General features: G+C 38.4%; 1 long non-coding RNA gene and 1 pseudogene across 1 annotated transcript; both read right to left on the bottom strand.

Annotated features, from left to right (window-relative positions):
• Positions 1–9,138: 9,138 nt before the first annotated feature.
• Positions 9,139–31,940, bottom strand: LOC118722089. Its single transcript, XR_004988896.1, has 3 exons — positions 31,930–31,940; positions 30,973–30,976; positions 9,139–9,269 (listed from the first exon to the last, which is right to left on the bottom strand). It is a non-coding gene; the product is annotated as an uncharacterized LOC118722089 (long non-coding RNA).
• A 37,705-nt stretch (positions 31,941–69,645) lies between these two features.
• Positions 69,646–72,089, bottom strand: part of LOC118721933 — a 4,581-nt pseudogene continuing 2,137 nt past the window's right edge.

Consider the following 72,089-nt stretch of genomic DNA (forward strand, 5'->3'; position numbering starts at 1 on the left):
ATGTTTGTCTCAATTAAGTTCAAGATGATGTTTCTTGTCGGTAGTATTAATTCTTTTGTTTTTATAAATTCTCATTTATTTTTCTAAGGAAAAATATAATATTATATTCTACAATGTCCCAAATAGACACTGTTGAACATACAGGCCAACCTCTTCAAGACCATTGTCCAGGCTTAGCATAGTAGGCATTTAACAAAAATGCCTTATAAATTGAAAAGAGACTCATCATCAGTTGCTTTAAACACAACATATACAATATTTAAATGAAGACATTTAAGGAAGGGAAGTAAAAAATAAAAGTAATTTGCCAAGATCTCAGAAGAATAACTATGCCTTTTTCAGAGGCAGATTTTTGGGCAACTTGGAATCAAGTCAAGTGGGCAATCATTAATGGCATCAAATCCTTACCACTTGTTCTAGGCTTGGGTGAGGAGGGTAAAGAAACATAGTAGAAAGTAAATTATTTTGTCTTCCAGTAATTAAGCTATATAATGAAAGACACAAATCTTGTTATATGAAACAATTAGAGACTGATAGAATTAGGTTGCATTACCAGAGAAGAAAGAAATCAGTGAGGATGTGGAGAAAAAGGAACCCTTTTGCAGTGCTGGTGGGAATGCAGACTGGTGCAGCCACTGTAGAAAATAGTACGGCAATTCCTCGAAAAATTAAAAATGGAAATTCCATTTAACCCAGTAATCCCATTTCTAGGAATATATCCCAAGAAAACAGAAACACCAATCAGGAAGGATATATGCACCCCATAGGGTCATAGCAGCACAATTTACCATAGCTAATAGTTGGAAACAGCCTAAGTGCCCATCAGCAGATTAGTGGATTAGAAAACTGTGGTACATCTACACAATGGAATACTATGCTGTTGCAAAAAAAGAAGGAATTATCATTTGCAACAGCATGGAAGGAACTGGAGAGCATTATGCTAAATGAAATAAGCCATTCAGAGAAATATAAATGTCACATGATCTCACTCATTTGTGGAATATAATGAACAACATATACTGATGAACAAAAATAGAATCAGAGTCATAGAAGCATCAGGTAGACTGTCCAACCTATGAGGGAAGGTGGGAGGGTGAAGGGGTGAGAGATCAACCAAAGGACTTGTATGCATGATATGAGCATAACCAATGAACACAGACGGGTTGGGGGTGAGGGCATGAGTAGGGGGATGGTGGCTTCCGGAGAGGTCAATGGGGGAAAAATGAGATTTATGTAATACTTTAAATGGCAAAGAATTTAATTTTTTTTAAATTAGCTTACATACAGCACAATTAATTTTATATCTCTCCAAATCACAGCAGTTTATACTGTGGTCATAAATGTCCACGTTCCTTCAGTATGCCTAGGATATGAAGCTATGGGTCCAAACCCATCACAACAAAGAAAATTAAAATGGCATTATCATTCAACAACTAAAAAGTGGAATAAACCTGGCCTTCCAATTTTCAACAAAATTCATTTCAGAGTTTTATTATGGCAGTATAAAACCAATCCAATGAGGCATCTTTGTTTTGATTCTACTTGGATTTTGTCCCAAAATCACTATGGGAAAGCCCAGCCTACTCAAAGGTAAGTGTCTAATGCAGAGCAGTAATCAGGTTTAAGATGTCTTCATGGATTTTAGTGCACTTGGATGGCTTTGAAGCTGACTGAGTCTCTATCCTCTTTCTTTCTGAAAGTAACTTGGAAGGCTGCCTTTCTTTGCCTAAATCATTATTGTGCAATGTTACTTACCCGGACTATCAGCAGATGATTTTGATTTTTGGATTTGACAATCTTGGAAGTCTGTATATGACTACAAGATTGAATGGGGACAGGGCTTCATAGAAAAAAAAAAAAGAAAAAAATATATATATATATAGAGAGAGAGAAATCTGAACTTTTCCCTGGCCTAGAGGCAAATCAAACCACACGGACCAGTCTGAATCAGGGACTAATTTGGAAGCTGCAATATATTTCTGAAGCTAGAGTTGCTCTAATACAGTAGACACTAACTAGCCACATGTGGTTATCCAGCACTTTCGAAATGTGGCCAGTTTGAATTAAGCTGTGCTGTAAGAGTAAATAAAATATATATTCGATTTCATAGAGTTAGTATGAAAAATTAATAATTTTATATTGATTTTATTTTTTAATGATAATATTTTGTATATAGTTGGTAAAATAAAATGTATTATTAAAATTAGTTTCAGCTGTTTCTTTTGACTTTTTTAAATGTGGCTACTGAAAAAATTAAAATTGCTTATGTGGCTTGCATTATTTTTCTATTAGCAATGGCTGATCTAGACTCTTGCAACGCAGAGGCATATGAAGTGATGCTCAGGTCTCGAGTTCCCTCTCTATAGCCAAATATTTCAGCCTTTATTTTCTTTTTCATTTTATTTATGGTAACAGAGACCTTCATGATTAGCTGTTGTCATCAGATTTGCTGTTCACAAGCAGCCTTAGGATCTGCTCTTGTTCCAGAGCACTGAGGCATGGGAAACAGGGAGATATATTCATTTGCTGGTTGCTAGTGGAAAACTCTATGTTGCCAAATGCTGCTCTCAGGAGGTGGAAAAAAAACCGCCACACACAACACCTTTCAATTCAGATGTCCCAATAAATCTTGTTCCACCCACCCTGCACTGCAACAAAAATATTACAATAATAAAGCATTTGTGTCAACCAAAAAGTATCCCAAAGACTTTTGTGCCTGTAAGGAGACCTGCTGCCAATAAGGCACTAAATCTGAGAGAAACATTTCTGCAATTACTGATCAAATACAATACAGCTAAATTTCACCTCCAGCATATCATTTTGATAATGGGTATGGAAATTATCCATTCAATAGCTATTCAAAAATAACTCAGGAAGATTGGTTACTAGATACTTCACAGACCTTCAGCATAATCCTTTCAATCAGGCTGAGAATTCAATAGGCAACATTTGCCTTGGACAAAATAACCTTTTGGGGGGTTGCAGGGCTGTGCACTGGCTCCTTCTATCTGCCTTCCAGGAAGTGAAATTGTCAGCAGGCAAAAACGCAGGGACTCTCTGTGGGCTGAGCTGCTGCCCAGTACCTACCAATGCTCAGTGCAGACAGCTGTGTCTGCAAGTTAAGTGAGGCGCCTTAGTACTTATCAATCAGGAATCAGCAGGGCTTCTAGAGTTGTCCTCATTAAATTTAAAGTATATTCTCTCTCCAGCAGCAAATGTCCCCATTGCCATCCATTTCTGCACAGCCAATTTTAGGCAATCAAAGAGTATTTGCTTCATCACTGTCTCAAACATATTTCCAGCTTGACACAGCTCTTCCCAGCTTCCCTGATCTTTGACAACCAGTAGTTCTCTCTTATACCTCTTGTTGCCACCAAACTCCTACCTGCCTCTAAGCCTTTTCTGATCCTCTTATCTTCTTATTGCCATTCTCAGGTTATAATGTTTCTGTTCATAAAATATTCCATTCCTACCTATTTCAGCAGAAATGCTCCTTCATTCTTACTAGAATTAATGCCTGGGTCCTTCATCTCTCAGTTCTAAGCAAATTCTGGATGCCTAATATTTGATGTCCATTGTTTACTTACTAAGAAGGTCATGTGGTAAGGTTGAAAAGAACACAGTTACTAACTGGGATTATGAAATATTGCTCTACATCTGATTAGTTATGTGACACCTAGGCAATTTACTTAACCAATCTATGCCTTAGTTTCCTTAACTATACAGTGGGGATAATTAAAACTTCTTCATCATGGGGTTGTAAATTGTGCTGCCATGAACATAGGGGTTCATATAATCTTTATAATTATTGTTTTGGGTTTCTTAGGTGATATTCCTGGAAGTGGGAGGAATACTGTTTTCTATAGTGACTGCACAAGTCTGCATTCCTACCAGCAGTGTACTATGGTTCCTTTTTTACACATCCTTGCCATCACTTGTCATTTGTTTATTTGTTGATAGTAGCTATTCTGACAGATGTGAGGTGTCACTGTAATTTGCATCTCACTGATGATTAGTGACTTTGAACATCCTATATAATAAAGGGGTAATATGCAAACTGACCATCACTCCAACACTCAAGATGGCTGCCCCCATGTGGTCAAAGATGGCTGCCCCCATGTGGACACAAGATGCCACCACAGATGGCCGACAGGGGAGGGCAGTTGTGGGCTATCAGGTCTACAGAGGAGGGCAGTTAGGGGTGACTGAGCCAGCAGGGGAGGGCAGTTAGGGGGAACCAGGCCTGCAGAAGACAGCAGTTGGGAGGGACAAGGCCTGCAGGGAAGGGCAGTTGGGGGCTTACCAGGGCTGCAGGGGAGAGCAGTTGAGGGCAACCAGGCTGGCAGGGAAGGGCAGATGAGGGGGACCAGGCTTGCAGGGGAGGGCAGTTGGGGGGACAGGCTGTCAGGGAAGGACAATTAGGGGTGACCAGGCTGGCAGGGGAGTGGTTAGGGGGTGATCAGGCTGGCAGGCAGAAGCAATTAGGGGCAATTAGGCAGGCAGGCAGGCGAATGTTTGGGAGCCAGCAGTCCTAGATTGTGAGATGGGTCCCAGATTGGAGAGGGTGCAGGCTGAGCTGAGGGACACATCCTCCTTCCCCATGCACAAATTTTTTGCACCAGGCCTCTAGTTTTTTCATATGTCTCTTGGCCATCTGTTTGTACTCTTTGAAGAAGTGTCTACTTAGGTCCTTTGCCCATTTTTAAAATTGGATCATCTCCCCATCATTAAGTTATATGAGTTCCTTATGTATTTTGGAAATTAACCACTTATCAAATGTATCATTGATGAATATGTTCTCCCATACAATGCCCTCCCTTTACATTTTGTTGATGGTTTCTTTTGCTGTGCAGAAGGTTGTGTGTGTGTGTTAATTTTGATTTATTTTCTCCTTTGTTTTCCATACCTTAGGACAGTGGTTGGCAAAGCATGGCTTGCAAGCCACATGAGGCTCTTCGGCCCCTTGAGTGTGGCTTGGTGTTAGAACCACTTCTTCAAAATAGACTTGCCCAGACTGAAAACCAACTTCTGAACATGGGCCACAAAGTTTCAATTGCACTGTATGTGCACACTCGCATGTGGTATTTTGTGGAAGAGCCATACTCAAGGGGCCAAAGAGACACATGTGGCTAGCAAGCCATGATTTGCCAACTACTGCCCTAGAAGATGTATCATCAGTAAACAAATTACTATGAGAGATGTCTAAGATTTTGCTGCATATGGTTTCTTCTAGGATTTTTATGGTTTGAGTTTATTCTTGTGTATGGTGTAAGTTGCTGGTATAGTTACATTTTTTTTTTTATGTATCTGTCCAATTTTCCCAACACCACTTATTGAAGAGACTGTCTTGACTCCACTGTATGTTCTTGCCTCCTTTGCCAAATATTAATTGAGTGCAATGGTGTGGGTCAATTTCTGGATTCTCTGTTCTGTTCCATTGATCTATATACCTGTTCTTGTGCCAGTATCAGGCTGTTTTGACTACAGTGGCTTTGTAGTATAACTTGATATCTGGTATTCTGATTTCAATATTGCTGAGGCTATTCAGGTATTTTTTGGTTCCTTATAAATTTTTGAATGATAGCCTTGCTGGATAGGGTAATCATGGATTCACTCCTTTGCTTTGCATTACTTTGTAAATTTCCTTCCATTCTTTTCTGGCCTGATATGTTTCTGTTGAGAAATCATTTGATAATCTAATGAGAGATCCCTTGTACATACCTTTCTGCATCTCCCTTGTAGCCTTTAAGATTCTCTCTTTGTCCTGAACATTTGCCATTGTAATTATGATGTGTCTTGATGAGGGTCTTTTTAGGTTCATCTTGTTTGGGACTCTCTGTGCTTGTGTGACTTTTTTCTTCCCCACATCAGGAAAGTTTTCTGACATTATTTCTTCAAATAGGTTTTCTAACTCTTGTTTTTCTTCCTGTTGTTGTGGTCCCCCTATTATTCGTATGTTACTTCATTTTATGTTATCCTATAGCTCCCTTAGGCTGTCCTTTTGTCTTTTATTTTTTTTTCTGCAATTGCAGTTTGGTTTGGGTGTGTTTTTCTTTCCTGTCTTCTAATTCACTAATTCGGTCCTCTGCTTCTCCTACTCTACTGTTGAAACTTTCCATGGTGTTTTTTATTGCAGCTATATCACTCTTCATTTCTTCTTAATGCTTACATAAGTTGTTGATTTTTTTCATCTATCCAGTTTATGAACTGTATGACCCTTATTCTGAGTTTTTTCTTACATATTTCATGCCTCTATTTTATTTAGCTGCTTTTCTGGCAATTCCTCCTTTTTTTTTTTCCTTTGGGGGTTTCTTTGTCTACTCATTTTTAGTCTCACCAACAGATCTAGATGTTGAGTCATGCAGGGACTGCTCCTTGGGTGGCAGTGGCTCCTTGGGCTGTGGTTGCTCCTCAGCTGCTGTGGCAGTGGCTGCTCCTCACTTGGCAGTGACTTCTCTGCCAAGTGCAGTTTGCAGCAGTGTTGGCTACTCTGATTGGTGGGTGGAGGCTGCTCACACAACTGATGCTCCTCAGACGGGCATGGGCTGATCATAAGGCTCCTGCTCCTCAGATGGTGGCATTCTGCTCATGTTGCTGCTGATCTTTGGATGGATAGGGGAAGGTTGCATGGATGCTGTTACTTGGGTGGGGCAAGCTGCTCATGAGGCTGCTGCTCCTTGAACAGTGGCAAGTTGATTGCAGGTCTGTTCCTCTTTGCATAGGGGCAGACTGCTTGTGCTGCTGCTTCTCCTCAGATGGGTGCAGGGTGCAAACTGTGTGTAGCTGTTGCTCTCAGATGGGGGTTGCTATGCAGAGCTGCTGCTCCTCGGTCATGGGCAGGCTGCTCATGTGGCTGCTGCTCCTCAGATAAGGGCAGGCTGCTCACATGGTTGCTGTTCTTTATACAGGGGAACAGGCTGCTCACACAGCTTCTGCTCCTTGGACAGGGGTAGGCCATGTAAGCCAGCTACTCTTCAGCCTGGGGTGTGCTACTTGTGGGACTGCTGCTCCTTGTAAATGAGTGGGCTGCTCACGTTTCTTCCACTTGCGTCGTCACAGTGCCTTGTGCTAAAGCGTTGGGCCAGTCAGAAGGAACGCGCTTCAGATCTCATAGGATCCTATGCCCAGGGTGACTGGAGACTCATTGACTGTGGGGCCACAGACAAGGTAGCAGGTCCCTGGCAGGGGTGGCTGTAAAGTCCCAGGTGTTATCTGAGGGCACCCTGGGTGGAGGTGAGGCTGGGCTCCCAGTAACAGGAGCTCTCCCTTCAAAAAGGAGAGACCTCTGAGGTAGAGCTGGCCTCCTGGTACTGTTTGCAATGGTAGTAGTGGTTGCCTAGTTAGTTGAGCCCAGTTAGACTGCCCCCGAAGGTCCTTTAGGATATAACTGTGCTTCACTCACACACACACCCACACCCCCACACACACAACCACACACTCCTCTTTTGCTCCCTCCCTCACTCACATTACTTACTGTCACCTTCTTCCTGCCTCTCTATTTGGGTCTAGGCTGTTATTGACTTGTTTGTAGGTGGAGTTTCCTCTCCAGGTGTCTGGTTATGTGGCTTGCTCTCTAGCACATTGGTCAGACAGGATAAAACTCACCTGAACAAGACATGACATAAAGGGAACAAAACACAAATGTGCTCATGACACTGATAACCCCTATATAAGTAACCACCTGAGAAAAGAGAATTAGTGGACAGAAAAGAGAGCACAAATTATATCAAAGAGCGAGAAAAAAAAATAAGAGAAAAAAGAAAAAGGAAAAAAATATATATTAGTGGTCCGCTGCATGAATTCACATATGGGTGGGTCTGGCCAGCCTGGCTGCGGTGTGGGGGCACATGGGCAGTTTGCTGGCCTGCCTGCTGGTCAAACTCCTGGTCGAGGAGACAATTTGCATATTAGCCTTTTATTATATAGGATATACACTAAGTAGTCAAATTATTATGCATTCAGAAATCATAATAATCTGGCTACTCAGTTTATATATGGAAAAAACACCACAGAACAGACAGATAAACTAAAAAATGCAAACACCAAACACCCAGCAAAGAGGGTGGGGGCAGAATCTGTAGAGGCTGAGCTTATATACAGAAAATAAGGTTAAGAATTGGATGAATATGGGGAGGATCTCAGTTCAGTATAGAGGAAGTAGAAGGGCATGCGTGGAGAAGAGAACAAGAAAAAAAATAATAAAAGTTTACAAAAATATTGATTTAAAAATGGTGTGAAAATAAAAATAAATAAAAATTGCAAATAAAATAAAATAGAATGATGGAAAAAGAAATAGAAAATAAAGCAACAAACAAAAAAAGGAAAAATAAAGAAAAAAAAAGAAGAAAAAAGAGATAAAGTAATAATAAAATAAAGTAAAAATGAAAAATTGAAGTGTTGTTCCTTTGACTGGCTTAAGATCCCAATCTTCTGTACTGTCTGCAGTTTCCTATTGCTGGGACTGAAGGCCTCTCTTTAGGCCAGTCCCTTTGGACTCTCAGGAACTATTCAGACTTTTTAAAAAGCCTTTTTACTGTCCAGGGTGTAGTCTGGGTGTGGCTGTATTGGTTGCCTGGAGACTGGAGGGAAGGGTTATCTCTTCAGGAGAAAATGGTTGCCTAGATCTCAGGCTCAGGTATTACTCAACTCCAGACTCAAATTCTCCTGGACTTCCTCCTCTTCCCAGCCTCTCCCCAGAATCCACAAGTCTGCACCTTCTCTTGCACCTCAGCTATGGTGTGTTTCCATATCCAAATGGTCCTATGAACTAGGTTCAGTGAAGAAAAGCACAGGCCACAGAGGGGAAAGACTGCGTCCCTGCAAGATACTCTCTTGCTGGCTGCACAGTCTCTTGGGTTCTTTTGACTGGGATTGTGTGCTTCTCTAACTTGAGTGACTTTTTCCTTCACTAAGTTTTCTCTCATTATTTCTTCAAGCATGTTCTTTATTCCTTTCTCAGATTCTTTTCCTTACCCTGTGGTGTGGATATTGTTACATTTCATGTTGCCTCAAAGCTCTCTTATCCTCCTGCTTTATAATTTATTTTCTAATTGATGCTCTGATGGGATGTTTTTCTCTGTCATGTCTTCTAATTCACTGATTTGGTCCTCAGTTTTTTTTTCTAATTTACTGTTCTTTCCATGGTATTCTTTATTGCTGCAATGTCATTCTTCGTTTCCAATTGATTCTTATTCATGGTTTCTACATCTTTTCTTTCATGCTTATGAATTTCCCACTTTGTTCCTTATAATTCCCATTAAGTTGCTTTACTTCTCACTAATTTGTTCGTGCATCCTTATAACCATTACTTTGAACTCTATATCTCATAAATTGCTTGCCTCCATTTAATTTAGTTCTTTTTCTCACAATTCCTCCTTTTCTTTAATTTGGGTGTTATTCCTTAGTTTCCCCATTTTAGCAGGCTAGTAATCTGGGGGTGCTGGGTAAAGGCTGCAGCGTAGGTGCAAGGCAGTGTGGCCAGTCATCTGAGGGCACCAAGTCAGGCATCCAGGTCATTATGGCAAGCTTGTGCGTTCTGGGGCCATTGGGTCATAATGGCAGGGCCTGATTTGCTAAGTCAGTGTGGTGGGACAGGCTGGAAGGCAGGCTGGGCACACTGGGTTAAGGCAGCCATGCAGGCAGCCAGGCACACTAGGTCAAGGAAATGGGTCAGGCAGGCAGATCATTGGGTTTACTTGAAAAGTCTAAACTTCTTTTCCAGAGATGATCACTTAGTTCATTTGTAATGCAGTCCCAAACTCTTATTAGACTGAAAAAGAAGGGAGATAAATATTCCCACTAGTTTTAGATAATTACAAAAATAGCTAGTATTTAAGTATACATTATGTTCCAGGATAAGAACTTTAACTTCATTTAATTATTTAATTATCATAACAGCCCTTTAAGATAGGAGGTATGTTCACTTTCATTTTATGGATGAATATATTGAGGCTCAGTGAAGTTAAGTGATTTGCCAAGGCTCCACAGGTATAGATAGATGGCAGAGGATTTGAACTTATGTGATCCTACTCCAGAGCCTGTGCTATTAACTAATGGACTATACTGCCAAATTTATACTTAAATTAGGATTGTTGGGACCTAGCTATTTGAGGGTCCACAGCTTCAGGTGAGAAGAAAAAAAACCTGTAGCCCAAATGTAAGGACCTCATCTTGAAGCTCATTTGGTATAGTCCTCATGTCAGGCTTCTCTACCCAGCATGTAATGGCAGGCTCTCTGGGATGGGAATGACACACTCTTTTATAGGTATTAGGGAATGGTCTAGCTGTCCTCTAACCTGGAGTACCCAGTGGCTGGAACTCCTGGACAAAGGTGCTTCTTCCCTTCCCAGCACTGAGTAGGGTAGAAGGTTTGACTTTAAGCATCCCCTTTTTTTAAAATCTGAAAAATGAAGATTTAAAAACAGATCTTTTCACTCAGTTGTCTTATATCTTTTTATGTTCCCTATCTTGAAAACACATATATGACAATTCTTTTTTAAATTTAAATTCTTTATTGTTTAAAGTTTTACATAAGTATTCTTTTCCCCCTCCCCCATTGATCTGTCAAATTTGGATCAAATTAAGATTCTCCCAGAATTTCTTCCAAATAAAGAGACCAATGATAGCACACTCATGATTGTCAGAGAATAGAATTCCATAGTGTACAGGAGATCCTTTGTGTCAAGATACAAATGTACCTACACAAATAAAGAGAAGATGTATACAAAGCAGCTCTTGTGTCCCCGAGCTTCTCTTAAAAATAGAGTGCTCTTAGATCCTGTATACAGCACAGTATGCACTTTTCATCATTTTCTTAATTCTGCTATAAAGGAGAGTTAATGAATGACCTCTACATTTTGATGTCTAACTATTCTTCAAACATCTCCACTAATCCTTTACTTCATTTTTTTTGTTGCTTTCCAATTGAAAAAGCATAGGATATCTATTCCTATAGAACAATAGATTATTATCCTAATTATAGTTGCCTGGTGCTCCCTACACTTTTACCATTTTATTAAAAACAATTATCTGAGAAGAACCAATCTTTTGTAATACCTACCCTATTGTTCTCATTTCCCTCAGATTCTGATGAGTTCTTTTCAGAGGGTATTTTATTCATAATTATAGACTATAGGACAATTGCTCAGAAATGGGCTCTAGGACATATTTTGTTGAGATTATTTTTTCTTTTAGTTCTTGATCCAATTATATCTTTAGATTTTTTTTTATACTAGCCACTTAATAAACCTATTTCATTATTTAAGCCAAACATACTATCTATTAGGAAAGATCAACATTGAAGCATGTTTTTAAAGAGTGAATATTCTAGGAAAGTATAAAATAGTAAATTTTTGTTTGTTTGTTTTATAAAATGAATCTATCTTTTGTACATGAATAGGTGGGAGAAAAAAAAAAGGGCCTTAAAGTATTCTACCCTGACTAAAGGGAACGTTAGATAGGTATTTTATGTAGGCTTATGTTATCAGGAAAAAAATACTATGGCATTGAGATTGTATTTTTTAAAAGTCAGGTTTAGTCAGAAGATATACAGGTAAAACTGATGATTAGTGCAAAGCAGAGAATCAGCAGTAAATACAGGTTAAGGTATTCAAGGGACAACTTGGAATGTAGTGGGCAGTAGCATTCAGACTCAAAACCTTAATTTCTTCAACTTTCAAACTTTTGTCATGTCCCAGAGTAAGTAATACTAGTACATTAAACAGCACCATTGGTACATACTCTTCCTCACAGGCACACACATACAACATACTTATTTTCTTACTACCTAAGAGGCACTGAGCTAAATAGAAGGCATGGTTTCTGTGTGCTCCTGGAGCTTTCTTATTTGACTAAGAGAGAAACTCTTGTGGGAATAACTATAACACTAGAGAGTGTAAATATATTAGAAGTTGATTAACCACCAAGGGTTATAGAATATGGGAGAAGGCAGGGATGATTCCAACTGGGAGAATTAAGGAAGACTTTGAAAAAAATATCATATGATTTCACTAATGAGTGGGATTTAATGAACAAAATGAAGTAACAAGCAAAATAGTAACAGACTCATAGATAGAGAGCAGGATAACAGCTGTCCAGAAGGCATGGTTGGGGTGGTGGTGAAGGGATTGAGCAAAAAAGAGAGGGGGAAAAAACCTCATGGACAACAGTGTGGTGATTTCTAGGGAGAGGTGGGAAGGGAGGTAGAGAAGGGTATATGGGGAATAAATGGTGATGGATGTAGACCGACTTGGGATGGTACAGATTATGTGTAGAATTGTGCACCTGAAACTGTATGATTTTGTTAACCAGTGTCACCCTATAAACTCAATAAAAATTAAAAAAATAAAGACAGGATTTGACATGTCAACTTAACTTTGAAAAAATGAATAAGTAGGCTGGGTGAAGAAAGGAGGGTGCTTAAAGAATGGATTTCCAAGCAGAAGGAATAGTATAAGCAAAGATAGGATGAGGTGTGGCATTTTCAGAGAACAGTTCATCAGCATGGCTGAAGCATAAGGGAGAAGAAGGCGGAGTGGGGCATGGATAGAAGAATCTAAGAATATAAAATAGATCTGAAACATAAGTTATGACCAACTTAAATACTATCTTTAAGATCTTGAATTTTTGATGAGAAGCAAAAACAGAGCTATTGACAGTTTTAAGTAGAGCTGGAAATATTAGCCAGAAGGGAATCCTGGAAGAGCAATGTGAAGAATTAATTACACATGGCTGTAGAAGCAGAGAGAGGCTTTGTCTTGCCTCATTGAGACAGTTAGCACGTCAAGTGGTTAGCACATGGATTCTAGCGTCAAAGAAGCTTGGATTCCAGTTGTTTATGATTCTGGCTCTGTCATTTACCAGTCTCTGAGCCTGAAGAATGAGGAAAACAATAACATCTACCTTCTGGTGATATTGTAGGGATTAAAGGAGATCAGACATATAAAATATTGGGTACTATTCCTGGCCAAGAGTAAAGTGCTCAATAACTAGTATCTATTATTATTATTAAAGGTATCACTAAGCATTATCCTTGGGGTATTGAGGCCTCTGAGAAGGATGACATTCTATGAGAAGGCTAATATGCCTAAATTTATTCTCTGCTGGGTCTATAATAATCATTTCTGCTTTGTTGCCTCTTTTCTTTGGGTTGTGCTTGCTGGAGCAGGGAGATTCCCTTTCTGCCTGCTGGATTATTGGCCTGCCTAGCTCATGATTGTCAGCTGTTCCCCAGAGAGCCTTATGACAGAAGTTTGGGCATCGAGAATATCTTTCTCTGCTCTCTTTTGTCAAAGTTCATGGTAGAAACCCAATCCCTGAGGGCCAGAAGCCCAGAAAAAGGGCAGTGGGGCAGAGTGGAGGTGTCCCAGAAGCTAAGTCCCCAAGCTCCTGCAGGTGCTCAATCAGGAAACTCCTAGGAATTCCTGTGGGTTTTCTCAGTTACCCGAGTTTTTCATTATTACTTCCTAAGGAAAATTTTCAGTCTTTTTTACTCCTGAATATCAGTAACCTCTCAGAGAGAGAGAGGCCCTGTTAGAAGTATTGAGAATTCTTCCAAACCACCTCAATGATGAGCTTCTGACAGGTACTAGTATTTACTAGGACTGAATAGCACTCTATCACTCTTAACAGATGGAAAAGACAGCTCTGTAAGGTAGAGAGTTCCACATTGTTTGAGATATTTACTAGTAAGTTAGACTACTACTGGTGTTGGTGGTGGTATGTGTGTATGTTGGGGGTAATCTAGAAGGAATTGTTTTATGGGTTGCTAGACCAGATGACTCTCTAAAGTTCCGCCTACTTCTGAGATTCTGTGATGTACTTGAGCTTGCCTATAGACTTATTTAATCTTTGCTGTTATTCAGCTGACAACAAACACTATCTTTATTTATAATTTAAAAATTTAATTGTTGACATTATTGCAGATGTCCCCTATTTACCCTCCCTTTGCCCACCTCTATCCAGCCTCCACCCCCCACCCTATGAGCTATGCCCAGGTTGTTTTTTTAGCTAATTCATTCACCTTTCTTTATCCAGTATCCCCCACTCATCCCTTTCTGATATTTGTCTGTGACTCCCTCATCCATCTGCAGCTAGGGTTCAAGGTCTGGAGAAGGGGCTGACACACACATGCGGATATACTAGACAAGAAATATAAATTTAGAAGGCATGGGGGAAGCTAGGTGGAGATCTTACTCTCTAGCAGAGAGGTTCCCTAAATGCTCAGAGCCATTGGCTTTTTATTTACTAGAATATACATTTGTCCTTTAGCAATGCAAACAGACATATAAATAGTAGGATTAGTAAACAGTAAAAGATTATCAGGTTAGGGGATTGCCTTGAGCCACCATTGTCTCAACAGAATAATCAGTGTATAGCTTTTAGCCCTTGCTAAAGCCCAAGGTCCATCAGTCTTCTATGTTCCCTGCTGTACTTTCGTGATAAAGTAGACAATGGTAACTTCCAGCATTTTTCAGTTTGTTCTATGTATTCATACTTCTGGTTCTATTTTGTTTGTCAGTTTATTTTGTTCATTAGATTCCACATATTAGTGAAATCATATGGTATTTGTCTCTGTCTGGCTTATTTTGCTCCGCATAATCTCCAGGTCCATTCATGCTGTTACAAGGGTAAGAGTTTCTTCTTTTTTACTGCATGTAGTGTTCCATTGTATAAATGTACCACTATCTTATTATATCAAAGTATGAGCACCTCAGGTTTATGAAGCTGTACTACATTACTCAAAAAGCAATGATCCTTACAGAAAAAAAATTGTTGAGGCAAGTTCAAACTTGCCATCCACTCATTAACTCTGTCATGTACACATTAGAGGGACCCTGGTAGGGACAATGGCCCTCTCCATATAAAATTGTAGCCTGTCATAGAGCTACTGCAGAGGGCTCCCCTACTGATGTCCACTTATTGTCTGAGCTCTATAAACTGCTCTCAATAACAACAAGAAATACTCATGGAGGAAATGAGAAATCATACAGCCAGGGCCATAAGGCTTGAGCTCTGGGGCCAGAATTTCTGCATTTAAAGCCTGGCTCTACTCCTTACTATCTGTATGACCTTGGTGGGCAAATTATCTAACTTTTCTGAGCATAAATTTTCTCATCTAGAAAAGGGGCTAACAATTGTACCTTCCTCATAGACCTAATATGGTACAGATATTTTTTAAGTATTTACAGTTAGTATTATTGAGGTTTAATATTTATTTTTTTCTCTTGCATTTGCTTAAGATACCAATAGAAAGTTCCAAGCTTTATTAGGCTTCCAGACCTCCTCTTTCTCCTTCTCCTGCACTTCCACAGAGGAACAACAGAAGGACACTCATTGACTTGCCCAAAAGCTTATGGCTTACCTTTCCTTAAAAAAACTATAGCATAACAGAAAATAATGTTAAGTCAAAGGAAGAATTCCCAGAATCAATTAGAAGATAATAGAGAAGTTTGGAGATGCAGAAAGGCTTGTCAATCAGAAGAAAATTGCCTGGTTATATAACAGCTCAAAGTCTCCCTACTGTGATTCCTGGACACTGAGTCTCCTAAGTGTTAAGAAGAATTCTGCCTAAAGCAAAGTCTTGGAAAGTAGGGCTGCATTTACACAGAAAGGACTTGGCCAGGTGGATATTGGCACTGGGTTGGGGGAGGGGAGGATTAGAAGGGGTTGGGTCAGGCATCAAGCTCTGCTAGACATCTAAGAGGCTTCTTTAGGTTCTGTTACAGAAATTCCCTCAGAAGAAATCAAAGAGCACTTCTAAGGGAGCATGACAAGTGCTGGAGGCAGTAGCCAAATATCAAACAAAAATATCAAACTTGGCCTCTTGGTGAAGTTCACTCAATAGCATGCCTATTGCCTTGTTAACCATACTAAGAGGTGTGTGTAGTACCCGAGATTAAGTGGCCACAGAGAAAGATGGAAAAGGAAGAATTCTCAAGTTCTCTGATGGAATAAGTATAAAGTAACTTAGATATTTCCCTGAAACAGAAGCTGAACAGCCAACAAGACCTCTGTACTTCAGTTACTTGTCTTGGCCCAGTAATGCTCATCCTCATTATCACCAACCTATATGAGGGTTTTCAAAAATATTTTTAATATGTTTTTATTGATTTCAGAGAGAGGAAGGGAGAGGGAGAGAGAGATAGAAACATTGCCTATAAACATCAATTATGAGAGAGAATTGTCGATCGGCTGCCTCCAGCATGCCCCCTACTGGAGATTGAGCCTGCAACCTGGGCATGTGCCTTGACTTCTGGCTCATGGGTGGATGGTCAACTACTGAGCAACACTGGCAGGGCTGCATAAAGATTTTTATGTCATTATTATCTGATTGATAATGACACAAAAGTGGGGAAGAGTATATTTTGGATGAAAGAACCAAGATTACCAAAAGCTCTTTCAAATATTATTGTAGTTATTAATATTTGTTAATACTCATTCAAGGATATTTTTCCCATTGCAATTTATTTATTTATATTTTTTAATCTGAAGACTATACTTTTAAAATTATTTATTGTTTAAAGTATTACATGAGTTTCTTTTTTTCCCCCATTGATTTTTCCCCCCATCTCTCCCCTAAGCACAAGCCTTCACCTCCCCTCAACTGTCTGTGTCCATTGGTTTTGCTGATATGCATGCATACAAGTTCTTTGGTTGATCTCTTATCTGCTCACTCCCCACCTTCCCTCATATGTTGTATAGTCTGTTTGAAGCTTCTATGTCTCTGCTTCTATTTTTGTTAATCAGTTGTTCATTATATTCCATAAATGAGTGAGATCATGTTATGTTTATCTTTCTCTGACTGGCTTATTTTGCTTAGCATATTGCTTTCTAGTTCCATCCATGCTGTTGCAAATGGTAAAAATTCCTCCTTTTTTCTACAGCAGTGTAGAATTCCATTGTGTAGATGTACCACAGTTTCTAATCCACTCATCTGCTGATGGGCACTTAGACTGCTTCCAAATATTAGCTATTGTAAATTGTGCTGCTATGAACATATTGGTCCATATATCCTTTCTGATTGATATTTCTGGTTTCTTTCTTCTAGGGATACATTCCTAGAAGTGGGATCATGGGGTCAAAAGGAAGTTCCATTTTTAGTTTTGTGAGGAAATGTCATACTGTTCTCCACAGTGGCTGAACCAGTCTGCATTCCCACCAGCAGTGAAGAAGGGTTCATTTTTCTCCACATCCTTACTAGCAGTTGGTGTTTGTTGATAATAGCCATCCTGACAGGTGTGAGATGGTACCTCATTGTTGTTTTGATTTGCATCACTCAGATGATTAGTGACTTTGAGCATGTTTTCATATGTCTCTTGGCCTTCTGTATGTCCTCTTTCAAAAAGTGTCTATTTAGGTCCTTTGCCCACTTTTTTATTGGATTGGTTATCTTCCTTCTGTTAAGTTGTATAAGTTCCCTGTAAATTTTGGAGATTAAACCCTTATTGGATATAATATTGACAAATATATTCTCCCATGCAGTGGGTTCTCTTATTGTTTTGTTTATGGTTTCTTTTTCTGTGCAGAACTTTTTATTTTTATGTAGTTCCATTTGTGTTTTTTTTTCTCCATAGTTTCCATTGCCCTCTTCTTTTTTAAAAAATATTCTTTATCGTTTAACATATTACATATGTCTCAATTTCCCCCCACTGACCTCTCCCCAGCCATTCCCACCCCACATGCCCTGACCCCCTACTGTCTGTGTCCATGGGTTATGCTTATACGGGTGCATATAAGTCCTTTGGTTGCTCTCTTACCTCCCCTTCTCCCCTGCCTTTCCTCTGAGGTTGGATGGTGTATTTAATGCTTCTATGTCACTAGATCTAGGACCTATTTTTTTTATTAGTTTATGTTGTTCATTATATTTCACAAATGAGTGACATCATGTGACATTTCTTTCTCCAACTGACTTATTTCACTTAGCATAATGCTCTCCATGTCCATCCATGCTGTTGCAAATGGTAAAAGTTCCTTCTTTTTTTACAGCAGCATAGTATTCCATTGTGTAGATGTACCACTGCTTTTTATTTATTTATTTATTTATTTATTTATTTATTTGTTTGTTTATTTATTAAGGTATTATATATGTGTCTTTACTCCCATTGCCCCCCACCCCTGTTCATGCCCTAAGCCCCCTGGTGTCTGTGTCCACTGGTTATGCTTATATGCATGCATACAAGACCTTTGTGTATCTCTCCATCTTACCCCCACCCTCCCCTATCTTTTTTCTGAGGTTTCAGCATATGATTGATGCTTCTCTGTCTCTGGATCTGTTTTTTGTTCATCAGTTTATATTGTTCATTATATAATAATCTACAAATGAGTGAGATCATGTGATATGTCTGTATCTTTCTCTGAATGACCTATTTCACTTAGTATAATGGTCTCCAGCTCCATCTATGCTGTTCCAAATGGTAGGAATTTCTTCCATTTTACAGTACCATAGTATTCCATTGTGTAGATATACAACCGTTTTTTAATCCACTCCTTTGCTGATGGGCACTTAGGCTTTTTCCAAATCTTAGCTATTGTAAATTGTGCTGTTATAAACATAGGAGTACATATATCCTTTCTCATTGGTGTTTCTGTTTTCTTGGAATATATTCCTAGAAGTGGGATTACTGGGTCAAATAAGAGTTCAGTTTTTAAGTTTTTCAGGAAACTCCATACTGTTTTCCATAGTGGCTGCATCAGTATTCATCCTCAGCAGTGCCTGAGGGGTTCCTTTTTCTCCACATCCTTACCAGCACTTGTCATTTGTTGATGATAGCCATTCTGACAGGTGTGAGAAGGTACCTCATTGTCATTTTAATTTGTATCTCTCAGATGATTAGTAACTTTGAGCATGCTTTCAAGTGTCTCTTGACCTTCTGTATGTCCTCGTTTGATAAATATCTATTTAGGTCCTTTGTCCATTTTTTTGATTGGATTGTTTCTCTTTCTTTTGTTAAGTTGTATGAGTTCCTCATAAATTTTGGAAATTAAACCCTTGTCAGGGATAACATTGGCAAATGTTCTCCCATGCAGTGGGTTCTGTTGTTTTTCTGTTTATGGTTTAATTTGCTGTGCAGAAGCATTTTATTTTGATATAGTCCTATTTGTTGATTTTTCTCTTTAGTTTCCATTGCCCTAGGAGCTGTATTGGTGAAGATATTGCTACGACATATGTCTGATATTTTGCTGCCTATGGATTATTCTAAGATTTTTATGATTCCCCATTTTAGGTTTAAGTATTTTATCCATTTTCATTTATTTTTGTATATGGTGTAAATTGGTGGTCTAGTTTCATTTTTTGGATGTATCAGTCCAATTTTCCCAACACCATTTATTGAAGAGACTGTCTTGACTCCATTGTATGCTCTTGCCTCCTTTGTCAACTTCCATTTCTTTTTAAAGAGAGTGGAAGGGAGGGAGGAAGAGAGAGAGAGAGAGGAAAAGTGAGAGAAAGTAACATCAGTATAAGACACACACATTGAATGGTTGCCTCCAGCATGTGCTCTGACCAGGGCCCAGGATTGAACCTGCAACCAGGTAGTGCCCTTCACTGTGAATTGAACCCAAGACCCTTTGTTGCATAAGGTCAATTCTCTAGCCACTGATACACTCTGGCTAAGGCCAAATATGATCCTAATATATAAAAATCCAGGGTCCATAACATCCAAAACAACCAAAGGCTCTACTGGCTGAGGGGCTTCAGGCTTAACATTTTATTTTGGAGGTGAATGGATTACATAACTTTCCAGAACTGATATTGCTTAGCAAATATGTAGCAAACAGTTGAAGTCATGTTCTTAATTACAAACTGTCTCAGTTTGAGCGACAAAAAGGCACTTTATGAAGAATATTTTAGCTAGATTTTAAAACAAAGATTTATACTGATTTAATTACCCTTTTCAAAAAATATATCTAAGTCTCTTTCCTTTCCCCTAAGTAACATTTTCTCAGAAGTAAATGGTGATGAAGAGCTCACTTTCTGTTTCCTCTTACTCATCTTGTTGCCCATCCTCCTCTTTGTCTAAGCAGATTTGAGGGCTCCTTTGGTTGTTTTATATCTCTGAAGCACAGACCTGACCCAGAGTTTAAAGAGTAACCAATTTGTGTACAACATGAGACCCTGTATAATAGACAAACCTTACTAAAACTTTGGATAAATTTACCTTTCAAAATGTAGAAATTATTTTAACACTACCTATAGGATAAACACTATCAAGGTCTGAAATAAAAGATGACTATAGCTATCACATTCAATTGTAGCCTGATTTCAACAATTTTAAAAGCACTTTAACATACTTAATCTCATTTTATTCTCACAAAAAACCCTATGAGATAAAGTAGAACAAGAAATATAATCACCATTTTATAGCTGAGGAAACTTAAGCATCACACAATACACATACACACACACCACAAATCTGTGCATATGAAAAGGCAAAGATGATAAACATGGGAGGCAGCAGAGACAAAGAACAGAGAATAAAAACTAGTGTTTTGTTTAGAATCAGGAGTGAGATTGGTGTCTACTTCTTCATTCCTTTTTTTTTTTTTTAAAGAAAAATAACAAAGTGAACAGAATAACTTCTTGTTCAACAACTAAGAGAAAATCACACTATATGAACCTCTAACAGTGGCCATAAGAGGAAAAGTAAGATCCATCACTTGTTTTCAATAAATCTCATGCTCACAAATATAGTCAAAGCATTGAGGCTCCTTAGAGTTCTGGGTTTCTCGTGACACAGGAATTTTTTTCTGTTCCCCAGGGGACAATAGAGGAGAGAAGAGAGGGAGATGCAAAGAAAAGAAAAGCGATGTACTGTTTAATTAAACTGGTAAATCTTTCCATTTGAGAAAAATATGGCTTCTTAATATTTGATTTTGCAAATTTAATATCAGCACAAATGCCAGAGAGTCAGTATCTGTATTGGCAAGGGCACTGCTTTTAAAGCTGAGGTGGCATATTAACTACCTCACAGGGGTTGGCTGTTTTATATATATCCTGTTCATAGAAATAAGGTATAGGCAGCCAACATTTTGCTGTAGTCCCTTTGCAGCAATAAAATGGTGGCATAAATGAAAACTTTCAGATCAAACGTATTTCAGCTGTCTGCTATCAAATTTGGCTTCTTCCCAACTTGCATGCTGATATTGGATGCCTTTATAGCTAAAATAATTGCAAGGGATTTCTCCCTTTAATTTTGGTCCTGTAATATTTAAAAGGCTCCAATAGAAAGAGGCATGAAATGTTCTTTTTTTTTCTTCCCAAAACACATTACATTCTCACTTCTTAATTATAATTGCATTTGTAAAAAGTACTAAGAAAAAAAAAAAACAGCAACAATGAAGGCTAATTTTTAGTAAACCATAGAGTTGGTAAGCTATTTTTGGCTTAGTCAGTCCCCTTACTTTTGGGCATTTGGGTACTTCTAATTTTCACTTATTTATAAATAGCTGTGCTATAAATATACTTATAATTTTAGGTTTTGTTTGTCATATTATTTCTTCAAGATATTGTACCATTAATTAAGATTACCAGTTCAAAGTGTAGGCACTTGTATAAAACTTTGTATCATTCAGTAGCTTCTGCCTGAATCCACCATTCACAGGGCCACTCAACAATTCCAGTTGAGCTTATTTGTTTTCATAACTAAATATTGTCATTTATAGTTTTAGAGAATTTTTAAACTTTTTAAAAAATTTAATAAATCTTCATTTGTTCATATTATTACAATGGTTCTTTTTCCTCGCCATAGCTCCCCTACACCAAGTTCCTACCCCACCCTCTGCCTTTACCTCCCACACTGTCCTCATCCATAGTTGTACACTTTTTGTCCAGTCTCTTCCCTCAACCCACACTTCCCTTTTCCCCTGAGAATTGTCAGTCCACTCCCTTTCTATGCCCCTGATTCTATAATATTCACCAGTTAATACTGTTCATCAGATTTTTTATTCCCTTGGTTTTTAATTTCACTTGTTGATAGATAAGCATTTATTGTTCATTTTTTTTATCTTTATCTTTTTCTTCTTCTTCCTCTTCTTAAAGAATACCTTACAGCATTTCATATAACATTGATTTGGTGTTGATGAACTCCTTTAGCTTTTTCTTATCTGTGAAGCTCTTTATCTGACCTTCAATTCTGAATGATAACTTTGCTGTGTAGAGTAATCTTTGTTGTAGGTTCTTGCTATTCATCACTTTGAATATTTCTTGCCATTCCCATCTGGCCTGCATAGTTTCTGTTGAGAAATCAGATGACAATCATATGGGTGCTCCCTTGTAGGTAACTAACTTTTTCTCTTCCTGCTTTTAATATTCTCTCTTTGTCTTTTGCTCTTGGCATTTTAATTATGATATGTCTTGGTGTGGTCCTCTTTGGATTCCTCTTGTTTGGGGTTCTGTGCACTTCCTGGACTTGTAAGTCTATTTCTTTCACCAGGTGGGGGAAGTTTTCTGTCACTATTTCTTTAAATAGGTTCTCAGTATCTTGCTCTGTCTCTTCTTCTGGCACCCCCATAATTCTGATGTTGGTACACTTGAAGTTGTCTCAGAGGCTTCTTAGACTGTCTTCAACTTTTGGGACTTTTTTTTCTCTTTTTTTTCTTTTCTGGAGTAGTGTTTTTTGCTTCTTTGTATTCCATATCTTTGACTTGATTCTTGCGATACTCAGTCTACTTTTAGGCCTCTGTATAATATTTTTATTTCAATCAGTAGATGCTTAATTTGTAGTTGATCCATTTTCATATCCTCGTGGGTCTCATTAAATTTATCACCCTTTTCTAGGAAATTCTTGAGAAACCCTATAACCATGGTTTTGAACTCTATACCCAGTCTTTTGCTTTCTTTCATTTCCTTCATTTGTGGCCTGCCTCTTTGTCTCTGAATTTTAGCTGTTTCCTTGAGTTGATGGAGCGGCTTTGTGTGCTAGGTGTCTAGCAGGGTCCAGGGCTCAGCCACCCGTTACCTGAGGTGGACACTCTTGGTGCACCCCTTTGTGGGCTGTGTGTGCAGTCTTGTTGTAGTTAAGTCTTGATTGTTGTTGGTATCGCTGGGGGGAGTTGACTTCCAGGCCAATTGGCTGTGAGGATCTGCAGTGTCTCCACTGGGAGAGGTTCTGTGCTCAGCTTGGTTGGGGCGGAGTCTCGGGGTGGAGCAGACAGCCCTGGTTTCCCGTTAGCCCTGCCCTAAGAGGACCTTGTGTCTCAGTGTCCCAAGGCTATGAATGCACAAACCTTGAGAGAAGGCTCCTCTCAAGTTTCGCCCACTGCCAGACAGTCTAGTTTATCCCCAAATGATTGTGTACCCAAAGTCTCACCCGGAGCTCGATTTTAGTGCATTCGGGAGATTTTGTTATCTCCCAAATGAGAAAGTTAGCCGTGCACTTGCTGCCCGCCCTCTCTGTGTGCTGTGAGTAAGCCAACTGTGTATTTAGCTGTCCTCCCTTTCAGCACACACAGGTCTCTGCACCTCTGTCCTCCACAGCTCCTGAGTCTCAGTGTCCTTTTATGTTTCCTTCTAGTTGTAGAATTTCCACTCAGCCAGCTTTCTGGTGGTTCTGAATGATGTCCGCTCTGTCTTACAGTTGCAGTTTTGAAATTGTTATGCGAGGCAGCAGTATATGCCACCATCTTTGTTTCTCTTCAGAGAATTAAAAAAAAAACTTTCTTATAGAGTTAAGAATTTGAATTTTTGCTAGTGGGATGACCAGATCTTTCAAGAAAAGCAAACATTAAATACTTATTTAAAATTAAGAATTTTTTTTGCACCCTATGGGTAGCCTGTTTGAGTTACCCAATAGCCTATGGTCATCAGAGATGGGACAGACCTTAGTCAGAGGCCCCTGAGCTGCCATCCTCCCATGTGCTTGTCTGGGACTGGCTGATTAATTTTTTTCCTTTTTATTTGGTGAACTGAAATAATTTTTTATTGCATTAAGATGGATTTTTTTACTCATCAATTCATTCATTAAATATTTGTTGACTAATCCCCATTTCCCAAGCATTGTACAAGCAATCTATATAGTTGTCCCAGGTTACATGTGACTGGTTAAATATGACCTTTAGGTACACCTGGCCAAGTTCTGGCAAGCATAGTCTTTACATCCAACAGTGCACCATTTATTTCAAAATTTTAAATTACAGACACAATTATTTACATGCGGAGTTCCATGCCTTCACAAGGGCTCAAGCTTTCAGCATAACATATTTCATTACAACCAGCACTGAGTATGGAAAGGATTGTTTTTCAAGACTGTGAGTGCAAAATATCAATTAGTCATAGGAGAGAACAGTTAGTTGGCATGTGTTCAAGATTTTGCACCTTTGGTAGGGAGGGGAAATGTATTTCCTTGATCTTTTATAGCTGAATCACATGAAAAAGAGACAACAAAACCCCTCGATTTGGGTTTGTTGATTTTTTTAATCGGTCTCTCAATTAACTGCAGATGCACGCAGAGAACAGAGCCAGCCAGAAAGTTGGTCTTTTCAATATGACTGCAATATTCACTAGGAGCATTACTGTACTTGGGCAGGAGGTTACAGAAATCAATAGCTGATTTCTCGGTCTTCCAGCCCAGGAACTGCAGCTGCACTGGATAAACTACTACTCCTTGTGTCACTTTTGATTTCTTTCCTCAAACAAGAGAAAGGCCAGGTTCAACAAATATTGACTGAGTTCCCACCAAGTGTGGGGCTCTAGGGTGAAGACTGGAAAGGTTGTTATGTATGTAAAATTCTGTAAGAAGTTCTAACCTGATGTTCCTATTTGCTCCTGTAGAGGAATTATTAAATTGAGTGGTTTGAATTTTTGATACATCTGGGAATGTGACAATGAACTGGATACTAGATAATGACGGAATTGTCATTAATTGTATCAGCTATGTATATGGTAATCTGGTTTTCTAAAAAAAAAAAAAAAAAAAAAAAAAGTCCATATATTTTAAAAGTTATCCTGAAGTACACTGGGGCAAAAGGACACAACTTTGACATCTGCTTTAACATAGTGTAACCCAAGGTTGAAGGTGAAATAAATGAAGCAAGTATAGAAAAATCACAATTGCTATTCAAGCTGGGTGATGGATCAATGGGATTTACATTTTTTAAATTTTTGCATATTTTTAAAAAATCCTTAAAAAAGGAGTTTTTAAATAAGTGGCTTAATTTGAACACAGGTATATTTCTCTTATTGGATTGGTAGGATTTCGGAGACAAATTCTCTGTAATGGCTAGTTAAAAAAAAACTAAGAGCACCATTGTTTGATGTTATGTGACTTCACATTGCTTGTGTTTCTTTTTTTCTTTATTGATTAAGGTATTACATGTGTGTCCTTCCCCCCCCCATTGCCCTCCCACCCTCAGAATCCTCAAAGTTCAGCATTGCAGCTAGCCCTCTTAAGAAAAGCAACCTTATTAGAAATAAATGCATGAATCACAGCATGACAGTTCAGTATTGGTGGGAGTGAAGTGGATTAGGGAACATCAAATTTTACTAAATAAAAGATAACACTGAGACCGGCTAGATACACTTGAGACTGGCTAAAGGTAGAAGCAAAGATTAGCTATGGCTATATCCTTGTCTTTGCCTACAATGGCAGCATCATAGCAATTATTAAATCATGGGATAATTAATCTAAAAGATTTCTTTGTTTAACAAGTGTATTTGTAAATATAACATGATGGTTCTTCACTTTGGCAAGAAACTGGCAGAAGAGTGTACTTTAGCTGGGATGAAGTACATTACTCCTTTATAAAAAGTTATTGTTTCCCCTTTGATTTGGAATAGTTTCTATTCTCTCTGTAGATAACAGCACAGCTTCGTTTATCCAGCTGCAGCCTTCTGGAGTCTATAGATGGCTTATCAGGATGAGTTTGTTGGCACCTGAGTAACCAATTCTGTGTCCTGAGGGACCTCTTTTCTCTGAGATAATTTCCCACCCCCAATACAACTTTTACTCAACTGGGAAAGGTTACTGAACTGGGAAAGGTTTTCTCTGAATAAGAGATAGCACCCCTTATTGACAAGGATGAATCCTAACTAATGGGCACCTACAAAGAAGGCAAGCATCTCTAAGAAGAAAAAGTCACTGTTCTAGGACATGGAATTGGTTTGTACAATATTTTTTTTTTTGCCCTGGGCTACAGCACCTGTGCTGATCTGACAGGATATTCAAATGCAGTTTTCCCTTAACAAGTTCCCAAATAGTGCTGGCAGGCGAGAAAAAAGACAGGTCCCTGGGACTATCCCTAATATTAAGGGTCATTTCTAAAATCACAAATTGAGAAATCACTGAGTTTAATTCAGAACTCAGGACTCTGAAACATTGTTCTTAGTTGTATTAAAGAAAGCTTGCACCTACATTTAAATATGATCTTGCAGTTTTGAGAAAACATTGTCACTTTGCCAATTGTTAAAAATACTTGATCTGCCATTGACTTCATTGAATATGGCCTGGTAAGTGCCTTTGGAGAGCAGTGGAAACTTCTGGGATCCAATCACTTCAGTCACAGAAATGCTTGCCTGTTTTGAACTGTTATCTTCCATAAATGTTGGCTGTGTTTGGTATTGTAAATTGAACTATATTATCCTTATCAACCTCTGTGATAAAGTTATAGCTGTTTTCATGAGTATTGTATGGTCACTAAGATATAATATAAATTACATTTAGAACATGGCAAGGTTTTTTTCCTTTGTTTTTTGCACAATAAAAAAAGTTATAAGGCTCTTTAAAAAATCACATATTTTAAGACAAATTGTTCTTTTATAGTAAATGACTAGAAATGATGCTCTATTACGTATGAAGAAGGAGGTGTTCCTTGTGTGTTGCCTTAGTTGTGAAATGTATCCCATTGCTCACTGTTCCCTAGATAAATATTTTCTTTGAAAACTCAAAGCCCTTAGCTGCTCCTTCTATAAAGGTTTTATCTCATAGGAAATCCCTTAACTGTTTGTTTATTTAATCATCCTCTTCAAAGCTGCCAGTAGTTAGTATTTGCTCAATACCCCTTTAAATTCAGTATGGGTAAGACACCTATCTTTCTTCATAATTGAGACATCAGATACTGGTTGAAAGATTATTACCATATTTGTATGCATATTTCACCTAATAAGTTGTATTTAAGTGGGATCTACTAAATTAAAGATATCCATGACCACGATGACAATTAAAATTTTCTTAATATTACTTTTTTTCCTCAATCTACCTCAACTTACTAGTAGTTACCATTTTCATATAGTTATTTCTTAATAATGTAATTTAAGGCTTTAGACACTTCTTAGTGTAAAAAAGCTTAAGTTATAGGTCATGCAAAATTCTTCAGGGTTAGTTCTTCAACATGGAAGTTAAAATAGTGTGTTATATCTCTCTTTATTGTTTATACTAGTCTCCCCCAACTGCATACAATCTATATTTTCCTGAAAGTTTCCAATCTGGCTTTAATAACTTTAATTCAAACCTAGTTAAAAATAACTTTAATTAATGTTTTATTTTAAAAATATTTACAACTGTGCTACAGCAAAAAAACAAAACAAAACAAAAACAACAACAACAACAACAACAAAACAACCACTAAGCAAATAAAATGGAAATGAAGATACAACTGTAACATTTTCCCAAATGGTGTATTGTCCTGGATGTCATGTGGAAGTTAATCAACAATCCTTTGAATTTAGTTTCCCATTTTTTTCTTGGGAGTTTGAGCTCTGAAAAATTACATAAAGTGAATCAATGAAAAATAATAGTCACAATCTAAAAGATATTCTTAAAGAAAAATTCAATAATGTAAATAGAACTAATTCATAGGAAACTTCTCTGTATCCCTAAAATATTATATTTTTCCAAGTCCCAATGTTTGAAAAATGTAATATGAGTTTTTATATGTGCTATGTAATTCTAAGCATCCAGATTAAAATTGAAAAATATACTTCTTAGCTGCACAAGAACAAGCATTTGCAAATATCCATAGCATTGTCTATTGAGATTATGAAGAAAGAGGCAATGTTACATGAACCAATATGCTGACTATTCAATAATAACCCAGATTTAATTTCCTTCTTAATTAACATGATATTTATAAACTTGACAGTTGCTTTCAATGAAAACACGAATACAAAAGACTCCTGGGTGAATTTTAAATCAAAACCTGAAGCATATTAGAATCATTTGTCTAATGTTGTTAAATTCAGTTTTTCTTTTATTTCAAACATTTTACTCTACTTATAGCATGTTCTCTCCCTGTGAGTCTGCAGGTATATCTATACTAATAAAAGAGAAAAATGCTAATTGACTGTACCTCTGCTATGATCATAGCCAATCAGGAGTAATATGCAAATCAACTCAGCAAAGATGGCAGGTAAATTTGCATACACAGGCAGTGCAGGCAGAGGCCCTATTCGGCTGATGAAATCCAAGATGCAGTCAGGGACCTGGGCAGGCTACGGGATGCAGCTCCTGAAGCTGCCAGCAGATCCAAGCTGAGATGGGGACCCGAGCAGGCAGTATCAGGCAGCACCTGATGCTGCCAGCCCAGGTCCAAGCCATCCCGCTGCCTGCGAGGTCCAAGCTGCCCTGTGATCACAGGGCAAAGAGCCCAGGCTTAGACGATCTGAGATCAAGAGGCAATCAGGCCAGGTCCAGCCAGCCTGAGATCATGGGGCAAAGAGCCCTGGTCCAAGCCGCCCTGCTATCACTGGGCAAACAGGCCAGGCAGAGCCTAGCAGGGAGAAAAAGCCACTCCGCTGACCAACCTGCACTAGGGACCTGTTCAGGAGTGTGGCGTGGAGTCCAGTGCCTCTAGCCTGCAGCCATAGAAAGTCTCCCTCTTCCCAGAGTTAGGAGCACCAGACCAGGTCTACCCAGCAGCCTGGTCCTGACTGCCCGGGGAGTTCCTGCAGACTGGGGTTTTATCTCCAAGCATTAGCAGTAGGAGACCAGTGCCTTTGTTATTGCTGTGTGTCCGGGGTTTAATTGGACAAATGCCCGGCAGTCCCGGTCTCCAGCTTGGCAAAATCTTTTAGGAGGAGAATTCTGTCTGGGTTTCCTCAAATTCCCTCAGCCCCTACTCACTCCTTTGTAAAGGCACAGAAAAATTGAGGCCCTTAAATAAAAATCAGAGGTCTCCAGCAACGGTGGGCCTCTCTCATCACAGTCATTTGAACTGGATGGCATTTGAATATTTATCTAGGCACCATGACAGAGAAACACAAGCTCAAGTCATGATCTCTGCCCTTAAAAAATTTACAATCTTATTAGAGCGAGTGGATGCTAAAAGCACATTAATAACATCAGAATGTAAGGCAACAACACAGAGAGAAACAGAGGCAATTGCTAGGATAATTTTCCAATAATTAGTACAAAGAGTATGTGCTATGAATTAAATAAAAAAAATATGTGTGGAAGTAGCTGCTTCATGAGTATGGCATCTCTTCCTATTTCAAAGGAAGATGAGTTCCATGTGAACTGTGTACTATGCTATGATATCTGAGGCACAGGACAAGGGAGGCCGTAAGTGTACTCTGCTTTGATATTTGAGTCATTCTTTATTGTTCAATGTAATTTATTTCTGTATGTCTGTTTTGTAATAGTTAAATTACTAGAATAATACATCTTGCTATAAAATATTACTAGAAGATCAAATGATCAGGTGACATTAATTGTTATTTTCTATAAATGAACACAATCTCTGGTATGCTAAAGTGATAGGTATTATAGAAATATTCAGATAGAGAGACCTACAGGCTTGATTACAAGTGAGGCTTACTAACACAACCCAAATTTATTGCTTAAAAAAAGCAGGGAGCCAACTAGAAACTGAACCAGACATAATTCCTTGAAGGGCAAGTGTAAATTGGATAAGCTTTGCTATTACAACAAGAGCAAGAAGAAAAAAATTCAGATGCAAGAATGAAAACCACATTGCATCCACTCTAAATAGCTGTTAAAGAAAAAGAATGGTATACTATGAAAATACTTAATACAGATTGTAAAAACATTTGTTCAAAGAGGATTTCCTAGAGTAGGTGATATTTCAGTTAATTTTTTAAATGTGAAGAGGTTAGCTAGATAAGAAAAAGGTGTAGAGGTCCTGAATTGCAGAGGGTGCAGGCAGAGTTGAGCGGAACGCCCCCTCTCCATGCACAAATTTCATGCACCAGAACTCTAGTTGTTAATAAATGATTTAAAAAATATCACTATGCAAAGAACAAATGCATATTGATTAAACTGGATAATGTATTATTTTCTAGGATAAGTATATTAAATTAACTCTCAGTGAACAAACAGCATGAATTATGCTAGTTAATTTTTGGAGCTGCAACTAGCTTGTTCAGAATGAACACTGATTTTGCTCTTCTCTTTAATTATTATTATTATTTTTTTGCATTTTAATTTCTTTATTGATTAAGGTATTACATATGTGTCCTCATCTCCCCTTTAACTTCCCAACTGCCCCACCCCCACTCATGTCCTCACACCCCTGTTGTCTGTGTCCATTGATTAGGCTTATATACATGCATACAAGTCCTTTGGTTGATCTATCCGATTTATACACACCCTTCCCTACCTTCCCTCTGAGGTTTCACAGTCTGATCGATGCTTCCCTTCATCTGAATTTGTTTCTGTTAATCAGTTTATGTTCTTTATTATTTCCCATAGATGAGTGAGATCATATGATATTTAACTTTCTCTGTCTGACTTATTTCACTTAGCATAATGCTCTCCAGTACCATCCATGCTGTTACAGATGGTAAGAACTTTTTTTTTTTTTTTTTTTTTTACCACAGCATAGTATTCCATTGTGTAGATATACCACAGTTTTTTAATTCACTCATCTGCTGATAAGCACTTAGGCTGTTTCCAAATCTTAGCTATGGTGAATTATGTCTCTATGAACATAGGAGTGTTTCCTGCTTCTTGGGATATATTCCTAGGAGTGAGTTCACTGGGTGAATGGGAGCTCCACTTTTATTTTTCTGAGGAAATGCCATACAGTTCTCTACAGTGGCTCCCCAGTCTGCTTTCCCACCAGCAGTGCAGGAGGACTCCTTTTTCTCCACATCCTCACCAACCCTAGTAGTTTATTGATTTGTTGATGATAGCCCATCTGACAGGTGTGAGATGGTACCACATTGTCCTTTTGATTTGCATCTTTTGGATAATTAGTAACTTTGAGCATGTTTTCATATGTTTCTTGGCCTTCCTTTTGTCTTCTTTCGAAAAGTTTTTATTTAGGTAAGTTGCCCATTTTTATATTAGATTGTTTATCTTCCTTTTGTTAAGTTGTATGAGTTTCTATAACTGTTGGAGATTAAACCCTCAAGGTTTTTGGAGACTGAGGAAAAGAGTTGTCAATGAAACAGGAGAACCAAGAGAGGGTGGTGCCTAGAGGAAAAGTGATGGGTGTTTCAAGAAGGGAGTGATTGACTCTGTTAAGTCCTGCTAAAAAGGTGAATAAGATAAAGTCTGAGGAATGATTATTAGATTAACAATGTGGGGATCACTGATGACCTTGGCAGGATAATTTCAGAGGAATGAAGGAAATATAGCTTAACTACAGTGCTGCAGACGCTGACTTGAGGACTCAAAATAAACACATTATCTGTTGGAGCAATCTTCAAAAGCAGGCAAGAAAGAGGAGAGCCAGAGTTTAGATGGAGATCAGTGATAACATTGGCAAATATGTTCTCCCATGTAGTGGTCTTTTTTGCTAATGGTTTCTTTTGCTATACAAAAGCTTTTTATTTTGATGTGGTCACGTTTGTTTATTTTCTCTTTAGTTTCCATTGCCCTACGAGTGGTATTAGTGAAGATATCCCTTTGGTATGTCTGCGATTTTGCTTCCTGTTTATTTTTGTGTATGGTGTAAGTTGTGTGTGGTTTTTTTTTCCTGCATGTATCTGTGCAATTTCCCCAACACCGTTTGGTGAACTCCATTGTATGTTCATACTTCATTTGTGAAATAGTAATTGAGCATAGTTGTTTGCGTATATTTTGGGTTCTCCATTCTATTCTATTCATCCTTATGTCTGTTCTTGTGCCAGTACCAGGCTGTTTTGAGAAGAGTGGCTTTGTAATACAGCTTGATATCTGTTATTGAGATCCTACCTACTTTGTTCTTCTTTCTCAGGATTGCTGCAGCTATTCTGGGTCTTTTTTTTTTTTTAATATTTATTCCAGATGAATTTTTGGAGAGTTTGTTCTAGGTGTGTGTAATATGCCATTGGTATTTTAATGAGAATTGCATTGAATCTATAGATTGCTTCGGGTAGTATGGACATTTTGATGATGTTGATTCTACCAATGCATGAACACGGTATCTTCTTCCTTCTGTTTATGTCTTCATCTGTCTTTTTGTTCAGTTTCCTATCATTTTTCGCACATAGGTCTTTTACCTCTTTAGTTCAGTTTATTCTTATGTATCTTAATTTTTTTTGGTGCAACAGTAAATGGGATTGCTTTTTTTTAGTCTTTCTTTCTGTGAGTTCACAATTGGTGTATAAAAATGCCATAGATTTCTTGACATTAATTTTGTATCCTGCTATCAATACATTGCTGAATTCATTTATTAAGTCTAATAATTTTTTGATAGACCCTTTAGGGTTTTCTATGCACAGTATCATGTCATCTACAAATAAGTACTGTTTTACTTCTTTTCCAATTTGGATGCCTTTTATTTCTTCATCTTATCTGATACCAATGGCTAATACTTCCACTACTATGTTGAACAGGAGTGGTGAAAATGGGCATCCCTGTTGTATTCCACATTTTAGGGAAAATGATTTTAGCTTTTGTCCATTGAGTGTGATGCTGGCTGTGGGTTTGTCATATATGGCTTTTATAATGTTGAGGTATGATCCTTCTATTCCCACCTTGAAGCGAGTTTTTATCAAGAAAGAGTGTTGGATTTTGGCATATCCTTTTTCTGCATCAATTGATATGACTATGTGATTTTTATCCCTAAATTTGTTTATGTGATGTATCATGTTTATTGATTTGTGGAAATTGTACCAACCTGCATCCCCAGAATAAATCTTGCTTGGTCGTGGTATATGATATTTCTGATGTACCATTCGATTCGATTTGCTAGAAATTTTTTGAGGATTTTGGCATCTATATTCATAAGGGATATTGGCCTATAATTCTCTTTCATTGTGTTGTCTTTATCTGGTTTTGGTATTAGGGTGATGCTGCCTTCATAGAATGAGCTTAGAAGTGTTCCTTCCTCTTGAATTTTTGGAATAGTCTGAGGAGGATAGGTTTTACTTCTTCCTTGAATGTTTGGTATAAGTCCCCTTTGAAGCCATCTGGCCTCGGGCTTTTATTTACAAAAAGCTTTTTGATGACTGCTTCAATTTCTTCCATAGTTATGAGGCTATTGAGATATTTAAGATCTTCCTGATTGAGCCGAGACCGGTTTGGCTCAATGGATAGAGCGTCGGCTTGGGGACTGAAGGGTCCCAGGTTCGATTCCGGTCAAGGGCATGTATCTTGGTTGCGGGCATATCCCCAGTAAGGGGTGTGCAAGAGGCAGCTGATCAATGACTCTCTCTCATCGATGTTTCTAGCTCTCTAGCTCTCTCCCTTCTTCTCTGTACAAAATCAATAAAAATATATTTTTTAAAAAAAAGATCTTCCTGATTGAGTTTTGGAAGGTTGTATTTTTCTAAAAATATGTCCATTTCCTCCAGGTTGTCTAGGTTGTTGGAACAGAGTTCTTCACAGTATTTTTAAACAATCCTTTGTATTTCTATGGGGTCTGTTGTTATTTCGCCTCTATCTTTTCTGATGTTGTTTATTTGGGTCCTCTCACTTTTCTTCTTGGTGAGCCTGGCTAGAGGTTCATCAACCTTGTGTATCCTTTCAAAGAACCAGCTCTTGGTTTCATTGATCTTTTGTATTTTTTTTTTTGTCTCTATGTCATTTATTTCTGCTCTGATCTTTATTATCTCCTTCTTTCTGCTTACTCTAGGCTTTTCTTGTTGCTCTCTTTTATTTATTTGAGTTGTAAAGTTAGATGATTTACTACCATTTTTCTGTTTGATTATGATTATGATTATGATTATGATTATTTTAGGTAGGCCTGTAGAGCTATAAACTTCCCTCTCAGGACTGCTGTCATTGTGTCCCATAGATTTCATATTGCTGTGTTTTTATTGTCATTATTTTCCAGGAAGCTTTTAATTTCCTCTTTGAACTCATGGCTAACCCAATCAATATATAATAGCATGCTATTCAGCTTCCAAGTGTTTGAGTGTTTTGGATTTTTTTAATGTAGTTTATTTCTAATATTATGCCATTATGGTCTGAGAAGATGCTTGGTATGGTTTCAATCTTCTTAAATTTGGGAAGACTTTGCATGTGACCCAATATGTGGTCTATTTTTTAAAATGTCCCATGTGCACTTGAGAAGAATGTATATTCTGTGGCTTATGGGTAAAATGTTCTGAAGATGTTAATTAAGTCCATGTGATCTAGTGAGTCATTTAGTATTGTTCTTTTTTTTTTCTGCTGATTTTTTTTGTCTAGAGGATTTATCCAGTGATATCAGTGGTATATTAAAGTCCCCTATTGTGATTGTATTGTTGTCAATCTCTCCCTTGACATCCTCCAGGAGTTTTTGTTGTTGTTGTTTAATGTATTTGGGTGCTCATGCATTGGGTGCATATATGTTTATCAGGGTTATATCTGCTTGTTGTATCGAGCACTTTAGTATTATGAAGTGGCTTTCCTTATCTCTTGTTATGGCCTTCATCATGTGGTCTGTCTTGTCAGATATAAGTACTGCTACCCCTGCTTTTATTTCATTTCCATTTGCCTGAAAGATATTTTTCTAACTCTTTACTTTCATTCTGTATGAGTCCTTCATTCTGAGGTGGGTCTCTTATAGAGCACATATATATGGATCATGTTTTTTAATCCATTCAGTCACTTGATGTCTTTTGATTAGAGCATTAATCCATTTACATTTAAAGTTATTATGGAAAGGTACCTGTTTGTAGCCATTTCTATGTTTTGAGCCTGTGTTCTTTCTTACCTTTTTATTTTTTCTTTTTACAGCATTCCCTTTAGCATTTTTTGCATTGCTGGCTTGGTAGTGATAAACTCCCTTAGCCTTTTTTTTTTTCTGTGAAGGTCCTTAATTTCTTTTCAATTTTGATTGATAGTCTTGCTGGATAGCGTATTCATGGATTCAGTCCCTTGCTTTGCATCACTTTGTAAATTTCCTTCCATTCTTCTCTGGCCTGAAGTGTTTCTGTTGAGAAATCATTTGATCATCTAATGGGAGATGCCTTGTATATAACTTTCTGTCTCTCTCTTGCAGCCTTTAAGGCTTTCTCTTTGTCATTAACATTTGTCATTGTAATTATGATGTGTCTTGGTGCAGGTCTTTTGGGATTCATCTTTTTTGAGACTCTCTGTATTTGTGTGACTTTTTCTTCCTCACAACAAGTAAGTTTTCTGACATTATTTCTTCAAATAAATTTTCTAATCCTTGCTGCTCTTCTTGTCTTTCTGGCAGCCCTATTATATATATGTTACTTTGTTTTGTATTGTCCCAAAGCTCCCTTAGGGTTTCCTCCTGCTTTTTAATTTTTTCTCCAGTTGCTTTTAGATTGGGCTTGTTTCTGTACTTTATCTTCTATTATAATTCACTATTTTGGTCCTCTGCTTCTTCTAGTCTACTGTTGAAGCTTTCTATGGTGTTTTTGGTTGTAGCTATATCATTTTTCATTTCTTCCTTATTTTTGCATAGGTTGTTGATTTTCTCATCCACCCAGTGAATGAACTGTAAGAAGATTATTCTGAATTATTTTTCTGCCATGTTGCATGCTTCCATTTCACTTATTTTCTTTCTTGGCGATTTCTCCATTTCTTTTATCTAGGGATTATTTCATTGTCTCCCCATTCTAACTATCACCAGAGGGTTCAAATGTCAAGTTTTGGGGGCTGAGGCCATGTGCAGTGGAAGTTTTGCATCCCCCAACTGTCACTGAAGAGTTCTGACACCAAGATGTGCAGCTGCTGTGGGCAGTGGTAGCCATGTTCACCCTGGGTCAGAGTCACAGGTGCTTAGTGTGGCCTCAGTGTGCACTTATGATCATGCACATGTGTTTTAAATCTCCACTTTAATACTCTTTTGACCATGGACAGTAATTATTTACTTTTTTCCAGTTGTGTAAGGAGAATTTGGTGAAACCTTGAAGTAACTAGAACTATATTTTGATTCCTTCAGTGTGTTTGATGCCATTTTAAGATTATTAGCTGGCCAAGAGAAACAGGGCCTAAGTCAGCAGTCATAAGACTAGAAACCAAAAAAATACTAGAGGAATCCACAGGCAGTAAAAGCTCAGACATATGCTGAAAGAACTTCTTCACTGATACTGGTCCTAGGGCAATAGGAGCTATAGAGAAAAATCAAAAATGGAACTACATCAAAATAAAAAGCTTTGCAAGGCAAAGAAAACCATCAATAAAACAACAAAAAAGCCCACTACATGGGAGAACGTATTTTTCAATGATATCAATGATAAGGGTTTAATCTTCAACATTTACAGAGAACTCATACAACTTAACAAAAAGAAGATAAACAACCCAATAAAAAAATGGGCAACTGATTTTTTTTTTTTTTTAGGTCAAACTATTTATATTTTTTATTATTATATTTTTTTACATTTTTTAATGAAATTATTGTCTGTGTAGATATTTTAACATTGTGCCCCTCTCCCATACATACTCTACCTCCCCAGAGTTTTATGTCCATTGGTTGTACTTATATGCATGTATACAAGTCCTTCGGTTGTTCTATTATCTCCGCCAGATCTCCCTACCCTACCTGCTGTAATTTGACAGCCTGCTTGTTGCTTTACTGTCTCTATATCTATCTTTTGGTTCATCAGTTTATGATGTTCTTTATTATCCATACATGAGTGAGGTCATGTGGTGTTTCTATTTCATTGACTGGCTTATTTCACTCAGCATGAGGTTCTCCAATTCCATCCAGGTTGCTGCAAATGATGAGAATTCCTTCTTTTTATGGCAGCATATTATTCCATTGTGTAGATTTACCATAGTTTTCTGATCCAGTCTTCTGTTGACAGGCAACTAGGCTGTTTCCAAATTCTGGCATTTGTAGATTGTGCTGCTATGAACATAGGGGTGCATATATCCTTTCTGATTGGTGTTTCTAGTTTCTTGGGATATATTCCTAGGAGTGGGATTACTGGGTCAAATGGGAGTTAAATTTTCAGTTTTTTGAGGAAACTCCACACTGTTCTCCACAGTGGTTGCACCAGTATGCATTCCCACCAGCAGTGCACAAGGGTTCCTTTTTCTCCAAAACCTCTCCAACACTTGCCATTTGTTAATTTTGGCCATCCTGACAGGTGTGAGATGGTACCACATTGTTGTTTTGATTTGCATCTCTCAGATAATTAGTGACTTTGAGCATGTTTTCATGTGACTCTTAGCCTTTCTTCTTCCTTCTTTTGAAAATATTCTATTTGGGTCCATTGCCCATTTTTTAATTGGATCATTCATCTTCCTTTTATTTAGTTGTATAAGCTGTCTGTAGATGCTATAGATTAAACGTTTATCAGTGGTAACATTTGCAAATATGTTTTCCCACACAGTGGGCTTTCTTGTTGTTTTGTTGATGTTTTTTTTTTTTTTTTTGCTGTAAAAAAGCTTTTTTATTTTGATGTAGTCCCATTTGTTTATTTTCTCTTTAGCTTCCATTGCCCTAGGGGCAGTATCAGCAAAGAAGTTCTTTTGACATATGTCTGCGATTTTGCTGCCTGTGGATGTTTCTAGTATTTTTATGGTTTCCCATCTGATGTTTAAGTCCTGTATCCATTTTGAGTTTATTTTTGCGTATGGTGTAAGTTGGTGATCTAGTTTCATTCTTTTGCACATATCTGTCCAATTTTCCCAACACCATTTATTGAAGAGACTGTCTTGACTCCATTGTATATTCATGCCTCCTTTGTCAAATATTAATTGAGCATAGTGATTTGGGTTGATATCTGGGTTCTCGATTCAATTCGATTGATCTATATGTCTGTTCTTGTGCCAGTACCAGGCTATTTTGAGAACAGTGGCTTTGTAATACAGTTTGAAGTCTGGTATTGAGATCCCTCCTACTTTACTCTTCTTTCTCAGGATTGCTGTGGGTATTCGGGGTCTTTTATTGTTCCAAATGAACTTTTGGAGAGTTCTTTCTAGGTCAGTGAAATATGTTGTTGGTATTTTAATGGGGAGTGCATTGAACCTATAGATTGCTTTAGGAAGTATGGACATTTTGATGATGTTGATTCTACCAATCCATGAACATGGTATGTTCTTCCATCTCTTTATAAATAGGGGTGTCGAACTCAATCAGAGAAGGGGCCAAAATCTAAAATCCAGCCTAAATCGCGGGCCGAATGGTTTACTGAACAGTCATAAACTGTCATTGTGATGGAAATGCAGCGGAGTGCAGTGATGACAGCGCGGTGCGGGCCACATTGCAAGGCCTGGCGGGACGGATTTGGCCCACGGGCCTTGTGTTTGACACATGTGCTTTATATCTTCCTCTATCTCTTTTTTCAGTGTCATGTAGTTTTCCGCATATAGGTCCTTTATTTCTTTAGTTAAATTTATTCCTACGTATCTTAATTTTTTTGGTACAATGGTAAATGGAATTGCATTTTTAGTCTCTATTTCTGTAATTTCACTGTTGGTGTATAGAAATGCCATGGATTTCTTGGTGTTAATTTTGTATCCTGCTACATTGCCAAATTCATTTATTAAGTCAATTAGTTTTTTAATGGAGTCTTTTGGGTTTTTTATGTACAATATCATGTCATCTGCAAATAAGGATAACTTCACTTCTTCTTTTCAAATTTGGATGCCTTTTATTTCCTCTTCTTGTCTAATTGCAATGGCTAGTACGTCCAATACTATGTCAAATAGGAGTGGCGAGAGTGGGCGTCCCTGTCTTGTTCCTGTTCTTAGAGGGAATGGTTTTAGTTTTTGCCCATTGAGTATGATGTTGGCTGTGGGTTTATCATATATAGCTTTTATTATGTTGAGGTATGATCCTTGTACTCCCACCTTGTTGAGAGTTTTTATCAGGAAAGGGTGTTGGATTTTATCAAATGGTTTTTTCTGCATCAATTGATATGACTATATGATTTTTATCTTTCAATTTGTTTATGTGATGTATCACGTTTATTGATTTGCAGATATTGTACCATCCTTGCATTCCTGGAATAAATCCTACTTGGTCATGGTATATGATCTTTGTGATGTTCTGCTGGAGCAGATTTGCTAGAATTTTGTTTAGGTTTTTGGCATCTATGTTCATGTGGGATATTGGCCTGTAATTCTCTTTCATTGAGTTGTCTTTATCTGGTTTTGGTATTATGGTGATGCTGGCTTCATAGAAGGAGTTTGGAAGTGTTCCTTCCTCTTGAATTTTTTGGAATAGTCTGAGGAGGATAGGTTTTAGTTCTGTTTTGAATGTTTGGTAAAACTCTCCTGTGAAGCCATCTGGCCCTGGGCTTTTGTTTGCTGGAAGCTTTTTTTTTTTTTTTTTTTTTTAATATATTTTATTGATTTTTACAGAGAGGAGGAGAGAGGGATAGAGAGCTAGAAACATTGATGAGAGAGAAACATCGACCAGCTGCCTCTTGCACACTCCCTACCGGGGATGTGCCCGCAACCAATGTACATGCCCTTGATCGAAATCGAACGTGGGACCTTTCAGTCCGCAGACCGAGGCTCTACCACTGAGCCAAACCGGTTTCAGCTCCTGGAAGCTTTTTGATGACTCTTTCAATTTCTTCTAAAGTCACTGGTCTATTGAGATTTTTAGATTCTTCCTGATTGAGTTTTGGAAGTTTCTATTTTTCTAGGAATATGTCCATTTCCTCCAGGTTGTTCAGTTTGTTGGAATAGAGTTGTTCTTAGTATTTTGTAACAATCCTTTGTATTTCGGTGGGGTCTGTTGTTATTTCACCTCTGTTGTTTCTGATTTTGTCTATTTGAGTCCTCTCTGTTTCTTGCTTAGCCTGGCTACAGGTTCATAGATCTTGTGTATGCTTTCAAAGAACCAGCTCTTGGTTTTGTTGATCTTATGTATTGTTTCTTTGGTCTCTATGTCTTTTATCTTTGCTCTGATTTTTGTTGTTTCCTTCCTTCTGCTTACACTGGGCTTTTCTTGTTGCTCTTTTTCTAACTCTTTGAGTTGTAGAGTTAGATCATTTGTTACCATTTTTTTCTTGTTTTTTTGCAATAGGCTTGTAGGGATATGAACTTTCCTCTCAGAACTGCTTTTGCTGTGTCCCATAGATTTTAGATAGTTGTGTTTTCATTGTCATTTGTTGCCAGGATGTTTTTAATTTCTTCCTTGATTTCTCTGGTAACCCAGTCCTTGTTTAATAGCATGCTGTTTAGTCTCCATGTGTTTGATTTCTTTGGATTATTTTTATTGTAGTTAATTTCCAGTTTTATGCCACTCTATCTGAGAAGATGCTGGATATGATTTTATCTTCTTGAATTTGAAGAGACTTTGCCTATGTCCCAAAATGTGGTCTAACTTTGAGAATGTCCCATGTGCACTTGAGAAGAATATATATTCTGTAGTTTTGGGTGGAATGTTCTGAAGATGTCAATTAATTCTATCTGGTCTATTGAGTCATTTAGGATTGATATTTCTTTGCTGATTTTTTGTTTAGATTATTTGTTCAAGGGTGACAGTGGGGTATTAAAATCTTTTACTGTGATTGTTATGATTGTATTGCTATTAATCTCTCCCTTAATGTTCTCCAGCAGTTTCTTTTTTATGTATTTGGGTGCTCCCATATTGGGTGCTTATATATTTACCAGGGTTATTTCTTCTTGTTGGATTGCTCCCTTTAGTATTATGAAGTGGCCTTCCTTATCTCTTGTTATGTCCTTCAATCTGAGATCTAATTTGTCAGATATAAGTATTGCTACTCCAGCTTTTTTTTAATTTCCAATCGCCTGGAAATCCTTTTTCTATACCTTCACCCTCAGTCTGTGTGTGTCTTTTTTTCTGAGGTGGGTTTTTTGTAGACAACAGATGTATGGATCTTATTTTCTTATCCAGTCTGCTACCTTATGTCTTTTGATTGGAACATTTAATACATTTACATTTAAGGTTATTATTGATAGGTACTCATTTGATGCCATTTTTATTCTATACCTCTGTGTTCCTTCTTTGCTTCCTATTTCTTCAGTTTTACAGTAGATCCTTTGGCATTTCTTGCATTGCTAGTTTGGTGGAGATAAATTTCTTCAGTCTTTTTTTGTCTGTGAAGCTCCTGATTTCCCCTTCAATTTAATTGATAGCCTTGCTGGGTACAGTATTCTTGGATTCAGACCCTTCCTTTGCATGACTTTGTATATTTCATCCCATTCCCTTCTGGCTTGATAAGTTTCTGTTGAGAAACCAGTTGCTAGTCTGATGGGGGTTCCTTTGTATGTAACTTTCTGTCTCTCTCTGGCTGCTTTTAAGATTCTTACTTTGTCGTTGGTGTTTGCCAATTTAATTATAATGCCTTGGCGTCGGTCTTCTGGGATTCATTTTGCTTGGGACTGTGTGAGCATCTTGGATTTGTGTGGGTATTTTCTTCTCTATCTCAGGAAAGTTTTCTGTCATTATTTCTTGAAAAACTTTTTCCATGTCTACCTCAGTTTCTTTTCCTTTTGGAACCCCTATTATTCAAATATTGTTTTGTTTTGTATTGTCCCAAAGCTCCCGTAGGCTCTCCTCCTGCTTTTTAATTTTTTTTTTCTAGAAGCTGCTCTAATTGGGTATTTTTTTCCATCTTGTCTTTTAGCTCACTGATGCAGTCCTCTGCTTCATCTAGTCTACTCTTGATGCTTTCTATTGAGTTCTTCATGGTAGCAATGTTATTTTTCATTTCTTCTTGGTTCTTCTTCAACTCTTCTTGATTCTTCTTCAGTTCTTCATGTTTCTTCTTCATTTCTTTTTGGTTATTGTTAAATTTCTCTTCCATTCTTTTTAGCCATCCTATGACCATTACTCTGAATTCTTGCTCTGGTAGGTTGCTTGCCTCTAACTCATTTAATTCCTTTTGTGGTGATGCCTGCTTTTCTTTCATGTGCAGGCTATTTCTTTGTCTCCCCATGGTCTCTCTTTTCAGGATGTCTGGTTATGTGTTGTTCCTTCTGCTTTTATTTAAAGGCACAAAATATTGGGGATACAACACTACCCAGTACAACACAACAGGCACTTAACAGGAATGGATTTATTATATTAATTACCTCTAATAAAGCTGACCACTAGAGAAAGGCAAATTAGAGTTGTAGGAGAGAAGGAAGAAAGGTAAAAATAAAATAAAGAAAATTTTTTAAAAATAAATTAATTTAAAAAAATAGAGGGAGAAATAAAGAGATAGAAAAAGAAGAAAAAAAAGTAATGACTAAATGAAGTTGGAAAATAGGGAAAAAATAAAAAAGAGAGAGAGAGAGAAAGAGAGAGACAGACAAGAAGCAGACTAAAAGAGAAAGGGGAAACAAGCTATATATATATATGGAGAAAATTCCCATATAAGAACCACTAATCCCAGCCAATGCCAACAACAATACTTGGAGATTAATACAAACTACAATATCCACTATTATTAAGTAAGGCTATGATACACAGAAGTCAAAAACAAAGGATTTAAAAAAAAATACAAAGCAACAATAACAACACAAGAATAAGCATAACAATTTCACTATTTCACTAAAAAGCATAGAAATTCACTATAATCAACATTCACACAAACAATGACAAAAGGATAGAGAGAACAGGAGTGTTTTTTTTTTAACTAGTTAATATATTGCAGAGAGTGGTATTTATACACTTGGATCAGGGAGTTGGAAATTAGGTCTATAAGTATGGTGAGAGCTTTAGCAGGGGGTATATAGAAAGAATAGAGGAAAAACTAAAGCCTGAAAGGGATAGGATAAACAGGAGACAAAAAGGGCAAAGGTTAGTAAGAGAGTGATGGTGTAAAAGTCTACTTGAGATAGGGTTGAACGATGCTATAGTAGAGATTAAAATAGAATGGAGAAAAAAAAAGAAGAAAAAGGAAACAAAAAATGCAAAATAGCAGTAGTAATAGTGATGATTGAGATTGAAAAATGTCATAATTGAAAAGGTAAAATCAAGTAAGGAAAAAAGAAAAAAATTCATTTCTTAAGTAAATGATGTAAAAAATGAAAATTAAATAAAGAATAGTAAAATTAGCATAAAAATGTCCAGTAGTGGTCATTCACTTCCTCTGTTATTGTATTTGGCATGCCTGATTCTTGGATCAGACAGTCTTGCAGTTCCCAGTGTTCCGCTGCACCTCAGTTTTATAAGGTAGTCCTTAATTTTAAGTAGGCTATATCTTAGCTATTTGTGTCCATTTATTTTTTATTAATTAAAAGTAAAAAAAAAAAAAAAAAAAAAGGCAGTTTGTAATTCAGCCCCTAGGTGGCAGTGTTTCTGGTTTGACCTCCCAGTCTTTTTGGTTGCTCTGGCCTTCTTTCTCTATGGCTCTAGCTGCCAGGGTGCCAGCTGGCTCCCAGACTATCTCTTCTGGCTCCTATCCCCCTTTTCCAGGAAGGCAATTTCCCCCTGCAGTCCCCAGGATATGCCCAACTGGGCAGTCCTTCCCTAGTATTCAGAAGCAAGGGAGTGAAGGGAATCAGGTGCCAAGGTGTCCAGATGTTCAGCCCTTGGCAGGACAGCCACGATTCTTAACGATCTGTCCCGTGTCCCTTGGCATTTTTTAAAAAAGTTCTGCTTCTAGGGAAGATTACCCCAAACCCAGCACTGGGTCTTGCAGGGCAGGATTCTCGCTGCAGCCGCAGCCTTCTTTCGGCGTAGCTCAGCGCGGGCTGCTCAGGTGCTCTGTGGCTACAGTCACGGCGGGGCCACTCAGGCGCGCAGCAGCTGCAGTTGCTGCCGGTGCAGCAGGGACCCAGAACCCTCACGCTATCCCCGCAAACTCTGACCTTTCCATGGGTGATCAAAGAACTCCCTTGAATCCACGTGTTTGGGCCGATTGGGGCGTCACAGCTGCTTGATGGACTCCTCTGCTGTGGGTTTTCCAGGCCTCAGAGAAGATCCTCCTTTCCTGGTAAGATGGCGCAGCCTTCCCTCTGAGCCCGTAGCTCCAGGAGAGTTCTCCGCCGCCCCAGTGCTTGTTGCTTGGTTAGGAAATCCTGTCTGGGCAACTGATTTAAATAGTTTTCAAAAGAAGACAGAAGGAAGGCCAAAAGACATATGAAAACATGCTCAAAGTCACTAATCATCAGAGAGATGCAAATCAAAACAATAATGTGGTACCATGTCACACCTATCAGAATGGTTAACATCAACAATTCAACAAAAAGCAAATGCTGGTGAGGATGCAGAGAAAAAGGAACTCTTTTGCACTGCTGGTGATAATGCAGACTGGTACAGCCACTGTGGAGAACAGTATGGAGTTTCCTCAAAAAAATAAAAATGGAACTCCCATTTGACCCAATGATCCCACTCCTAGTAATATATCCCCCCAAAATAGAAACAAGAATTAAAAAGGATATATGTATCCCTAAGTTCATAGCAGCACAATTCAACACAGCTAAGATTTGGAAACAGCCCAAATGCCCATCAGCAGATGAATGGATTAAAAAACTGTGTTATATATGCACAATGGAATACTATGCTGTGGTAAAAAAGAAGGAGCTCCTACCATTTTCAAAAACATGGATGGAGATGGAGAGCATTATGCTAGTGAAATAAGCCAGGCAGAGAAAGATAAATATCACATGATCTCACTCATTTGTGGAATATAATGAATCACATAGACTGATGAACAAGAACAGAACCAGAGACAGAGAAATGTTGATCAGAACCTCAAATCTCAGGGAAGGAGGGGGTGATGGGGTATCAGGTTGACAAGTTACTATCAAATAATTTTGGGAGGAAACATAATGAAAATATTCTTGAAATTTTTCTGTGAGTTGAATTTTTTAAAATATATATTTTTGCATTTTAAATAATTGCATTGAAATGTTTGGTCTACTTAAAATTATTGCCTAAGAGGTGAAGGTATAGATATTAGGTTTATGTACTGAAGTGGGTAGGTGGCACAGGTTCTAGGAAAAGAGAAGAGGTGTAGCTCAAACATAGATACTGACATTCCTACACCTACTTACAAGAGGCTCACATATACTTCAGGTATTAGGAGAGAACTGGAACAGAAAAAAAGAGGCCAAGACATTATTATCCCCATTGTATAGCTGTGTAAAATAAGATTTATCAGGATAAAGTACACTAGAGCTAGAAGGAACTACCCTGTTTTTAATGGATAAGAAAATTAATTGAGGAATTCACAAAACTCGTCAAGCTCTCACAGACCCAGCAGAAATGAAATCCAAAGGCCAACACCACACTGTTCTCACCAAACTGTGTCTCATTAAAACTATGTGATCTGGAAAAAATTGCAAACATTTCTAAAGTATTTACTATATGCTATCTTAATCCTCACAACAACTCTTGTTATACCTATTTTACAAGTGAGAAAACTGAGTCACAGGTTAAGTAGCTTGTGTAAAATCACACATCTGGTAAATGTTGAGTGAATGATAAATATATGTATGTGTTCATTTTATTTGTGCCTGAGATTATCATGTTTAGAGATGGAAGTAGTTGGATTAAAACAGAAAAACTCAGAGCAAAACACAATATTGGGGATTTTGCCCACTTTGGTTCACTGCTATGTCTCCAGGCTAGAAGAGTACTTGGCATATTGTAGGTGCTTAATGAAGAATTTGTTGAATGAATAAACATTGTCCTAAACTTTTAGGGGGGAAAGTTAATACTCAGGGAAATGTCAATACTAAGATAGTACACAGTAAATACTTTAGAACTGTTAGCAATTTTTTTTCAGATAATATATTCTTAACGAGACACAGTTTGATGAAAGCAGTATGATGTTAGCCTTTTATTCCATTTCTGCTGGGTCTGTGAGGGCTTGGAAAGTTTTGCTTTCTCCCCAAAAAAGCCTCAAATGTTTTTGTTTAATTTTCCTTCCAGGAGACCATACTTATAACCCCAGTAAAGCTAGCCATGGGAATCACCCCATGGGAAATTACAAAAGGCTCTGCAAAGATGATAGTTGGTTCTACCCAGAGGCCTACATTACCAGTATGTTTGGTTCTCAAGCCTTCCTTCTAATATTTGCCTTAGCTCTTTAAAAGGAGCTGGCTTTCCCACACAGGTAGGATCCTATGATGTGGTTAAGTGCTTGGTAACTAGAACTGAACTGCCCATGTTTGTTTGAATCATGGCTCAACGATCTACCAGATGTGTGAACTCAAACTATTTAACTTGTGCCTCTCAGTTCCAAATTTGTAAAATAGAGATAATAAAAATACCCATAATACAGCATTGTTGTGAGGATTAAGCTAGCATTTGGTAAGCTCTCTAGAAATGTTTGCAATAATTTCCAGATCACTAGGAGCTTGTTAAAGCTCAGCCTTCAGTAAAGTTACCTTCCAAGTATTCTCCCAGACTGCTCTGAGGCATATCCATCATAAATGAGTCCTACTTGCTTAAATTTTAGGAGCTGTGTCTCAAAGGAGGGGCATTTGAACTATGCTCTGAAGGATGAGTAAAAGTTCTCAAAATAGAAAAAGAAGGCATTAAAACATTGCTCAAAGAGTGTCCAAGGAGTCAGAGTCTCACAGTAAATATCTCCCAGGCCCTTGGGGGCCAAATCTTGGGATAAAAGTTATTACCAAGAATGGGTTTTGCTATCATCATTTCTACCTAGTAAGTGTTCTGGCATACCATATAGTTAGCAGTTTGATGTGACAACACAGCATTTGAAAACCTTTAGAAGCAAAACTAATTGACAGTAGTTTGAGCATGAACTGCCTAGAGACAAATTTCAGTGCTACCATTCCTAGCTGTGTAACCTAGGGCAAGTTCCTTAACCTCTCGGTATCCCTGTTCTTTCACCTCTGAAATTGGAATGATAATAATAATAATAATAATAATAATAATAGTACCTGCCTCATGAGGTTGTTAGGAAGCGCATATGAGTTCATATTTATAAAGTGCTTAGAACAGTCCTAATACAGAATATGTTCCATAAGTGTTTGATAAATAATACATACAAAAATAATGACAATTCAAATCAGAAGATGGGAGGAACTATCTTTGTAAACAAACATGACAGTCATAAATTAGCAATAGTGTATCCCCGTGGACCGCAAACTACGGCTCGCGAGCCACATGCGGTTTTTTTGGCCCCTTGAGTGTGGCTCTTCCACAAAATATCATGGCCTGGGTGAGTCTATCTTGAAGAAGTGGTGTTAGAAGAAGTTTAAGTTTAAAAAATTTGTTCTCAAAAGAAATTTCAATTGTACTGTTGATATTTGGCTCTGTTGACTAATGAGTTTGCCGACCACTGTATCTTATAAATGAAACTTCAGATGTCTTTACTGTCTCCCAGCACCCTCTCAGTGCATAGTCTGAGGGTGGAGTATGGGGATAAAAACTCTCTCATTCTCAAGAAGATTTTAAATTATTTTAAAATAATTTATTAGTTACATATTACCGATGTAAAAAAGCAAAATCAGAGGAAGAAATATTTTTATTGCTTATAAGTGTGAAGACTCATCAGTGCAAATAGGTACTGGTGACTAACTCATTTTTACTTCTTTGTAAGCAGAACTTTAGAAACCCTAGCACTAAGTAGGGAATAACATTTTTAACCATAAAAAGATCAAAATGAATGTAATGGAAAAATAAACATTACTAAATGTATTTTTACCACCATCATTACCTTTAAGAAGAGGAAAAATATTTTCAAGTAATTAGAATTGCATGAGTAAACAAATATTTCGTTTGATTATATACTCCTAGGATGGATCAACAGAGTTGAGGTGCTATGAATTCCAACATATTCTTAGGTGTGCTGTTAGCCTCCTGAAGCCACTGGACAAGGCCCCAAGTGTTGTTTTATGCCCTCCCAAGTTGATTCAGATTGGAAGTCACTGTCTGAAGCACAGCAGGAAGGGCTGGGATGGATGATCTGTCTGGCAGATTTTGCAAAGCTTTTCTGGAACACTTGGCAGCCTGAGGAATTACATGCTGAGTAACTGACTGGGGCAATTAGGAAGACTCTGAAAGTCAAGCTTTAAAGGCACATGCCAAAGTATACCCACAAATGGGTAAGCTCTGTTGTAGTCCTTTGCAGATGTCACCCAAATGCAGAGATCTTGGGAGAGTTTTTCTTCTAAAGCTGGCAGTGTTATTGATGGTATCAAGTGTTCTGCCCATTAAAATGATAAAGTGTCAGTTAATGTCAGTCATTTGGTAAGAGCAACAGCTGGGGTCTCTGTGCTGGCAGAGGGGGGTAAGTTGTATAATCAAGCAGTGCTTAACTCTCACAAGCATGACAATATGCACCTCTCAATACTATGGTTTATAAGGATGTGGTCATGCTGCACTGGGACACCTCTTTCCCTGTCACAACTACACCCCCAACAAGGAGTCCAAGCACCTTTGCCATGTAAGGTTTATGGAACCAGACTTGCATTTGAGGTCACATCTGTCTAGCTCAGTTTCATTGTACCAGTAGTTAGTGTGATACAGAACCAAGTTCACCAAATTACAAAGATAAAAATGGCTCTTCTAGTGAATCTTGATTCAAAAATGTGAACACTGCTTTGCCTACTTCACATGGAATGAGTATTCACAGGATAATGCATGAGAAAGCTATTGTCAGATGTACATTGATGTCCAAGCATGAAAGTCAAGCTTCAAAAGCACATGCCAAAGTGTGCCCACAAATGGGCAAGCTATTATTATTTAGGTCTGAATGTTTAAGGAATGTCACTTCAAATAATCCTGAGGCTATAGTCTGTATAACCTTAATAGTGCTGAGTAATATTTTAATTTGTTATATTCATTTGAAAGGGGAGGGATTACACAAGGAAGTAACACCTGGAGGCCAGCATCATTAGGGGTCATTTTAGAAGTCTGCCTATCACATGAATATAATTTAGAATTCTTGGGGTAGTAAATATTGCATTCATCCTTCCCTTTACCATCACATGTCTTAGAAGAGTTGTATATGATTCCTGCCTTCATTTACTTAATCCCTTGTGATTTGGCTCCTGCCCTCACCACTCTACGTAAAGTGCAGTATGCAAGTTATATATAGCTGCATAGCAAATTGCTGCAAAATTTAGTGACTTAAGACAACATACATTTATTATGTCAGTTTCTATAGGTGAGGAAATAGGTATGGTATGACTGAAGCCTCTGATTTAGGATCACTCATCAGCTGGAGCCATACTTTTCTCAAAGCTTGACTGGAAAAGGATTTGTTTTCAAGTTCTGTTATGTAGTTGTTGGCAGAATTCAATTTTTCATGGGTGGCTGGACTGAGGGTCTCAGTTTCTTCTTCTTTTATGAAGATATTTTTATACATATTTAAAGAGAGGAGAAGGGAGAAGGAGAGAGAGAAACATTGATATGAGAGTGAGCTATCAATCAGCTGCCTCCTGCACACCTCCTACTGAGGATCAAGCCTAGACCTGGGCATGTGCCCTGACCTGAAATGGAACTAGCAACCTTCTGGTGCATGGGACAATACCCAACAAACTGAGCCATACCAGCCAAGGTAGGCTTCTGTTTCTTACCGGTTGTTGGTCAGAGGCCATCACCAGTTCCTTAACACATAGGTCTCTCCTCATTTTAGCTCATAACATGGCAATTGGATTTATCAGAGTGAACAAGTGAGAAGATAAGAGAGAAAGAATCTGGGTTGGATAGAATTCACAGTCTTTTAAACCTAATCTTATGAGTAATATCTCATCATATTCTTAGAAGGTATTTATTTGTTAAAAGCAAGTCATTAGGTCTAGCAGAGATTTTAAGGGGAGGGATTACACAAGGAAGTAACTCCTGGAGGCCAGCATCATTAGGGGTCATTTTAGAAGTCTGCCTATCACATGAATATCATTTAGAATTCATTGACAAATACCATGAACACATATATTTCATCCTTTCTGAGATTTCTGGAGCCTTTCATCTATGCCAGAGCTCCAGCTTGAAATGCTCCCTTCACTGGGATTGCACAGCACTTTAGTTTCCCACTTATTTATCACTCCTTTCTCGTTCCCATCTCTTTTCCTTGTCCGCCTCCTGCCCACCAAGTATGTGGCCTACCTCAGAGTAGGCACATTAACAAAAACGTGAATACTGACTAAGTACTGAAAGAGTCTCTCAAATGATCTGTCCTTGACATATCCAAATGATTGGTGCCCTAGGTCCTCAAAATCAGCATATTTTCTCCAATTTAACCACACCCTACTCCTCCACTATTCCCAATTTCTGACTTTGCCATTTACCCAATCACTCAGATCTAAAACATCAACATTATATTTGATTATTCTTTTTTCTCCATCTTTCACATTTATTTAATTACTAAACTTTGCCTATTCTAACCCTGCGTCATCTGTCCTTTTCTCTCTGTCTCCATGGATTATGATAATTGGTCTCCCTACCTCTATCCCTCCTCATCTATCCTATACATTCTTTTTAAAAAATGTATTTTTATTGATTTTAAGAGGAAGAAAAAGGGAGAGATAGAAACATCAATGATGAAAGAGAATCATTCATTGGCTGACTCCTGCACTGCCTACCTCCTCCCCACAACCACTGGGGTTCAAGCCTGCAACCCAGGTATGTGCCCATGACTAAAATCAAACCTGGGAACCTTCAGTCCACAGGCTGATGCTCTATCCACTGAGCCAAATGACCTAGGGCTTTTCAAATGAATCTTCCTGAATCACATATGATCATTCTATTCCTTGTACAAACACCGTCAATGGTTGCCCATTGATTTTTTTTTTTTTTTGTCTAAAGTTTTACATATGTCACCTTTCCCCCCAATTTACCACCTCCAGCCATTCCCAACTCAGGCAGCATCTACAGCCCCAGTGTCTGTGTCCATTGATTACGCTAATATGAATGCATACAAGTACTTTTGTTGCTCTCTACCCTTCTCTCCCCTACCATTTGCCTCTAGATCGATCTATTCTTTATTTAAAATTTTATTTTATTGTTTAAAGTATTACAAATAGTAGTACATGGATCTCTTTTTTCCCCCCCCATTGACCTTCCCCCAGCCTCCCCTACCCCATGGCACATGCCCTCATCCCACACCCCCGAGTGTCTTGTGTCCATTGGTTGTACTTATATGCATGCATACAAGTTCTTTAGTTGATCTCTTCCCCCCTAACACTTCCTAGCCTTCCCTCTGTAATTTGACAGTCTGTTTGATGCTTCACTGCCTCTGTATCTATATTTTTATTCATCAGGTTATACTGTTCTTTATTTTCCAAAAATGAGTGAGATTATGTGGTATTTTTCTTTCACTGCCTAGCTTATTTCACTTAGCATAATGCTCTTCAGTTCCATCCATGCTGCTGTAAATAGTAAGAATTTCTTTTTATAACACCATAGTATTCCATTGTGTAGAAGTACCATAGTTTTCTAATCCATTCATCTGCTGATGGGCATTTAGGCTGTTTGCAAATCTTAGCTATTGTAAATTGTGCTGCTATTAACATAGAGGTGCATATATCTTTGCTGATTGGTGTTTCTAGTTTCTTGGGATATATTCCTAGAAGTGGGATAACTGGGTCAAATGGAAGTTCTATTTTTAGTTTTTTGAGGAGACTCCATACTATCAACAGTGGCTGCACCAGTCTGCATTCTCAACAGCAGTGCATGAGGGTTCCTTTTGCTCCACATCCTTGCCAGTACTTGTCATTTGTTGATTTGTTAACAATAGCCATTCTGACAGGTGTGAGATGGTATTGCATTGTCATTTTGATTTGCATCTCTCGTATAATTAGTGACTTTGAGCATGTTTTCATATGTCTCTTGGCCTTCCGACTTCCTTCAAAAAGTATCTATTTAGGTCCATTGCCCAATTTTTTGAGGGGTTGTTTATCTTCCTTTTGTTAAGTTGTATGAGTTCCTTGTAAATGTTGAAGATTAAACCTTTATCGGTGAGAACATTGCCAAATATATTGTCCTATACAGTGGACTTTTTTATTGTTTTGTTGATGGTTTCTTTTGCTATGCAAAATCTTTTTATTTTGATGTAGTACCATTTGTTGATTGTCTCTTTAGTTTCAATTGCTCTAGGAGTGATATTGGTAAAGAAAGTGCTTCTGCATATGTCAGAGATCTCACTATCTGTGGATTCCTCTGGTGTTTTTAAGGCTTCCTGTCTTATGTTTAAGTCCCTTATCCATTTTGAGCTTATTTTTTGTGTATGATGTAAGTTGGTGGTCTATTTCTTTTTTTTCTTTTTTTTTTTTTTTGCATGAATCGGTCCAATTTTCCCAATACCATTTATTGAAGAGACTGTCTTGACTCCATTGTATATTCATGCATCTTTTGTCAAATATTTATTGGGCATAGTGATTTGGGTTGATTTCTGGGTTCTCTGTTCTATTCCATTGGTTTATATGTCTGTTTTTGTGCGAATACCAGGCTGTTTTGAAAACAGTGGCTTTGTAATACAGCTTAAAATCTTGTATTGAGATCCCACATACTTTTTTTCTTCTTTCTCAGGATTGCTGCAGCTATTCAAGTTTTTGTTTGTTTGTGTGTGTGTGTGTGTGTGTGTGTGTGTGTTTAATCCAGATGAATTTTTGGAGAGTTATTTTCTAGATCTGTGAAATATGCCATTGGTACTTTAATGGGAATTGCATTGAATCTATAGATTACTTTGGATAGTATGGACATTTTGATGATGTTGATTCTACCAATTTATGAACATGGTATGTTCTTCCATCTGTTTATGTCTTCCTCTGTTTCTTCTTTCAATGGCCTGTAGTTTTCTGCATATAGGTCTTTTGCCTCCTCAGTTAAGTTTATTCCTAGGTATCTTAATTTTTTTTGGCGTGATAGTAAATGGGATTGCTTTTTTAGTCTCTCTTTCTATAAGTTCACTATTGGTGTATAGGAGTGTCATAGACTTCTTGGAATTAATTTTGTATCCTGCTACCTTGCCAAATTCATTTATTAAGTCTACTAATTTTTTTATGGAGTCCTTAGGGTTTTTTTTAAATACAATATCATGTCATCTACAAATAAGGACAGTTTTAATTCTTCTTTTCCAATTTGGATGCCTTTTATTTCTTCTTCTTGTCTGATACCAATGGCTAATACTTCCCCTACTATGTTGATCAGGAGTGGTGAGAGTGGGCATCCATGTCTTGTTCCTGTTCTTAGGAGAAATGGTTTTAGTTTTTGCCCATTGAGTATGATGTTGGCTGTGGGTTTGTAATAAATGGCTTTTATGATATTGAGGTAAGATCCTTCTGTTTCTACCTTGCTGAGAGTTTTTACCAAGAAAGGGTGTTGGATTTTGTCAAATGCTTTTTCTGAGTCAATTGTTATGACTATGTGGTTTTTATCTCTCAATATGTGATGTATAACGTTTATTGATTTGAGGATATTGTACCATTCTTGCATCCCCAGGATAAATCCTACTTTGTCATGGTGTATGATCTTTCTGATGCTGGATCCAATTTACTAGAATTTTGTTGAGTATTTTGGCATCTATATTCATGAAGGATATTGATTTAATTCTCTTTCATTATATTGTCTTTATCTGGTTTTGGTATTAGGATGATGCTGGCTTCATAAAAGGAGCTTGGAAGTATTCCTTCCTCTTGAAGTTTTTGGAATAATCTGAGGAGGATAGGTTTTAGTTCTTCCTTGAATGTTTGGTAAAACTCCCCTGTGAAGCCATCTATTCTTGGGCTTTTGTTTTCTGGAGCTTTTTGATTACTGCTTCCAGTTCTTCCATAGTTATTGGCATATTTAGATTTTTAGATTCTTCCTGATTGAGTTTTGGAAGGTTGTATTTTTTTTAGGAATATGTCCATTTCCTCCAGGTTGTCCAGTTTGTTGGAGTACAGTTGTTCATAGTATTTTTAACAGTCCTTTGTATTTCTGTGGGGGTTTGTTGTTATTTTGCCTCTATCATTTCTGATTTTGGTTACTTTGGTCCTCTCTCTTTTTTTCTTGATGAGCTTGTCTAGAGGTACATCAATCTTGTTTATCCTTTCAGAGAATCAGCTCTTGAATTTTTTGTTCTTTGGTATTGTTTTTGTTTGTTTGTTTGTTTTGTTTTGTTTTTTGGTCTTTATGTCTTTTATCTCCTCTTTGATCTTTATTATTTCCTTCCTTCTGCTTACACTGGACTTTTCTTGTTGCTCTCTTTGTAATGCTTTGAGTTGTAGGATTAGGTAATTTATTACCATTGTTTCTTGTTTTTTTTTTAGTGGACTTCTAGAGCTATGAACTTCCCTCTCAAGACAGCTTTTGCTGTGTCCTATAGATTTTGGATTGTTGTGTTTTCATTGTTGTTTGTTGCCATGATTTTTTTTAGTTCTTCTTTGATCTCTTTGGTAACTCAGTCATTGTTTAACAGCATGCTATTTAGTCTCTAGGTGTTTGATTTTTTTGAATTGTTTTTATTGGATTTGATTTACAGTTTTATGCTATTGTGATCTGAGAAGATAGTTGATATGATTTATATCTTCTTGAATTTGAAGAGACTTTGACCTAGTATATGGTCTATCTTTGATAATTAAACATGTACACTTGAAAAGAATGTATATTCTGTGGCTTTAGGGTGAAATGTTCTGAAGATGTCAATTAAGTTCTTCTGATCTAATGAGTCATTTAAGATTTATGTTTCTTTGCTGATTTTTGTTTACAGGATTTGTCCAATGGTGATAGTGGGGATACAATACTACTATGATTGTATTCCCTTGATACCCTCCAGAAGATTTTTATGTATTTGGGTGCTCTTATATTGGGTATGTATATGTTTACCAGAGTTATTTCTTCTTATTGGATTGTTCCCTTTAATATCATGATGTGGTCTTCCTTATCTCTTTTTATGTCCTTCATTTTGAGATCTAATTTGTCAGATATAAGTATTACTACAGCAGGTGTTTTTGTTTGTTGTTGTTTTTTCATTTCCATTCGCTGAAAAATCTTTTTTTTTAGCCCTTCATCATCAGTCTCTGTGTGTCTTTTTTTCTGAGGTGGGTCTCCTATAGGTAGAAGATATATGGGTCATGTTTTCTTATCCACTCAGTTACTCTATGTCTTTTGATTAGGGTATTTAATCCTTTACATTTAAAGTTATTATTGATAGGTTTTTGTTTCTTGCCATTTTTTTTTTCTTTACCCCTATGTTCCTTATTCACTTCCCATTTCTTCTTTTTGCAGCACAGCCTTTAGCATTTCTTGCATTGCTGGTTTGATGGTAATAATCTCCCTTAGTCCTTTTTTTGTCTTTGAAGCTCCTGATTTCACCCTCAATTTTGATTGATAGCCTTGTTGGGTATAGTGTTCTTGGATTCAGATCCTTCCTTTGCATGACTTTGTATATTTCATTCCATGTCCTTCTTGCCTGATGAGTTTCTGTTGATAAACCAATTGCTAGTCTGATAGGGGAGCCTTTGTACGTAACTTTCTGTCTCTCTCTGGTGGCTTTTAAGATCCTTACACACAACTCAATGAAAAATACAGACAAGTCAATGAGAATTATGAAGGGATGAATGAGAATGTCACCAACATGTAAAGGAACCAAGAGGAAATAATTAACAACATAGCTACAATAAAGAACACAATGGGAGGCTTACACAGTAGACTAGAAGAGGCTGAGGACCACATCAGAAAATTAGAGGACAAGGTAGGAAAAAACACAAACACAGGAACAACTGGAAATGAAAGGAAAAAGCAAGAGAACAACCTAAGGGAGATTTGGGACAACACAAAATGAAACAACATTTGCCTAATAGGAGTACTAGAAGTAGAGGAAGAAAAGCAAGGAATAGACAACCTGTTTGAAGAAATAATGACAGAAAACTTTCCTGATATTGACAAGAAAAAACTATGCAAGTGCAAGAAGCCCATAGAGTCCAAAACAAGATAAACCCCAAAAGACCAACATCAAGACACATCATAATTAAATTGGAAAATACCAACAACAAATTAAGAATATTAAAGGCTGCCAGAGAGAGACAGAAAGTTCCCTACAAGGAATCTCTTATTAGAATATCAACTGATATCTCAACAGAAACATACCAGGCCAGAAAGGAATGGAATGAAATATACAAAGAGATGCAAAGCAAGGGACTCAATCCAAGCATACTATACCCACCAAGGCTATCATTCAAAATTGAAGGTGGAATCAAGAGATTCACAGACAAAATATTGCTAAGAGAGTTTATTACCACCAAACCAGCAATGCAAGAAATGCTAAAGGGACTTCTGTAAAAAGAAGAAACATAAAGGCAAGAAAAACATAAACATTAAGAAAAAATTATGACAAAGAAGTAATTATCAATAATAACATTAAATGTAAATGAATTAAATGCTTCAATCAAAAGACATAATGTAGCTGAATGGATAAGAAAACATGACACATATATTTGCTGTCTGTAAGAGACCCACCTCACAACAAAGAATTAACTCAGACTGAGAGGGAAAGAATGGAAAATTATTTTTCAGGCAAATGGAAATTAAAGAAAGCTGGGGTTGAGATACTTATATCTGCCAAAAATAGACCTCAAAGTAAAGGCCATAACAAGAGATAAAGAAGGCGACTACATAATACTAAAAGGGGCAATTCAACAAAAGCTATAACTCTGGTAAACATATATGCACCCAATACAGGAGTACCCAAATATTTAAAACAACTTCTGGAACATATCAAGAGAGAGATAGATAACAATACACCACTGTATAAATACTCTAAACAAAAAAAAAAATCAAAGAAACAAGAATCCTAAATAACTCACTAGATCAGATGAAGTTAATAGACATCTTCAGAATATTTCACCCCAAAGCTACCAAATATACATTCTTATCCAGTGCACATGGGACATTTTCAAAGATAGACCCCATATTAGGACCCAGGCAAATTATCTCCACATTCAAGAGGATATAAATCATATCAAGCATTTTCTCAGATCACAAGGGTTTAATATTAAAAATCAATTACAATAAAAAATGAAAAAAAAATCAAACATTATGTGGCTATTAGCATGCTATTAAACAATTATTGGGTTACCAAAGACATCAAAGAAGAAACAAAAAACATTCTGGAAACTAATGACAATAAAATCACAACAATCAAAAATCTATGGGACACAATGAAAGTAGTCCTGAGAGGGATGTTCATAGCTCTACAAGCCTACCTCAAAAGAAACAAGAAAAACTGATAATAAATTACCTAACCTTGCCCCTTAAAGAATTAGAAGGAGAAAATCAAGAAAAGCTCATAGTATCCAGAAGAAAGAAAACAATAAAGATCAGAGCAGAAATGAATGACACTGAGACAAAATATCTATATATATTATTTATCCTTTCAAAGAACCAACAACTGGTTCTTTGAAAGGATAAACAAGATTGGGGCAGCTTTAGCCAGGCTCACCAAGAAACAAAGAGAGAGGACCCAGATAAACAAAATCAGAAATGAAAGAGGTGAAGTAACAACTAATATACAAAGGATTGTAAAAATATACTGTGAACAACTATGCTCCAACAAACTGAACAATTTCAATGAAATGGACACATTCCTAGAAAAATACAAGCTTCCAAAACTCAATCAGGAAGAATAAAAAAAAAAAAAACACAAACCCTGAATAGGCCGATAATTACTGATGAAATTCAAACAGTAATCAAAAATCTTCCAGCAAACAAAATATCTGGACCAGATGGCTTCACAGGAGGGTTTTCCTGAACATTCAAAGAACTAAAACCAATGCTTCTCAGACTATTCCAAAAAAATTCAACAGGAAGGCACACATGCAAGATATTTCTATGAAGCCAGCATTACCCTAACCCCCCAAACCAGATAAAGATACCACAAAGAAGGAGAATTATAGGCCAATATCCTTAATGAGCATAGATGCTAAAATTCTCAATAAAAATCAAGCAAACCGGATCCAGCATTACATTAGAAAGGTCATAAACCATGACCAAGTGAGATTTATTACAGGAATGCAAGGCTGGTACAATATTTGAAAATTAATAAATGTGATACATCACATAAATAGAGAGATAAGTATCTCATAATAATATTAATGGATGCAGAAAAAGCATTTGACAAAGCACAATACTCTTTTGATAAAAACAATCAGCAAAGTGGAAATAGAAGGATCACACCTCAACATAATAAAGGCTTATATGAAAATCCTAGAGCCAACATCATACTTAATGGGCAAAAACTAAAACCAATTCCCTTAAGAACAGGAGTAAGATAGGGATGCCTGCTTTGACCATTCCTGTTCAACATAGTACTGGAAGTGCTAGCCATAATGATCAGACAAGAAGAAGAAATAAAAGGCATCCAAATTGGAAAATCAAAAGTAAAATTGTCATTATTCTCTAATGACATGATACGGTACATACAAAATCCTAAAGACTCCATCAAAAGTTTATTAGACTTAATAAATGAATTTGGAAATGTAGCAGGATACAAAATTAATGCCAAAAAATGTATGGTATTTTTCTTCACCAGTAGTGAACTGACAGAAAGAGAAATTAAAATACAATCCCATTTACCATTGTACACACACACAAAAATAAGATACCTAGGAATAAACTTAACTAAGGAGGTAAAAGACATGTACTCAGAAAACTATATTACATTGAACAAAAAGATAGAGGACGACATAAATAGATGAAAGAACATACCATGTTCATGGATTGGTAGAATCAACATCATTAAAATGTCCATACTACTCAAAGTAATCTATAGATTCAATGCACTCCCCATTAAAATACCAACAGCATATTTCACATATCTAGAAAGAACTCTCCAAAAATTAATCTGGAATAAAATAAACCAAAAAACAAAAACAAAAAGCAAATAGCTGTAGTAATCTTGAGAAAGTAGAACAAAGCAGGAGGGATTTAAATATCAGTTATCAAGATGTATTACAAAGCCATTGTTCTCAAAACTGTCTGGTACTGACACAAGAACAGATATATCGACCAATGGAACAGAACAGAGAACCCAGAAAATGACCCAAACCACTATGTTTAATTAATATTTGACAAAGGAGGCAAGAACATATTAATACAATGCAGTCAAGACAATCTCTGCAATAAATTGTGCTGGGAAATTTGGTCAGACACATGCAAAAAAAAAAAAAAATGAAATTAGACCACCAACTTACACCATACACAAAAATTAACTCAAAATGAATAAAGGACTTAAATGTAAGATGGGAAACCATAAAAATATTAGAGCAATCCACAGGCAGCAAAATCTCAGACCTATGCTGACACAATATCTTCACTGATACAATTCCTAGAGGCAATGGGAACTTAAGAGAAAATAAACAAATGGGCTACATCAAAATAAAAAGCTTCTGCAAAGCAAAAGAAACCATTAACAAAACAACAAGAAAACACACTGAATGGGAAATCATATTTGCCAACAATATCTCTGATAAGTGTTTAATCTCCCACATTTACAGGGAACTTATACAACTTAAAAAGAAGACAAACAACCCAATAAAAAAAAATTGGCAACGGACCTAAATAGATACTTTTTGAAATAAGACATAAGGAAGGCTAAGAGACATATGAAAACATGCTCAAAGTCACTAATCATCCAAGAGATGCAAATCAAAATGACAATGAGGCATCATCTCACACCTGTCAAAATGGCTATCATCAACAAATCAACAAATGACAAATGCTGATGAAGATGCAGAGAAACAGGAACCCTTGTGCACTGCTGGTGGGGATATAGCCTGGTGCAGCCACTGTGGAGAACAGTAAGGAGTTTCCTCAACAAAAAAAATAAATAAATAAAAATAAAAATGGAACTCCCATTTGACCCAGTGATCCCACTTCTAGGAATATATCCCAAGAAACTAGAAACACCAATTAGAAAGGATATATGCATCCTTATGTTCATAGCAGCACAATTTACAATAGCTAAGATTTGGAAACAGCCTAAGTGGCCAGCAGCAGATGATTGGATTAAATAGTGTGGTATATCTACTACACTGTGGTAAAATACTACACTGCGGTAAAAAAGAAGGAGTTCTTACCATTTGCATCAGCATTGATGGAACTGGAGAGCATTACGCTAAGTGAAATAAGCTAGAGAAAGCTAAAAACCACATCATCTCACTCATTTGTGGAATATAATGAACAACATAAACTGATGAACAAAAATAGATCCAGAGAAAGATAAACATTGATCAGACCATCAAATCTCAGAGGGAAAGTGGGAGAGGGTGGGGGTTAGAGGGATACATCAACCAAAGGACTTGTATGCGTGCATATAAGCCTAACCAATGGACACAGACATCAGGGGTTGAGGGCATGAATGGGGGCGGGTGTTGGAGGGGAATGGGGGAATAAGACACATATGCAACACCTTAATCAATAAATAAATAAATTAAAAAAGAAAAAGAAAACCAAAACTTCATTCTTGATTAAAAAGGACTGAGGAACACAAATCCATCAACAGAAAGGACAGTGGAATTCTTGAATTTGAGGGTTCCTAAAGGTTCCTAGACTGAGTCCAGGAGAATGTTAAGGATCTACTCTAACTTAAATATTCTGGCCTAGTTCTAAGATCTCAGCCTTTCCTTTGGGAACAATGCCTTGATCTCTGTTTTATTTTTCCCCCCCTTAAGATTTTTCTACTTACAACTCATTTGCAGCCTGGGTTCAGCCTGAGAGCCTCTTCTGTTTTCACCTTGAAAGATAAAGCTCTCTCAGAACAGCTCTCAGGATGGGTAATGCAAAAAGTTAGCATCACAAAGTCCTCAGCATTGCTTGCTACCTTGTCCTTGCCTGCATGTCACTCTTAGAAAAACATAGTTTGAGAATCCTAGAATATGAGAATTTAATTCTAAGTAGATTCAGATTTCATTTTGTTTCCGAAATCACACACTGTTAGAACAGGAAGAAAACTTGGATATGAAATAATTGCATATCTACTTCTTCATTTTTAAATCCTCACCGGAGGATATTTTTTCCATTAATTTCTAGAATAGAAGGGAGAGAGTAGGAGGAGGAGAGAGAGAAACATTGATTGGTTGGCTACTGCACGGACCCCTACCATGCTGCTACTGGGGTTAAGGAACCTGCAACTGAGGTATGTTCCCTTGACAGGATATTGAACCTAAGACCCTTCAGTTGGCTGGGTGACGCTCTAACCACTGAACAAAAAAACCATCCAGGGCCATTTCTACTTCTTTATATTGCAAATGAAGAAACTGAAACTCAGAGAGGGGCAGTGACTTGCCTAAGAACTCACTGGGAAGGAAATAGAACCAAAGGGCTTTCAGTTTCATATTCAGTGCTTTTTACAGCATTTCCAGCTGTCCCCTGGTTTTGGGAAGTCCTAATTCTTTCAAGATATCATGGAAACACAGGAAACCTCAGGTCTTCATTTAGTGGATACTCTGACCTCAACCTCATACTGATCAAATCAAGATTTTATTTTATTTTATTTTTATATTTTATTTAGTTTTTACAGAGAGGAAGAGAGAGGGATAGAGAGTTAGAATCATCGATGAGAGAGAATCATCGATCAGCTGCCTCTTACACACCCCCTACTGGGGATGTGCCCGCAACCAACGTACATGCTCTTGACCAGAATCGAACCTGGGACCTTTCAGTCCCCAGGCTGATGCTCTATCCACTGAGCCAAAGCGGTTTCGGCCAAATCAAGATTTTAAAAGCTCTGTTTTTCCAGCCCTGAGATATTTTACTTTTGGAAACTATATGGGCAAAAAACTTAGCAACATGCTCTCTCTTGTTATCTTCATATTTGTTTTCAAGAAATAGACATTTTTGATATCATTTTCTAGATCTCCATTGGAATCCCACTCCAATTAGATTATGCCCACCATTTCTGCACCTACCTACCTTTGTCACCTCCAAATCTAGAAATAGGGTTTGACAGTGACAAGTGTGCCCTCTGCTGACTGGATGTCTATTTTGCAGTCATGTCCCATAATTCACACTTGCACATTTGGAGCTTTATCTACATTGAACAGAAACTAGACATGAATGAGAGTTTCCTTATTTCTTATAAATGACTCTGTAAATATTTTTGCCAAATCAATATATTTGATATTCTTCTGTTCTTATAATGAGAAATTATTATTAAAGGTATTTTCAAGTTCTGATTTTCTACAGGTTTTGCCAGAAAAGTACATTTCTAATATTTACCATCCCCCACCCTCTATAAACAATTAAAATGTACAAAAATCACTTTCAAAATGTGAACTATGATTCAGTACAATAATACTCTTTTAAAATGAAACTTAAAGTGCCCCTTTCCTGGGAGTAGAAAAAGTAATTAGGAATGTATTTTGAGGCCTTCCTAGATCCCCAGCTCTCCTGGGGTGTGCTTTAGGAAGTGTCACTTTTCTCATGGGCCTCCTCCTTCCCTCCCTTGACCATAATTGCCTTGGTAGTCTTGATTCACTCATTCTCAAGCCTTTATATCTGGAGGCCTCCCAGTACTCTCTTAGTATTGCTTCCTACTGGAATCTCTCTCTCTCTCTCTCTCTCTCTCTCTCTCTCTCTCTCTCTCTCTCTCTCCCTCCCTCCCTCCCTCCCTGTTCCTTCTCCCTCCCTCCATTCAATCCAGGAAGGCACATCAAAGAATTTTGATAGAGATAGACACTGGAATGTGTTTGCTACCTGAAGGGAAGTGTAGATACTACTGAGGAACAAATGCCAACCTATTTGGAAGTCTCAAGGAGGTCAATGTTAGAACTAAGGCATTGATGTAGCTGAAGGTAGGGTGGAGATTCAGAATTTCACGATTGTCTGTTTATATTCTATTAAACCATGTGGAGGTTGGCACATATAGAGGGTTTCTGATTCAGCTATAGTTTAATTCTCAACGAAGGGTCAGAAGATGAGAGGACAGAAAAGTTATCAGAGGGAGAGGGAGTGGGCAGGGGATGCCTCAGATTTGGGCAGAAGAAGAAACAAAAGGAAACCATAAGATCAAGAAGGTTAAATAAATCCAGGAGGATCCAGTAGAAAGGATGAACATCAGAGTAGCTTCAGAATGCTGAACAAACCCTGAGTTCTGATTTATTCCAAAAGATCTTGTCTAAAGGCAAGAAAGTGTCTTCCCCAGTCACTACCCTGACTCATGCCTTTGCTATTCAATGGCAAATGGTGGTCAATTTTAACCCTAGACAAGTAGCCTGTGGTCACTGCTTCTGAATCTAGTGAGGGAGATCACAAAACCTGGTTAGAAAGGACAACTGTTAGAATTCATATTGACAATAATTCAAGATGGCTCAGGTTTTTGAGAAAGAGGGTGTGAATCAAGATATGTTAGGAAATGGTAGACCAACTCTTGAATACAATGGCTAACCCAGATTCTCCTTATTTAATTAGAAACTGGAAAATATCATCAATAAAAAGTTTAGTATTATGGCTCTTTTTTTTTTTTTTAATACCTTTATTGTTGAAAGTGTTACAGATGTCCCCCCTACTTTTTTTTTCCATTAGTATCACAGTTCTTGTTGAGCAAAGCTTAGTCTTGGGCTGAATAAAAGAGCAGTTGAGAGAGAGAGAGAGAGAGTTTGTGAAGTGAAACTGAGAGTTGGTGGCTGCTGTTCAGTCTTGGGTGGGGGGCTGTGAAAACTCATCCCAGCACTGCCCAAGGGTACTCAGGGACAGGCAGAGAGGTACCACACCCTCATACACCACCACCATTATCAGGAGGTACCACTCCTAAACTTTTTACTTTTGTTTCTTTTTGTTAGAAGTTTCCTGGCTTTGCCTTCAAGTGGAGACACAGGGGTGGGGATGGAGCTTAAAGGTGCACCTTGGGAATGCATGTATGTGTGAGCAATCATCCTAAGCTACTAAGAGATGGGGTTTATCTTCTCAATTTGTGGAGATCAGCATAATGTGTCATCCAGATCAATTTTTTCACAGATATTCCTGGGGTTTGCTACTGGGAACTTCAGGTCCATGTTCTTCACCAGGAACATAAAGTCAGTCACCTGTACCAAGCACTCAAAACCTCCCATTACTGTGCTCAGGTTGGGCTTTAGTCGTTTTTTTTGTTTTTGTTTTTTGGTTTTTTTTGGGGTTTTTGTTGTTTTTTTTTTGTTTGTTTGTTTGTTTGTTTTTAGTGGTTTTTTTTTTTTTTTTTAGGAAGCCTGCTTTCCACTTAGCAAAACTGTTCCCCTTACTTTCCACCCAATCCACGGGGCCTGGCTGGTGCCTGCATGATTTGAAACCTCAGTCCCAGCACCCTGACCCTAACCTCTTCCCACCCTGTCTACCTGTAGCTCTGGGCTCCCAGAACCGGGATGTCTGAATAATGAGTGTGTTGTGTGGCTTTTGTTTTTTCTATTGATTTAGTACAAGTGCACAATGAATGCGAAAAAATAAATAGAAGGATGGAACATATGCCTCTTCGTAGTGAAAAGTCTTTTCAAGTAAATAAAAAGAGGCTGGGTTTTCACTGTTTCCTTTGAAGTGGAACTAATCATTTCAAGGATAGTTCACGTTGTCTTAACAACGCGGGTGAATAGCAAGAGTCCTTCTTTTTGTTAAAGATATGTTTTCTTTATTTCAGTCAAAACTGATGATGATACTCCTTTCACGCTCTGTCCTCCAGGATCATAAATCTCCACTCCTAGATACCCAAATCTCACTTTCAGATGGCAAGCCCTAGCGGGTGACCACTTGTCAGACTGGGCAGGCGCACATCCAGCTTCCCAAGTCCCACCTTGGATGCTGAGGTCCAAGGGTCCAAGCTCAATGCCATAAGAGGCGCTGCTGCGGGGGATGGGGGGAGGGGGACGCGGGTAGCGGACCTCCTAGACCCGGATTGTAGCTGAGCCCTGAGGTCTACTGCGTTTGGGAGGAAGAAAGTCCTGGGGCTGGCTTCCATTTCAAAATAAGCGGGACTCCTATACTTTCCAAGGCCGGCTCAATCTTCCCCTGGCCCCAGAAATGTGAAAAATGTTCACAAAAGCTGCATACCCCTCATCCTCGATTATCAGCTGCTGATGCCCACTTTTGGGGAGAAAAGGTCACCCAAAAACCATCCTGGCTGACAAAGCCGCTCAAATCCTAACCTTTCTTTCTGTCCCAGCACGCACTTCCCTCAATAATCCTGAAGCCTCTAGCGGCCTGGGCTACCACAAAGCACCACCTTTTTTCTTGATGCCCAGGTCAATCACAGCTGGCTTCTGTGCCAAAGTGGGTGGGGTTGAGGTTGGGGTTGGGAAGCTTGGATTCTGTCCAAGAAAGTGTCATTGTGGTCTTGGGCCAAGTTTACCTATTCCTTAGCCCAGAGGTGAGGGAGGGGGCTCCAAAAATCCAGTCCCTTTGGATCCCAGAGATGCTAAGCCCGGGGCCGGGCGGCTAGCCGGGTTCGGTTACCCCATACCAGAGCGCAGTGGGCTAGCCCCTCTTCCATCCTCTGCGTCCCAGAAAAACAGGGGAAAGGGCCCCACCAAGGCAAAAGTAGAGTTGCTTTGGCCCGAACAACGAATTTGGTCAGTTGAGATCCCCTGTAAGGGAGGGCCTGCACCAGGTGAGCCCCAACAAACATGGTGAGTGCAGCTTCTTGGGAAGGAGCAGGCTGGGGACTAGGCGCCCAGTTCCGCCCAGGGACATAGTATTTTTGGCGGCCCAGCTCCAGCAGCTGCCATTCACTTCTCAGGTGCTCCGGGCTGGGCGTGGCGGGCTGGAAATGTCGGAGGGGAAAACGAGGGGATGGTTTCTTCGCCAAGTTTTACGTTGGCTTTTGCCTCTTGGGGAAGGAACGTGGCCGCGGTAGGACCTCAGCGTTGAACATTTGAATTTAGCCTGCGTTTTAAACTCTCCGCCTCACCAGACGGTGAGAATTGGCCTGCGCGCTGCGGCCAATTATCTTCCAGGGGCAGAGCGGCTCAGGCCCTCTCCTCTCATTTCCACCGGTACTCCCAGGTCCCGGCAGTGACAGCAAGGCAGAGTCAGCTCATCCCCCTGCCCCGATGTGGCTCGCGAGCGCTTTGGGACCGAGATTAGCATCTCGGGGACCCTGGAGGAAGCAACTCGGGGAAGTACATCAGCAGGGCAATTTCAAGAAACTTGGAGCCAGCTGTTCGCTCCAGTCCGGCTCTGATTTATGCAAAGGAGCTCTTGCTTCTCTAAAACAAAACGAAACAAAAAAGCCGCAGACTGTCTGCCTCCAACTCAGAGACATGACCTGGTCACGCGCCGGTTCTGCCCTGTTCCCCACGCCCTCCAAGGCTCTGGGGAACGCGGGGAGGGTTTTTCAAAAATGTCGCTTCTTTCTTAAAAAGCCTGGCTTGGCGGATAACCCAGAGTCAGTCAACACATTGTTGGCAAGTTGCTGCCAAGGATCCTTCCAGCCTCAGTTTCTCCATCTGTTAGCGGGGAACAATAATACCCTTTGTTCGGGCAGAGGGAGCTAATTGTGAAGCACACAGCAGGTGTGCGGAAAATGCTTTATTCCCATTCTTCACCGTGCAAGCCTCAGCCCCTTAACTTGCAGATATGTCTGATCAGAAAGGTTGAAAAGTAAACCCATGTGTACGCTGAATGCTGTTTCATTGCCCCGGATTTTTTTTTTTACTGTGGGGTGGACCCCCTCCCCTGCACACTGGAATCCCCATCCCACACGTGGGGCGCGCTGTACTAGCTACCTTAGAGCTCTTTCAGGCTGCCACCTGGGGGCTGGGACTGAGGGGGAGAGCCGCCCTGTGCGCCTCCTTCCCTCCCAGCCTCCTGGCTTCTGGCCGTGGGGCCAAGAAAGGGGGTTAGAGGACTGCATCTAGCACTTCGGGAAGCTGGAGACAAAAACTAGGGGTAGCGGCTTATGCAACCCCTGGAACTCTGAGGACACCGACAGCCCGCCCATCCGTCCTTTCCCTAGCCCAAGTCTTCAACAGCACTGCGCACATCTGTCTGCCTAGGCCCAGTCATTGTGTGGCCGCCAGCGATTGGTCTGGCTCTGGCGGATATCAGGGCTCTCCCTGGGCGCGTGGCGCGAGCGCGGAGGTTCCTTCTAGCCACCGCGCCGTCTGTGGAGGTAACATCTGTGCCAAACCCTCTAAGACCCCTCCACCCGCGCCACGAAAAAAAAAAAAAAAGAAAACGAAAAATCAACCTTCTTTTCCCTCCACAATAGACACATCAGGGGGCCTTTCACTTGGCCGATCTCAGGAGTTTTATATGAACTTCATTAAATCAATTACTCGGTGAACACATCACAATTTATTTGCAATTAGTATCAAAATGCCTTACTTTTCTTAATAGGTCGGAGCAGATGTAGCTACAGAAGGGACAACGCATTTTCGTGAAATCTATCTCTTGCAGCATATTAAATCTTCTGATCAGGAGAGAAGGAGAAATTCAAAGGCAGCTTAGAGGAGAGAGAAATCACTCTGGAGACAAATGCTGTCGGTGCAGGTGTTGGAGCAAGTTGCGTTATAATTCTAACTTGAGAAAAGGTTGTCTTTATTATCTGCAGTAATTGAACAAAAATCACCATAATTAAACGTCTGGTTTTCTCTGATGACAGAGGTGCATGTCTGAAAGGCATGGAGTACAGAGAAGGACTTCAGAAATGGTTAATAAAGGCACCCAGTTCTTTAAATAGTGGCTTTGTCTCTATTTAAGAGAGACAGAGAGAGAACAATTATCTAATTTTTATTGCCCAACCAGAGATTTATTGATTGTGACAACAGTTTTATTATACACAGGGAGGTGGTTGTTGAAGGTTTATAGAAATTGATTTACCTTCGTTTGGAAGTAAAATCATATGCAACAGTCTCCCGTAGGAAGATTGGACCTCAGCTCCTGTTAATGCCATTAGTGACACAAGATCAAATTTCAAATGAAGCCTTGTGACAATTACAGAAGGAAACAGATGCCCTTGCAAATTTAGGTCAAGTGTTCAAGATTCTGGTTTCATGGTCAAGGTTGCCTTGGGGGTATCTTTTAGGAGACCCTCATAAATCTGGCCTCTCCGAACTGGGGATGCGCCTTCCAGAGGTGAGGGTGATGCAAAGAAGCAGGGGAGAACATTTATTTAGGGGGTCCTCAGGTCACGGAAAACAGAAGAGACTGCCGAAGGGATGTAAAACTGGGCGAGTGTGCTGGGCTAGATAGTGTGTGGAAAGGGACACCAGCCTCTTCTAGGCGCTGTGGAAAAGAAAAACTGGCCGGAGTTGCAGAGACCTACTTGTAGTCCTCAGTAGGCATACTTGGAGGCTGTCCCTTAGCCTCGGAACCTTTTTAAAAAGCCATCTACAAAGTGGTAATGATGAGCCTGCTCTTACTGGAAGTGTGGTAGCAAGGATTGAAGGAGATAACGAATTTAAAAGCCTCTAAATTTTCAAAGGGAAGGTGTTATTCTGAAAGTGTAGCCCCCTTCATTTGCATTTTAATCACTTGACCTTGTGTCTCTTCCCTTCTCCCGGTGGTAACCTTCCCAGAAAGCTGCAGGCTTTGGCTCTGGTAACACCAATGCCTTCCTTCAGGGTATAAAACCTGTCTTTTATTCGTTTCTTGATCCCAAACTGCATCTTTAAGCGTGACACTCTTCAGGATTTACATCCCTCTGGTGGGTGTTTTCCACTTGACAACTCTTTTAAAGACATAGAACCTTATTTTATTTACTGCCTTCTATAAATTATTTACTAGCAGGCTACGGTAATTCCATTAAAGCCACATAGTTTGTTTATACTAAATAGTTATCTTGGGACTCCTCGCTTGCCCTAGAGCTGGGGGGCTCCAGGGAGGTTGAGACGATTTGCACTGGCTAGAGATGTCCATGGAAAGGATAGGGGTCCAAGGAAAACGAAAATGACCTTATTTCTCTTGATGAGTCATTAAAAATTAAATGCAATCTAATCGTCGTTTCTGTTCGGTGTTAAGTGTGATACTGCCCCACTATCCCTTCCCCAATCCTCCTGTGTACTGGCCCACATGAGGTAGCAAGATTTTTTGCAAGGAACTAACTCAAGGAGGTAGACATAAATCAGATTTGAGGAAGGTGGGGGATTTAGTGGCTTGGATGGGGGGCGGGGGCGGGGGAGGGATGCACGGACTGTGATTGGGATGAAAGGAGGGTGAGGAAAGGGGAAGTCCGGAGCTCCTTGTGGGGGGGGGGGGTAGCTAGTGAAAGGGAACTAGCACTTCAAACTTTGTCTTTGGTCCCCTCCCACAACAAGTGAACCAAGGCAGAAAAAAACAGCTGACGGAAGGCACCAGGCTTTATAGATTGTGTGTGTGTGTGTGTGTGTGTGTGTGTGTGTGTGTGTGTACATGCACGCACGCGCGCGAGCGCGGAAGGGGGAATGGGGTGGCGGAGGGTGGGGGCCGCAGGCATGTCTGTGTCTCGCCAAGATTTTAGCATTACTTCTTTCTACTTTTCCTTTCGTGTTATGTGTATATAAAACTATATTTCTCTACTTAAGGACCTCTCTGGAAACCAAACATGCCAGAAGATATATTGGCCTTTCGGAGAGGACGTACCAGCCATAAACGAAATTTTTGTTTGAACTCGCTGCCTTAAATTATGTTGGCCTTGGAAAGGGGGAGGGTTTTATCTATTGCTGATGAAGGCTTTAAAAAAGAGGGCTCTAGAGGAATGTAGTAACTGTGTTTTAGTATTCCACCTCGTTTTGCAGAGGGGGTTTTCAGAATGGTTATTAGTACTGCAACACAGGGAGAGATAAACAAAACATTGGGACAAAAAGCCAGTTGTTTGAAGCAGCTCAGAAATGATCTACAATAAATATAAAGGTCACTTATTTAATACAGTATTGTTTTCTCTTTTCTTTCAGCTAAAATAGACATGCAAAGTAAGAAAAATTATATTGGTCTCAGTGAGTGAAAGACCTACTGCTGTGCATTACAGAGCTGGAAAACTGAAATTAACTTAAACATTCAGGACACATCTTGTATTCTCAATAGTTAGGTTCACGATAATTTAAAATTCAATGACATATTTCTAATATTCTTAGATTATATTTCTTGGTAACTTAGTTACCTTTATTAACTTAAATCTTGTTTTATCAAAAAGGGGGAGGAGAATTATAATAAGTATAAATATCTTAAGTATGCAAACATGCATGAAACATTTTGCCATGATGGGGATGCTGCTTAACCCTGCGAACGCCAACTTGAATGTATATTATATGACTGCATATTTCAATAGCCACATATATTTATTTTTAAAAAATGGAAGTACAATTTACATAACATGGAATTAAGCATTTCAAAATGAGCAATTCGGTGGTATTTAATAGTTACAATGTGCAATCACCACCACTATAAAGCTACAAAACAGGTCCATCAAGGTTGGTGATGATGGTTTCACAGCAATATGAATTTATTTAATACCACTGATCTGTACACTTATTTCAGGCCATGGCAGAACTTTTTAAGTTAGTGCTTATATTTCATATGACAAGTATTTTCTTCTAAGTATTTTCAAGTATGATACTATTTCCTTAAAATCTATTTCATCACATTCTATTCCATACATGTAATGACGGATACAAAGGGGGTTGTGTGTGTAAACAACATAATTTGCTTATGTATATTTTTTCTAGAAGGTAGAGATGCTTTGCTGTAAGTGCTCTGATGGCCACTGTAGTCTCACTATATCTCTGTCCATATCCATTATACCTAGTATAATTATAGCTGCCATAGCCACTATAGTGTTGATCACCACCATAGGCACTGTTGTAATTTCCATATCCTTGATCATAATAGTTAGTAAATCCTTGGTTCCACTTTTGGCCCTGACCTCAGCCTCGGCCCCTAATACCACCTCATCCACCAGCTGCAGCAGTTCTTCCTCCCTTTTGTTGTTGCTGTTGCTGCCTATATACCTTTTTGGGTTCAGTGATTTTTATTTTACACTTCTCAGAATCAAATTGATAATATCTGCTTTCTAACAACTTCTTTACTTGCTCCTCATCCATATATGTGATAAAACAAAAACCTCTTTTTTTCATTTGCTTTTGTATCCATGGGAAGTTCAAGATTTTCAATCTCTTCAAAGGCTCAAAAATATTCTTTAATTTGCTCTTCAGAAGTATCTGGGCTCAATCCACACACAAAAACTTTTTAGAGTGTCCCTTCTCTTAAAAGCTTTGGCTTTTGGGGGTCTCTACCAATTTGCCAACCAATCTGTGTCCCTTCAGTTCCAAAACATTATCAACACTAGCAGCATTTTTGAAAAGCATGAATCCAAATCCTTGTGATCTTCTAGTGACTGGATCTGTTTTATTTTTTAAATTACTTTATTAACTAAGGTATCACATATTTGTCTTCATCCCCCCATTCCCATCCCAAAACCCTCCCCACATATACCCCCACCCCCCCTGTTGTCTGTGACCACTGGTTAGATTCATATGCATGCATACAAGTCCTTTGGTTGATCTCTCTCCCTTATCTCCACCCTCCCCTACCTTCCCTCTGAGGTCCGACAGTCTGATCAATGCTGTTCTTGCTCATCAGTCTATGCTGTTCATCATTTTCCCTAGATGAGTGAGATCATGTGATACTAGAAATACACTTATAAGAATTGAAAATGAGACAAGCAATAATGGTTATGCTGAGAGGCAAATGAATCAGTCTATAGTGAGTTTCTTTCTGGGCCAACAGTTCTTTTGAGTCCCAATTTCTATGTCAAACAGTTCTTTATGTGTGCATGTCAGCAATGATATTTCAGTTCTGGATGGTGGACAAATGGTGGTAATGCAGGTCCAACCCTCTCTGGTTTGGTCCTGAGCAACCTGCAGTGATGCACAGCTGCTGACTGCTAATATGGCAAAGCCTTGTCAGCATCTTCCATCTCTGGACTGTTTCTCTTCTGTCTTCATAGCTGGAGTAGTCCTGTCAATTCCTCTCTGTTGCAGGAATCCACGTGGTGTTGGAGTTGTTTTCTGAAAATATACAAACATATTCTCTACCAAAAGTTAATAAAGAAATCTTTTCTATAA

Source organism: Pipistrellus kuhlii, unplaced genomic scaffold (genome assembly GCF_014108245.1).
Source record: "Pipistrellus kuhlii isolate mPipKuh1 unplaced genomic scaffold, mPipKuh1.p scaffold_m20_p_19, whole genome shotgun sequence".
Taxonomy (NCBI): domain Eukaryota; kingdom Metazoa; phylum Chordata; class Mammalia; order Chiroptera; family Vespertilionidae; genus Pipistrellus; species Pipistrellus kuhlii.